The sequence below is a fragment of the Anabrus simplex genome, chromosome 1 (genome assembly GCF_040414725.1).
Source record: "Anabrus simplex isolate iqAnaSimp1 chromosome 1, ASM4041472v1, whole genome shotgun sequence".
Taxonomy (NCBI): domain Eukaryota; kingdom Metazoa; phylum Arthropoda; class Insecta; order Orthoptera; family Tettigoniidae; genus Anabrus; species Anabrus simplex.
Window position 1 is genome coordinate 1,160,302,831 of NC_090265.1, and position 72,089 is coordinate 1,160,374,919.

A 72,089-nucleotide genomic window follows, 5' to 3' on the forward strand; every position below is an offset into this window, starting at 1 on the left:
TTATTCTGCTCATTGTTTTTAAATAAACTATAATTACTTGTGACAAATAAACGAACTCACAATATGTTTAGTTTATGTACAGTTCCATATCATATAAAATATTGTGCAGATATCCTCAATAGATCTTAAAGGTCTTGACTTATAATTAATATTGTAATTAAAAAGGAAAGTTACAGATAATGGAAACGTACATAAGACAGAATGGTACGTAGCATGTGACATACAGTACATGTACGTTTACAAACAAATATTTAAAAGTAATGGTGATAATAAAGTATTAGTTCACCAGGTTAAAAACGAAAGTATTTATAAAGAAAACAAATGGGAAATTCTATAGTTTTTTACCCATGAGGATGTAGGCCTAATTTCCCCTTAAGTACAATAAAACGTGAATAATACAGTTTAATAGTAGTAACGGTATTTGTTAAGTCCCATTAACTACTTTTTACGGTTTTTGGAGACGCCCAGGTGCCAGACGTTTCTCCCGCAAGAGTTCTTTTACGTGCCAGGAAATCTAGCGACACGAGGCTGACAGTAATGCAGTTAAGGAGCGTATGATTTCATAATTATGAGCAATGTTAACTATACTTGACCCATCTCATCCTCTTGATCTTTTCTTTTACACAAATACAGTACCAGTATTAATAAATATGAATAGAATAGCACATCCTTACAGAGTAAGAAAATCTGCTGTGAGGTAAAACCAGAAAGTGTTTTAATCGAGGGACTTTATTTAGAAATGCAACGTGGAAAGATCTCTCTTGAGTATGACGGTACATAGATATATTTAACTTTTAATAAAATAATGTTATTTGCTTTACGTCACACTAACTACTTTTTAAGGTCTTCGGAGACGCCGATGTGCAGGATTTTAGTCCCGCAGGAGTTCTTTTACGTGCCAGTAAATCTACCGACACGGGGCTGTCGTATTTGAGCACCTTCAAATACCACCGGACTGAGCCAGGATCGAACCTGCCAAGTTGGGGTTAGAAGGCCAGCGCCTTAACCGTCTGAGCCACTCAGCCCGGCTATTTAACTTTTATATACGTCTTTAATACATAAACGGTCTCTCAGCGAGGTTATACTAACGTTATACCGAATAGTTAAACAAGTGTATTACGAGCGATTTGCACGTTCTGTTAGGGGCGTGCAGTAGTGAGATAGTGGTTTCGAACACCACTGTCGGCAGCACTGGAGGAAAAGTTCCACCGTTTGTTTATATATAGCCTACATATTATTATTATTATTACAATTATTGTTTGTCAGAAAGAGGACTGACCCTCCTATCACCACCTCAGCAATTGTTGACAGGAAGCTCTCTCTAACTTGAAATTACCTCCGACTAACAACGGTGACAGAGTCCCCCTCCTCACCCGTCAAAACAATCACACACGGTGACGGACGCCGGCGAGTAAATCGTCTGTTCTTGAGGTTCAAGTTTTTTGCTTGTTGTTCGCTTAATTCTAACTGTATTGTTCTGTAGAAAATGAGCAAATGGTGTATGTTATAGAACATATTTAGTTAGTTCATTAACTATTATGGAATCGACGTACTTTTATATATTATCAACGCCCACTCTTCCTAATCAGATAGCGTATAGCTTAAAAGACGACTTAGCCACACTTCGTCGATGAAATAATACAAGGACATATTTTAAAACAGTCCCCTTGGCTACAATCTCCTTATTTTCCATTCTTGTTATAAGAGAATAGTTTCTTCAAAATTTTAGAAAAATATGATATAGATACCTCAGTTAAAACCTGTGTTGTGGATTGATTTTTATTCACGAAGCACAAGGTACAGTTACACTGAGCAAACTTCACTTTATTTATTTATTTATTTATTTATTTATTTATTTATTTATTTATTTATTTATTTATTTATTTATTTATTTATTTATGTTGGGGGTGGACTCAAGATATCTTATTCATAAGTTAGAAGTAACAGACATGAAAGTAGCGAGAATGATTGCTTGTACAAACAGATGGGAAAAATGACAGGAGGGTACTCGGAATGAGGAGATAAAGGATAATTTAGGAATTAACTCGATGGATGAAGCTGTATGCAAAAAACCGGCTTCGATGGCGGTGTCATGTGAGGCGAATGGAAGAGGATAGGTTACCTAGGAGAATAATGGACTCTGTTATGGAGGGTTAGAGAAGTAGAGGTGGACCAAGACGACGATGGTTAGAATCAGTTTCTAACGATTTAAAGATAAGAAGTATAGAACTAAACGAGGCCACAGCACTAGTTGCAAATAGAGGATTGTGGCGACGTTTAGTAAATTCACAGAGGCTTGCAGACTGAACGGTGAAAGGCATAACAATCTATAATGATAATGGATGGTTTTATTTATTTATTTATTTATTTATTTATTTATTTATTTATTTATTTATTTATTTATTTATTTATTTATTTATTTATTTATTTGGGAAACCAAAACAGTGAGAAGCCGAATTACAGGGTTCAGCAATGGGAAAACTATTCACAATGGAGTAGCACAATGCAAACTTAAAAAAAATAAGTTGAGGAACAATTAGGACAAACATCTAATGATAAAAGTAGAGGATATTAAAAACTAACAAAAGAACCGTAGACACACAACTATTAACAAGTAAAGTATAAAGGTAAAAGATACAACGAGGAAAATTAAAGATTGAACGTAAAACGAAGAGAAGAACTTATAGCTAAGCACAGCAAGATAAATACAGATACAACACATAAGTAACGGTATAGTATAATAAAAATAAATAAATGCTACATTACGTACAATAGAGGGGACGGCAATGAGAAGAGAAAAAAGGAATATGAAGAAAATGAGAATTGATTCAAGGAGGCATACGAAGAAAAAATGTCCAAGTTCCTGTCAGAAGATAAAGAGTTAAGGGGTGTTGGTATGCGGATAAATAAAGTTCTTGGAACAAGAGATAGGCTGGAATACGGAATATGAAGGGTGGATTAATCCTGGTTTTGTGAGTTGGAACATGTATGCAAAGAAAGGATGCAGATTCAGGAGAACGAAATAAACCGTTAACAGCGTTATATAGGACTGTAAGGTCGTATACTTTCCTTTGACTAGATAATGAGCGAACGTTTATCCAGTATCTGATTACTGCTCAAGTTTCGACAATCAGATACTCTGGCTCTAACAATTGCACAGAAGAATGACTGCAGGCGGTCAATGTGATTCAGATTAGTGGGTGAAGAGGTAGGCCAAATGGGAGACGCGAATTTAATAATCGGTAGGATGCAAGATGCATAGTAGGCTCTGAGGGCGTGGATATCGGTGACGTCAGAAAATATATACAACAAACCTAGAAGTGACAGTGCTCATGAGGTTATATTTTGTATATGGGGGACAAATAACAATTTACTGTCAAACAACACTCCTTAGTCATTTTGTTCTTTTAGAGTTGGGAACGGGTTACCGAGAAGGGAGTATTTACTAAGAATAAGGGATTTATGAAGAGTGATCGAAATAGAGGAAGACTTGGTAGGATTAGGCTTAAGACGCCATGTAGAGCATCCTTCAGGGAGTGAGTTATGCCCACTCTGTGAGGAGTTTACGTCCGATAAAGAATCAATTTGTTTGAATATTTTAAAGTCATCTATCAATAGTAAAATTTCACAAGAAACGGAGAACATAGCATTATTGTGATCGTAAATAGGACAAACAGAAGGGGACCAAGGGTACTACCCTGTGTGACGCCAGAATGTACCATAACAGGAGTGAACTGAACCGATCAAGAACCACACGCTGAGTTCTGGTATTGAGGACGCTCTGCGGGAGAGGTAAGAAGCGACCATGGATATTAAAACTCTCTGAGAGTTTATAGGAAAGAAGTGCGTGGTCTACGGTATCAAAAGCCTTAGCAATATCAATGTAGCACACGTCCAGCTGAGAACCGGCGTTAAGAGCAGATGTTGCACGATGCAGAAGAACAGCCAGATTAGTTAGGCGGGAACTACCAGGAAGAAAACCATGCTGCTGAGGCGATATATAAGGAAGGGTAAAAAAAGGAAACTCTGGTGGATAATATTTTCACAAATGAGTGACAGGGTGGGTAATATAGAAATCGTACTGTACAGTAAAAAGACTAATCAACAAATGTAAACATTCATGTCAAAGTATAACGAACATAAAGAAACAAGATCAGGTACACAGCCTACTAATAAAAACTGTCCACATCGAAAACCATGAGAATGTCCATGTTCATAGCTAAGTCGTTGTGGCTCAAGATTGCTGTATAACCACTTCATATCAGCTTTTGTTTGATGCTATTAATAGTGTTAAAGAGATTTGGGAGCTGGGTTAGGGAAGATCGTTGAAGTATTCAGTGCTGAGTTTGGGAATGTGGAGAAGTCTTTGATTCTGGTGGAGAGGGAAGGAACACAGGGAGAAGTGTGAGGCAAGATGTTCCGAGCGGTAATGCCCAATTAGGATCCCGTACAGGCAACTCAGCTCAGCTCCCTGTCACCTGATATGCAGCGATGACACATTTATTGACTTTTTATACCTGCTACGTAGACTTGGAGTTTCTGTTCCTAACATTTGAAGCAAAGGACACTGCTCTGTCTAAGGGGTTAATATTGGAGGGGAAGGCAGTTGTCCAAATTGGAGAGAAGTAGTTCAAGGAAGGTTGAATAATCGTGGGTAAGAAGTGACGAGGAGCAGTGGGATCAGAAATTCCTGTGGAGCGGTGGAGAATGCCTAGTAATTTCATAGCCTTGGTTTTGTATGTTTCTTGAATTTTACTTTTGTATCGAATATTACACCTAAGTCGCACTGTTGCGTAATTACAGCGATGGGCTTATCGAGTATGTAATATAATGTTGGTAGAGGAGATTTGCGTAGTGTTATTGTCATGAGGCAGCATTATTGCGGATTGGGGATGACAAGTTTCCAAGTACGGCACCTGTTCGAGAGGACGTTAAGTGAGGACTGTAGAAGAGCTGAATCTGCTAGATTCCTGATCTCCCGAAATATCTTGCAGTACTCAGCAAAATATAGGGTACTTGTTGTTTCGTTGAGTTTTCCATAAACAAGGAAAACATCAAGGGGCAAAGAGCACTACCTTGTGGGACACCGGCGGTCATTGGCAATCATGATGATAATGTGCCAGGTAATATCACACTCTGCCAACTCTGAAGAGAAGAGAACTTTAAAATACGCCTTTGTCATCTTTATAACGCCACCTGGTAAACGACTGGTGGCTTAGGTCACATTCTTCTTCAACATGTTCAGTCCTGAAAGGGTTATTATATGACAAGTCTGAAAGTACGTACACTACCACATCGAGAAACTTTAACAAGAATGATAAACCTGTATGTCAAGACAACTACTGGCTCACAGTAGTACTCCACGTATTCCAGCCGTGCAAATAAGCACCATTCCAATACTCACGATGTTTCATCGGGCAGCCATCAATAATCAGCTACCTGCTAATGACCTTATTTAAACTATTAGAGTGCAGATGGTTCTCCTTGTACAAGCAGATTAGTAAGAAGACTAGGAAGAATGGATCTCATCTTTCATTTTCCGCAGCTGCTCCAGTTGTAAGCTCTTAATCTTGAAGCAGGCGGAGGGGGCTATTCATTGTAACAGAATTACTCTGGGAGAGTAATTATATGATAAATAAACACGGCTTATATTGTTATGGCCCTCGTTTTTATAATTTATATATTTATGAAATATAATTCTCATGAGAGTATAGTGATGAATTGAATTTATTCGCTACACAAAATGTTGGTAGCAGAAGGAAGACAAGTTTTAATGACATTTCTCCGGAATGAGTTAATGGAGGTAGATAAAAAAACAAATATATCATCAAGATAACAGCGACCGCAAAATGAATTTAGGAAACAATGAAATACACTGAGGAAGTTAGAATGAATCTGAGAGGAACCCGGAATAACGAAGTATTTTTGTGAAGTTTTGGGAGCATTGACGTGCACTTTCTCTACTTCTTTCTCCGGTTTTCCCACATTTGTGGGATCGTGGGTTCACAATATGTCGCATATGTGAATTTGGCGATGTTTTACGGCTGGATGCCCTTTCTGACGCTAATCCTTTAAGGAGGGATGTAATTAAATTACTCTTGCGTGTTTCTGTGGTGGTTGGTAGAGTAGTGTGTTGTCTGAATATGAATGACGTGCACTTTGGATATAGAAATTTAATTGCCATGTTACCTCAATACAAAACCAAAAGTTTGCCATTATGCGATATCAGGTAACTTACGTAGAACCTGATGGAACTGAGGGGAAGTTGCGGTAGGCCTACACCCATTTGATTTGACGTGAAACTGAAATGGAGTAGGGAACAATGTACATGTCTAGGAGGAATGATTTGATCTTTGTCCTAATACTGAAATTATTACTAATAGCAGTAACTGTCTTGGCGTTTGATTTTTGAAAATCTTCTTAAGTGCGTTAAATCCATCAACTGGAGTGAAGAAACGTTGTTAGTCCTGTTACATTATATCCTGCACCACAAATAGTTGTGGTTAAGAATACAGCCAAATATCCCCTATTTGTCACGAGAAGTAACCAAAAGGGCAAACACCGAAGGTGATTTTAACTTGCAGATTTAAGAATGTGGCCATGGGCTGTTGCTACTTCCACACACTTGTGCTGGCACATCATCCGTTATATGAACTTCTCTTTCCTTTTCCCGATACTTTCATTATTAGAACGGTCAGATCTCTTTCTTCCTTCACCGTTTAGGAATCGTACCAACATCACATCTCTCAAACAACACTAAATGACCTGCTTCCTGTATGGATACAACAAAAGGCATTTATTATGATGAATTCCTTTATATGCTGTATCCGACAACTTGTCCTAAATTATGCCTCGCTAATCGCCATAGGTACAGGGTCGTGAAGCGTACTAAAGACTCTCCGAATATATTAAAACCTACTCTAACTGGATAGGGATCCGAGAAAACAATCATGCATGAGAACTATATCATTGTAGAGATTTAAAACCATATTTATTAAATCTGAGGCACAGGACGAAAATGAGAGTCCACATACAACAGACACTGTACAAAAAATTCACCGAAGTGACCATGTGGTCTTGAGCCCCTCTGAAATTCATTAACCCCTGGGACGTGAATACCAATATAACAAGGGGTACCGTAGGAAAAGACAGAACCATTATCAAGGTTTGGCTTAAAGGTCGGTGATTTGCAATCTATCTTATGTAAAAGAATAGCACTACTTTCGCATCCATAATGAAAAATTCCGACAAATGCATGACACGCAATCAAATATTAAAGAAAACAAATATTGGTATGATACCGGTTATTACATCCCCCAAAATAGCAGGACTGAAGTATGGGATATGAACCCACAATTTTTGAAAAGCGCAGGGCGCTTGAATCGCGGAAAAACAATAGAAGCGACTTCAACGCAACAAGAAGACAAGACTGAAAATCAGACAACAGATAATATACATTACCACACACAAGGATGAAATACGCGTACCGGAAGTGCAACACATGCATGGAACTAGATTCATCTTGACCTAGCGCGTACGGGACTCGAACTCTCATGCATTCAGGTCCTCCACTGGTTGACGGCTACATTCTGATCAGGTTTCGACGTTCCACAAAACGGGGAAACTGAATATCAGCTGGCTCCATGCAGTTCCTAATTGTGTAAGAATTCTGTTTGGTTCATTGATACAAGTCCCTCACACTGAAAGGTCTTTTAAGAGCACCTGATAACAACTGAAAATGGCTAGCCTCGTTTCTATTTCTCCCCCAACAAATACTGCTTGGTAAACTTTTCACTTTCTCACATTTTATTGGCTCTTCTATGCCCAACATTTCATTTCACTTTATTTGAGATCACATTACATAACTACTAATTGCTGTACTATCTACTGTCTATTCATTCAGTCGGCTGGTTCAATTGTGCGCCGATCACAATGTAGTCCTTGTTAATTCGTGGTTCAAACACCAGAGACGACGGCTGTATACGTGGTCGATATCTGGAGACACAGGAACGTCAAATAGACTTCATTACGTTTAGGCACAGATTCAAAAACCTGGTGTTGGGTGGCAAGACCCCACCAGCAGCAGATATGGACTCTGGCCACAACTTGGCGATCATGACATGCCATCTGAAGTTAAGGAAATTGAAGAAATGAAGAAAGGCGAGAAGATGGGATCTTGATAATTTGAAAGAAAGATACGTGTTGGATTGTTTCAAGAAACGTGTTGCACAACGGCTAAATGAAAAGGCTGAAGGAAGTACAATAGATGAAGGGTGGACAGTCTAGGAAAATGAGATCAGTAGAGCTGCTGAAGACAAGTTAAGGAAAAAGGTAACACCAAGTAAGTATAAGTGGATAACTCTGGAGATATTAGAACTGACTGAAGAACGGCGAAAATTCAATAATGCAAAAATGAGGAGGGCAGAAAAGGATACAGGCGATTAAAAAATGAAGTAGATAGGAAGTGCATGGCAGCTAAGGGAGATCGGATGAAAGAAAAATGCAAGGGTGCTGAAGGTTGTATGGTTGTAGGAAAGTGTAAAACCTTCAGAATAATCATAGAAACCTTTGCGGAAAGGAAAACTAGGGGTATAAATAGTAGTAGTTCAGATGGAAGAGCACTTCTAAAGAAGGAAAACAAGGCAGAAAGATGCGAGGAACATATTGTACAATTGGATCAATGGAAAGCAGTAGATGAAGAGGTTCTACGACAGGAAGAGGCTGTTGATGCTGGTAAAATGGGAGACGCTATGTTGAGGTCAGATCGATATAGATTCGAGAGATTTATATAGTAACAAGGCACCTGTAATTGATGATATGCCCTCAGAATTACTGACTGTCTTAGCAATAGTCAACATTCCATTTAGTGTGTAAGATTTATGACTCAGGATGCCATCCGGTTTTAGACAGATTGTCTTTATACCTATTCCCAAGAAAGCAGGGGCTGACAGTTGTGAAAAATACCGCTCCATTTGTTTAGTATCTCACACTAGCAAAAGTTTAACTCGTATTATTTTCAGAGGAATGGAAAGACTAGTTGAAGCTCAGTTGGGAGAATATCAGTTTGGCTTTAGAAGAAATGAAGAAACACGTGAAGCAATCCATACTTTACGCCTGATGTTGGAGTATCGAATTAAGGAAAACAAGCCCACTTACATGGCGCTCGTAGATCTAGGAAAGGCATTTGAAAATGTTGACTGGGTCGAGCTGCTTGAGATTTTGAAGACGATCGGGATCAAATTTCAAAAACGAGAAGAATTACAATATCTACAAAATTCAGTCCTCATTTATAAGTATCAAAAGCTATTAAAACGGAGTTGTAATCAAGAAAGGAGTGAGGCAAGGCTGCAGATTTTCCCTACTCCGTTTCATTGTTTACTACGGAACAAGCGGTGAAGGAAATCAACGAGTAATTTGGAAAAGGAGTAAGAATCCACGGAGAAAAAATTAAATTCAGTGATTTGCCAACGATATAGTTATTTTATCTGAGTCTCCAAATGATCTGGAGACATTGCTGAAAGGCATGGGCATAGTCTTGGAGAAGGAATGCAAGATGAAAATAAATATATATATGTATATATATATATATATACAAAAATGAATGTATGTTTCTATGTATGTATGCATCTAAATGACACATCTCCCAAACCACTGGAGCAAAATCAAAGAAATTTGGTACACTCATAACTTACTATCTGGAGAGGAGCACTGTGGGGGTAAGCCATACCTAACACTCTTAGGAGTGGGGGTCAGGGGGGTTATATATAAAATTAATAGAAAATAGTGTCGAATACATAGTTTTCGTGTTCGCTGGCATGAATAGTGACACGCCGGATTTTTTAAAAGTCCAAGTCAGCCCCCTTCGTGAAGGGGGCGAGGGGGGAGTGATGTATAAAAATAATCGATAATAGCGTTGAATACATTGATTTCGGGGTCGTTGAGATGAATAGTAACACTCCGGAAATTTTTAAAGTCCAACTTCAGGCTCCTTTGGAGTGGGGGTTCCGAGGGGGAGTGATATATAAAAATAATCAAAAATAGTGACGAATATATAGATTTCGCGGTCGCTGAGGTGAATAGTAACATTCCTGGATTTTTTAAGTCCAACTTCAGCCCCCTTTGGGGTGGGAGGCGAGGTGTTAGTGATATATGAAAATAATCGAAAATAGTGTCGAATCCATACTTTTCGGGGTTGCTGAGATGAATAGTGTCACTCAGGACAGTTTTAAAGTACAAGTTCGACCCGCTTTGGGTTGGGAGGCGTACACATATTACCTACTATCTGGGAAATATACTGTGGGGGCAAGACGCCCCCTAGAACCCGTAGGAAAGGGGGTTAAATATAACCTATATTAATAAATGGAGGTCGGTTTGGAACGATCTATATACGTAGTATACTGTACTGTATATATGTTAAAGTATAAAAATTAAAATAGACGTGACTTAATGAGGCACTTCCAGGCATACTAGAAACTTAAAACCTGGACTTCAGGATCCCTAGAAAAATAGAAACATTTCAAAATACACTGAAAGGCCTCGCTGGGAGTCTCAAATTTGGGGCTCAGCATAAGAACGCGGTCGTATATATTTATCCTAAACGATAACCTATAGGTTTCATGGGCTTAAAAGTTTCCCGAAAGTCCTAATTTTTATCCCCTCCCCCATATCAAGATGGCCGCATAATCTGCCAGACGAGCTAGAAAATTGAAATTAAGCAAAATTATAGCTTTTAGCCTGTAACCGACGGAAAAATTACGAACTGTTTAAAATGTTAAATTTTAGCCCCCAAAAATATCGAAATATGGAGGCAATTTTAAAGACCGTGCAGACCTTCCTTTTGAGGTATTTGGTGGCTAAACGGTAAGTCGTATCACAAAACGGATGGCACATTCTTAGTTCAATTTGGAGTGATCTACATCTTTGGTACTATGACTTTTTTCGTATCTCTATCCCTTATACGTTAAATTTGGCTCTATTTCTGGATTGTACGGTTTTTCGCACTTTTTACACTTATAATTGGTAGTTTGATTCACTTATCCAAAAGACAGGATCATCAACTTCTACGTGAACTTTGGCACACTCAGTACCTATATGTGTACCAAATTCTATGTTCGTAGCTGTCACTTATGTGTACGAAAAGTTATTCACTGTGAGAAAACCTTACCAAAATGTTGCCGTATTCAACTTTTCTAACTCAAACTTACCCATAAATAGAACTTTTTTATTTCGTATGGCTATTTCTAGCCGAGTGCAGCCCTTGTAAGGCAGACCCTCTGATGAGGGTGGGCGGCATCTGCCATGTGTGGGTAACTGAGTGTTATTGTGGTGGAGGATAGAGTTATGTGCGGTGTGTAAGTTGCAGGGATGTTGGGGACAGCACAAACACCCAGCCCCCGGGCCATTGGAATTAATCAATGAAGGTTAAAATATCCGACCCGGCCGGGATCGAACCTGGGACCCTCTGAACCGAAGGCCAGTACGCTGACCATTCAGCCAACGAGTCGCTCCCATAAATAGATGAGATACGAGAACATAACATGAGACCAGCCATTCAGACCATTATATATGGCTTCTTATCCTAGGCTTACAATCCTTTTGGCGATATGATGTATCTTTCAGAGCAGTTAATCTTCAAATGAAGGTAGAAAATGCACATACTTTCGTATGTCTGTCTATATTTATTAATTGAAGTAGATTTGTAGCGATACAGAAAGGGTGTGCATGCCTTTGTTATTAATACTTTACAAATCGATAATGACTCTCAGCAGGATGGCATCTGCTATTGTAATCAATACTCCTCACATCGACTTTAACTGGCAGTATGAATGGTGTCTTTGTCGAACTCCTGTGTATCATTATAATTAATATTTTCATTCTCGATATACACTGAAGAAAATTGAAATTGCAACACCCAGAAGGAGTGATGCTATATTACTGCAATTGAACGTGCAGCACGAGTGTTCGGTTGTGCTTCGATGATCACACTTTCAGATTCCTCTGACCGCAAGTTTGGATAACAATCAGTACAGGATGTGCCCACCACGAGCTGCAATACATTGATGAAGTCGTCGAGGCATGGAGTCAATAAGGCCCTGGGTCGCTTGCTGAGAAATTGTGGCCCATGCTTGCTGCACTGCACGGGTCAGTTGTTCCAGAGTTGTGGGTGGCTGAGGACGGTTGGCCAGTTGTCGACCCATCATGTCCCACACATACTCAATAGGACCGAGGTCCGGGGATCTGGCGGGCCATTCTAAGGTTGTGATGTCGTAGAGAGCTTCTCTGGAGATGCGTGCAGTGTGAACCCGGGCATTGTCCTGCTGAAACATCCCATTAGCAACGTTCGCCATCATAGGGACAACCAATGGATTGAGTACCCTATTAACGTACTGTCAAGCAGTCATAGTGCCCTCAACAAGCACTAAGTGTGATTTTACTTCAAAGCCAATAGCTCCCCAGACTATAATGCTTGGAGTTGGCCCTGTGTGCCTCTCGACAATAAGATCTAGGCGGCCCCTCTACCCGGTACGTCGGCGCACACGATTCCGGCGATCACTACGGGCAAGACAGAAGCGCGATTAATCACTAAAGACGACCCTATGCCATTTGTCGACCCACGTCGATCTTTCTCGACACCAGGCCAGCCTTACACGTCGCTGTTGTGGGATCAATGGAACACTTTCTGCAGGGACACGGGCTCGTAAGCCAGCTGCACGCAGGCGATTACCAACTGTTTGTTGTGTAACGTGAGGTGCCACAGCTGTTCGAATTTGCGCTGCTGTTGCATGGGGTTCCATCCGCGTCCACATGATGCGGCGATTCTCTCTCACAGTTGTCTGTCGCGCTGGGCCTGTGCCAGGTCTACGAGTGTGGGTACCTTCATTTGACCACTGCTGCCATACACGTTGTACCGTAGATGCCTGTCGGCCAACACGTGCAGCGACAGTCCTTAACGATAATCCAGCCTCACACAGCCCAATTATCCGAGCCCTCTCAAACGGCAACAGTTGGTGATAGCGTGCTCTTCTCTGTCGTCGAGGCTTGTTTGACGGGGAACACTTCACTGCACAGACTGCAAGTCAACTACGCTACACCAGAGTCCGTATACTGGAGTTGATTCCTTCGCGACCAATCACGTGGGGAGACCTGTAGCAACAATCCAATGGGTCTGAAACTTTGATCGTTTACATACCTACATGGCATCGTTCCATATCTTGAAAATCAATACAGACGACCTATGCCTTCATGGTGTTGCAGTTTCCATTTTCTTAAGTGCACTGGCAAAAGGCTAGGGAACATGCAATTTTTTACCCGATTGTGTTTGGTAGTAGGCTAGGGTGCTCGCCATTATAAATAAATTTATACATCTAAAATATGCTTCCCGTTAGGCAGAGTGGCCTGCTATTATAATGGAAACTCAGCAAATCGGTGTGACTGGCAGTAAGTTGACTGGCATTAGGAAAAGGGGCCTGGCATTATATTGATAACAGCACAACTCAATTTTGACTTGCTGTAGGGAAGGTGCCTGCCATTATAATAAAAATTCCTCGATTGTTATCTGTCTGGAAGTAGGAAATGGGGCCTGTCATTGCAAAGAAATCTCCCCAAATATATTGTGACCGCGCAGCAGGCAATGAGGCCCGCCATCATAATGAAAATTCCCAAATGGGTTGCGAATGGCAGTAGGTAAGTGGACCTGCCGTTACTGTCACAACTCCGCAACTTGCTGTTTACATTAGAAGCAACGTATGTGGACCTCCCTATGCTATTTCTCGGATAACGCTGTGAGACATGGAATTTAAAATAATATCTTATTCACTGCACGTACAGTAATTTTTTTCTATATCCACATACAATATAGAATACCGTAGCGAAGCACGGGTACATTTGCTGGTAAATAAATACAAAACAAATGTCGTGGGCTGAAATCGAACGATGGCAGGCTATGAAGGAAATATTAGATTAGGAAATAGATGGATATTTTAGTTGGACAGTAGAATAACTTATGGTGGCAGAGTAAGGAGGACATGAAATGCACACTAGCTCAAGCAAGGAAAATACATTTGCTCACTATGAACATTAATATGGCAGCTAGAAAAAACTTTTTCAAGATTTTATCTGGTGCTTGGCATTGTACTAAAGTGAAACATGGACGAAAATTACCTCAGAAGGAGGTAATTTAAGCTTTTGAAATGTGGTGTTACAGAATAATTCTGCAGGTGTGATGGATAGATTGAATTGCAAATGAAGAGGTACTAAATCAAATTGGTGAGAGGAAAACAATTTGGCGAAATTTTAATAGAACAGGTAGAATGATAGGACACATCTTACGACACCGGGACTTGTTCAGTTGTTTTATCAGGGAAGTGTAGGCGGTAAAAACGGTAGGGATGGACCAAGGTATGAATATGGCAAACAGATTTGAGTAGATGTAGTAGTTGCGATGAAATAAAAAGATCAGCACAGAATACGGCAAGATGGAGAGCTGAACCAAATCAGTCTATGGCCTGATAACCCAAACACATGTTCTTGCATCAAAACATACTTAAGATTTTAGTTTCTCCTTCGTATTATTTTTCCCTCTAATAAATATCCTGGATACTGTTTTGAATTTAGATCCTGCATAAGCTGCATACGCCTCAGTGGTAAATTGTAATAAACTTAAATAGTTATCTACTTAAACTTTTCCTGATTACAATAACCATCACCACCACTTTTTAAGAATATTTCTAAAGAAAGTGTTCGGGGAATCCAAGGCTGACTAATTGAGATATAACTCTTCACCATTTTTATCAAACTTAATTTTTCACCGAGATTTAAGGGAAGATGTGCACGAAAATTTTCTAAATCTCTGTAATTTGGACATTATTTGATTTAGAATCAAGAAAATTCCCATATTTATTTAAAATGTATTATTATTAGCTAGTAATATTAATCAGGTAATTTAGATTAAATGTTTTTGAAAAAGAAAAATATTTTTCTAATTTGAATTTTGGTCACATTGATGTACCTTTTTTCAGCAACGCCTAGGTCCTGGATCCTGTGCATTTTTTTGTGATTTCTTTGAATTTGATGATTTAATGCCTGCAGGCGTTTTTAACTTCATGTCGATTTCGGTTTTTAAATAAATTAATTTTCCAATTTCAAAACTCTACAGTCCAAAAAAATGACATATTTTGTAATGTCCTTGCAGAAAAATGTGTCAATATGCTTGGCCTGACTGTCTATCAATTTTCAGGTTGATATCTTTAATTGTTCCAGATAAAAAGGTGCATTTGACATGAAAAAAAATAGGTCTATGGGAAATGACTTAAATTTCACAACACGAAAGGTCGCATTGTGTCTCTCAAATCAAAACAAACTTTCCGGGTAATGGACACGCTTGATCAACAGAAAATGACGTTTCACGGCCTTCTTCAGTACTCCTAAGTGTGATACCGTCAACTGCCTGTCGAAACGGACGTATAGAGTTCAGTGAAGGTGGAAATAGTAATGCATGATGAAAGGGGCCTTGGAACCTGACGTGCATGTGTTAGGAATTTAGTGCATTTAGGTACTGAATTCATCTAAATCCTTTGGGGATTACATTCCATAAGCTAGCAATTTCAGCGAAAGAAATCGTATTTTTGAAGGATTTCGTGCACGTGTCCCCTTAAAACGAAACGTCACAATACCATTTTCTGAATGGGGAGTAAACTCCGTTAGTGTCCAGATTAATTGTAGAGTTACTCTGATTGGTTAATTGATATGGAGGTGAAGTTCGCTGATACAGATTCTAATACAAAGACTAGAAAGTGCGAAATTAGTTTCTGACAACCATGTAAGTAAAGAGACAGAAAACAATTCAGGTACTGAGGACAATATTAACGAAGGTACTGGGGAATTGTTAAATAAAAATAAATTTGCGTTTCGCTGCGATATTACATTGAATGCCTGCAGGAGTGCAAGACACAGCGCTGCACGTTAGAAAAGAAATGTCACTATTATTGTGAGAGCGGCAGCGAGAGGATTATTACTTGACATAAATGTCAACTCCAGCAGTTAGATGAGTGAGCGGAGGAGAACCAGGATAACATTTTCATTATAAAAACAATATTACGCTTTCCTCTGGGAACACGGAACGTCGTAGACATTAATTGAAACTGAACTTTTTATTCTTATTTTCTCAGCATATACGGCCACTTTATTCTGAAAGACTCCGAACAGATATGACCTAACAAATATTGTCCTTTACCAGTCATTAAGTAAGGGAGGTTCGCAGTAAGGTTAATTCAATAGTAATTAGAACATGACTTTACTACACTTTTCCCCGGAGTGTGGCTGTCTAAATGGTCTACAACGTTCTCTAAATATCCTGTACACTTATGGTAAAAAATTTAAATTTTGACCGAGCGAGTTGTCCGTGCGGTTAGGGGCGCGCACCCGTGAGCATGCATTTGGGAGACATTTGGTTCGAACCCCACTGTCGGCAGCCCTGAAGATGGTTTTCCGTGGTGTCCTATTTTCACACCAGGAAAATGCTGGGGCTTTACCCTTTCCTATCCCACTGTCACCATAAGACCTATCAGTGTCGGTGCGACGTGAAGCAACTTGTAAAAATATTTTTAAAATAAATTAAATTTGTTACTCCCCTGTTTCATGTGGTTTGAAAACAGGCCTCTTTAAGGTGAGTACTTCTACAGTATGTTTTACTACGTCCAGTAGCATTTTGCAGTGTTGCTAGCAATGCATTCAAGGATATTGTGGAATTAGCCATACCATACTGCAAAAATACCGAGCCTACTACAAATGCCTTTGCTGATAAGACCTAGTGTGTACAATGCACTATGTCTTCTGGTATAGGCTAGAATAAATTGATTACATCATTGCTTACATTGTCCTGTCTCAGTCTTATTCTTGGCTTTGACATCATGAAAGTGACCGAGGTATGAGCGATACCAGTAATGCCGCCAGTCCCTGTTTAGAATGGTGTGGAAATATTGCTCATAGGGTCGGTTAGTGCAGGCATTTCAGTGGGTTTGGCAGACTGATATGTATATCTAAGTATGGCTCAGTGAGCAAAGCAACGGGAAACTACCTATCTCACTCCTCATGTCCATAGTAGCTACGCCTCTTCAGTGGTGCCTGGACCGCTGATCACGGCTGATGGCTGAACTGTTCAGATTCAAACCAGCCTTTGGACTACTACTACTACTACTACTACTACTACTACTACTACTGCTACTACTACTACTACTACTACTACTACTACTACTACTACTACTACTACTACTACTACTACTAATAATAATAATAATAATAATAATAATAATAATTGTTCGTTTGCTTAGCTCTATTTATTTCATCTGACGACATGTGGGACAGTGGCAGCACTGGTCAAGGACTCGGAGTGGGAGAGAGTGGCATGAGGGGAGGAAGAGTGGAAATGGAGGAGCTCGACTAGGCAAGCTTGATGTATTTATTAGTTTTAAGTGATCTATAGTGTCAAATAAACATGTGTTTTTATTCAGAGCAATTTAAACTATTTAATGAGGTACCAGAGAGGTGTTGTTTTGATCAAATGCAACAACAACAACAACAATAATAATAATAATAATAATAATAATAATAATAATAATAATAATAATAATAATAAATAATTATTATTATAATTAAAAAAAAATAATAATAATAATAATAATAATAATAATAATAATAATAATAATAATAATTATTATTATTATTATTATTATTATTATTATTATTATTATTATTATTATTATTATTATTACAACCGCTGTTCTTAGTATACTTTGTGCACATTCGTGGACTTGGTTTGCAGTTGGATGCCTTTTCTGTCGTCAAACCTATGTGAAGGAATGTATTTAGTATTGCTAGTTTCTGTGGAGTTCTATGCGTTGTGAATTGTGTGCAAGTAAAGAGCTGTGTATTAAAACATTTGCAAGCATTAAGTCCGCAAGTTAGAATAATTAACTAGACACTGGCTCAGCCAGTAATCGAACCTGGAACCCTTTAAATTTAAGATTAGTACGTTTACTCTCGGCATGGAACTGGACAACAATTATAATGAAAATATTAAAAACATAAATATCAAAGTGTTAAAATTAGTAACGAGTGGAACAAGTAACCATTTTACGGACTGCCATAAGGACTACTGGATTGGCACATAATCATCTGAGATAGGCTTTTGACAAGCTTTCACTTACATAATTGGAGGAATTAATAGCTCTCAACATCTGTGAAGCCAGATAATGAATGTGCAAGCTGTACCTGTTAGAGCAAGGAAATAGTCTATTTTTTATGTATTGTGCCATTCACTATTCGCAGTGAAGTTTATTTGGAATGAAAATGGTGTCTAAGCAATGAGAACGTCAGTAATAAAACGTCAAAGTATTCATAAATGTTAAAAGAATGATTTCTTCATCAGGCACTTGAGGGGAATGGAATATAGAAGGCGGTGAGAAAGAAAGACGTCAGAATATTGTTAGAATTTATTATTGAAAAATAGTCCGACTCGTTGGCTGAATGGTCAGCGTACAGGCCTTCGGTTCAGAAGGTCCCGGGTTCTATTCCCGGCCGGGTCGGGGATTTTAACCTTAATTAGTTAATTCCAATGGCACGGGGGCTGGGTGTATGTGTTGTCTTCATCATCATTTCATCCTCATCACGACGCGCAGGTCGCCTACGTGTGTCAAATAGAAAGACCTGCACCTGGCGAGCCGAACCAGTCCTGGGATATCCCTGCACTAAAAGCCATACGACATTTCACATTTCATTGAAAAAATAACATCGATTTCACTGGAGACATATCAGCAGAAGGCTACGTGAATAAATTTGAAGAAGACTAGTCCTGAGGAAGGAAGACCAATACTACAGATAAAATAATAATAATAATAATAATAATAATAATAATAATAATAATAATAATAATAATCGTCCACGGCAACATCGCGATAAAGGATTTATTCAACTCCGTAGCAAGATGACGTATCAAACGCTAAAGTTTAATCTTGAAGAGCTGGATAATAAAAATAACGGTCGCGCAGGACATAAAAAACGTCATATTACAGTAGACATCTTGAAAAACTTTAAAACATTATAACTAACTAGCAATAGTACATAGCAGGCTGTGTCCGTAATATGACGAAATTGACCATTTTGACGTACTTGTCTGTTCCAACGGCGCAAGAGACCAGAGACATCATGTGCTAAAGAAGCAGAGGCAGGAGCTACCTAGGCCATGGCGGCACGAGTTGACAAATCCAGCCCAAGACGACCGGCGATGCCCTAAGACCGTCCCAGATGTATCCGAAAGGATGAGAGGATGCCGTGAACTCGAACACAGCATGTCCTAGTCAGCGGGTCATACGCCAGGAGGAAAGATAAGTCATTACAGTCAGTCCTTACGTGAGTAATGTAAATAATATTTGTTTTTGGAAAGTGCCACTCTATATTTTATGTTTTTTTATGTGAAGATAAACGAAGTGCTATCTTTAATTTATCCAAAGAACTGTTGATACGTGAAAAGACAACCAGAGCAATGACGTTACAGGTTATTAGGTAATCATATACTATGAATAACAAATCCATTACTGTAGGAAGTGGTTACCCAGTGATAATTTAATTTGCCGTTCGCAATGCTGTCAGTGTATATGAGAAGAGGTTAGGTTAGTTTCAATGTGATTGTAATGCGACATTGTGGTGAACATTTGGCTTACGTTAGGGCATGTACTATTAAGCTGAGATGGAATGAGATCGTATATGAGATATAATAACGTCGTAGGAAGGTATATGGAGATCTTTTATGGAATTTTTAAATAGATTGAGAACAGAATGAAAAAAATCGGGTGGATGGCTAATAATGACATAATAACAAGTGTTAAGTTGAGATGGATTAATATGTTTATTGTAATGTGAAGTGAAACATGAGATGTGTAATGCGAAATGAGTAATTTATATGCGAAGAATGGTAGAAGGTTATGAGGAATAGTGTTGGTGATGATTATTGTTTCGTCGTAAATGAAAGTGTAGATTATTTTAGTGACGATAGTAGTTCAATTTACGTAATTTGAGATGGAGAATGGTTATAATTAGTTCTCAGATGTTTGTGTATTTTTCAACAAGCCATATATAGTACTAGTTACGATCTAGATAATGTACCTATGTTGACACTTACCTATTGGATCATCAAATAATTCCAGATAGGAAGAGTGGCACAAATGTAGCCTATATTTATACGATTTTTCTTAACCGCAAATATTCTCATTCAGATAAGGAAAACTAGGAAGTTTATTTAACTGCATTAATCAATAACACTGGTAACTTCTCTCCATAATTGAAGGCTAACAGTAATTGGTAGAGTCTTCTTACCAGCTAGATCACTTGATATCCAGCAGAATCTAGTTAATTAGTGGTCAGATATGAATGATAGCACAGCAACGGATCACATATGATTATTATATGGGCACTTGCCGGGCTGAGTGGCTCAGACGGTTGAGGCGCTGGCCTTCTGACCCCAACTTGGCAGGTTCGATCCTGGCTCAGTCCGGTGGTATTTGAAGGTCCTCGTGTCAGTAGATTTACTGGCACGTAAAAGAACTCCCGCAGGACTGAATTCCGGCACCTCGGCGTCTCCGAAGACCTTAAAATAGTAGTTAGTGGGACGTAAAACAAATGACATTATTATTATTATTATTATTATTATTATTATTATTATTATTATTATTATTATTATATGGGAACTTAAATTAAATTTTTGAGATTAATAATTAATTTGAACGAACAATTTGAGTAAATATAGGTCATGACAATTCGATCATGTTATTTCAAAAGAAGCAATGATTTAATGAATTATCTTTCTCTCCTTAATACCAAGAGTTTTGAATTGATTGAATTTTTTTTGAAATATGTGAAATATTTGTAATAACTGAGAAAACTTTTCCTGATAACAAATGATACTGATGATAATTGAGTATGAACAGCTACGGTCAAATGAATCTATCGCGCTGTGATGTGATTATGAATAATTTTTGTAAAAACAAGTAAGAGTTTAGGAAGCATTTCATGCAACGTTTAAGGAAAGATAATAATGTGATTTTCATTTTATTCTTGACTTATTCAACTCCCAATCAAGATTGTATATACTGTAAAATTTATTCTTTTTATTTAATTGGAGGCCTCTAATTTGACAACATTTTAAGCTTAATTGATGAGACATGAAGTCAGTTATTTATTATTTACTCTTCAATATAACATTCAAAGTATTTAATTCACTTTCTAAGACTTGTTCCTTATTTTTAATAAATAATATTATATAAAACTTAATTATTCTTTCAGAGTCCTTCCTAGATTAAGTGTTTCGATTCAAGTGGTTGTTAGTTAAGGATTATAGTAAGTTACGCGGAAACTAACCAGAGATCGAACAGGAGACATCCGTTACGAGGGTTAGGTTTAGCTGACAGCGTACCCCGGTGATCTTCTTTCGATGCGGAACCCATAGCCCAGAAGTCTGATTTACTTAGAAATCGATATTGTATTCGAGCTAGCCTGGATCTTACGCGACTCGACCTGGACGCGGGAGCGGTGCAGTATGATATTGAGCTCAATATTATATGCTTCTGGGAAGTCGCCAGATAAAAGTTTTGTAAAATAGTAAATTACTCTTCTTATTGTTAAAAACAAATCTGTGGCCTTTATTGTTCTCTGAAATATGGTACAATTTGGTCCCTTTATGGCATAATAGTGATATTTAGATGTATTTTAGGTATGGTATTTGTTTATCTATTTCTATACTTAACACCTTATAACAGAAAACTTCTGGGCAGATTTTCGATATCTGGAATCTTCTGATGTGAGATTGACAGTTGACAATGTTATGATGGTAAATGGAATGAAAATTCAAGTTTTAAGTTGTACCTACCTCTCACATTTAATTGTTGTGTTGATGGAGTGATAATACCTTATGGGGAACAAAGTATATTTATTAGACTCAACATAAAAATCTTAATTTTGCTAACAGAATGATATATTAACTGACGTTTAACATAACATTTCACTTTGACTTATGGATAAATTACTGTACGTTTAATTTAGGTCATATGTAGTTTAAATATTGTTTGAGTCCACCGTTAGCTTGTATAACTACTTTCTGTGCAAGATGAAGATGCTGTCACCGCCAACTTTTCATCATGTTTCCAATGATATATCATCATTTCAAGTAGCTGATGCTTAGTAGTGATATATTCTTTAGCAATTTCACGTTTCAGACATTGCCACGCATTTTCAATAGGGTGAATTACCAGGCCAATCAGAAAGAGGAATTTCTTTCTCCTTTAGAAAAACTGCATTAGCATTTTCTGTGTAGCACGGAGCCTCATGTTACATGAAAATCTTGTTTTCACCTTCACTAAAGCAGTTCATCGCGGAGTCAGTCTCTTTTCAAGTATTTGTTTATACTGATCCTGGCCCATTATTCTATCCACAATCTAAGACGTCCCATTCATTTTCCACTTATCACTGACCAGGAAGTTTTACTTTATGATGAACACAGTTCTTGTCATACATTTCATTAGACAATCGTCAATTAGACATTCTTGCAAACGGGGACTAATGGCTTGAAACCGTAAAAGTGGGTTGGGTTCATCACTAATGCAAACCTAGAAATGAAGATGATGTGTATTAAATTTAGTGTATGGGACCCACACCAGGGCTACTTAATTCAAGAATTGGAAAATTTCCGCAGGAAATCAGCGCGATATGTTCTGGGTGGTTTCCGACACGGGAGTAATGTAACGAAAATGTTGCAGACTTAGGGCTAGGAAAACTTGGGAGTAAGGAGAGGAGATGGCTGACTACTATGTGGTATGCTTCCAAACTGGCAGTGGAGAGATGGAGTGGAATGACATTAGCTGTCGAATAATCTTGAGCGAAGCTCTTAAAAGTAGAAAAGATCATAATAGTACAAATAAAATTCTAGGGGGATATATTTCGCCAAATTTTGATATATTTATCCGTTTCAGGTCAATTCAAGATCACATCAGTATTTTTCAGCTTTCGTGTCAGTTTGCCTGCCCATTTGTTTGTCTGTTTGTTTGTTCCACCACCATGCGTAAATGGCTGCATAGATCTCGACCAAACTTCACATTTAGAGGCTGTTCATCCAGGAGCAGATTTCGATATGTATTCATTTGAAAATCAATTAACAGACGGGAGGGTTACAGGAAGACCAGAAGAGATTTTTAAATTTTCTCTTACGCTATTGATTACATCTCAGCCAAGCTTCATACCTAGAAACATCACTATGTTTAGCTGCGACCTGTGTTAGGGTACTTTCTTGAATTTCTTTTGGCCTAAGCACTTTTTCCATCAACTCAGCTCACAAACTTTTGGCAGCAGAAGGCCTCGGTGATTGAATCATTGTTCTCTTTCTGTCTGACTGGCATTCAGATATGTGGGGTATGACTCCAGACTTCATTTTAATTGGACCTCCCATTATTCTTAATTTAACCTAGTTCTCCATATCATTTTCCAGCAGAAAAATTACAGATTAAGTAAAATGTAAGGATCTTAAGAACATTAATTCATAATGAAGAATTATGAGCTTTGATGACCATTTGCTACTTTTCTGAAGATAAATATGACTTCGTCTAATTTTTCACAAGTTGAGCATATCAAGCAAGAAAATTGTATAGGTGACATTTTAGTCACTCTATATAGGAATGGGTGTTGTGAATTTTACCCTTTGGTTTATTGATTTGCATGTATTATCTAAATTTTGGACAATATTTTATACACCAGTAAATAGTACCAGTAATGTATTTTCACTGCAGTGTGCAATTGTGTTCTTTATTTCATTAATATTATGAAAATTATTATAATTCAGCATAGTTAACTTATAAGACTGAGAAACCCCAACCGACAAGCATTGGTTTTGTAGAGACTGGCCTATACATTTGTTAAGTTAACGTTGTTTCCTTTCATGATGCACATGCCTACTTTATGTTATATTAGTCTATAGAGAATTTACCTATAGCCTAAATTTGTTTACAAATGTAAGATCTTCACTAACTAACTAACTAACTAACTAACTAACTAACTAACTAACTAACTAACTAACTAACTAACTAACTAACTAACTAACTGTCGCATGCAAAATGAATTGGTATAATTAGAGTTGTCAATTTGGATCATAAACCCTTTGATTTATTACTCTTCTTGGCTTACCCAAAACTTGGGTTTGGTTCGGAAAATACTTTAATAATAAGCTCTGTTTATTACTTTCATATTTCAAGATGTAATTGAGGCATCATACATTAAAATTATTTAAAGTTTTACCACCGGAACAGCTGACATGGAAAAGCAATTTATAGTTCAAAGAAATTCAACTTACGTTAAAATGATCTTCACAGCAATAAACTGTAGATATTTCCGATATATCATCGGCATTTATCCGGATTGCCAAAATCCATTTTGTCATAGTATTAGGGTATTTTGTCACATTTATAAACAATTTGTTTGGGGTGTTATGCGATGTATTAGTGCACATCGGAAATATGCACCATTTAAAAGTTTTCTGCTTCACTGTCTGCGCAGGATTCATTTCAAGTCCAAAAAATAACACTCAGATCATTACAAAACGTACAGACATAGAATTTAATTGTACAAGACACTAACATAAAGTATAAATACGTTAGTGTTATCCTGTTTCTCACAACACACTATATGTTATTTCGTCTGCTAACACCGTCAACCTGTACGATGACGTCGGACCAATGACCTCGCGTACTTGCGTCACGTGATATTTTCGTACTTTAATTTGGATATTTATCGTGTTTGTAGTTATTATTTCTACATTTTGACCACATTTTTGAATTCTGCATGGCATTTTGAATCAGTTTAGCATATTATTAAACGATACCTATTGTCCCCTATTGTCCGATAAATATTTTATTACTATCCACTTCTGATCCCGTAGATGTTAATCATGCAGATATGGCGTAGATTATACCTTTTGTTTCTTAACCTTCTCCCTCTGTCGTCTCCTCTTAATGCCCATCCCTCTCCTCTCGGTTAACATGGATCCCCCAAAGGTATATTAGGGTATTAATAATATTTCATTAATATATCCCCTCTTATGATTTGGAACGTTAGAAACCTTAATCCAATCCCCACCCCACCTTTACCTTAATGTTTATCCTTGTCTCATAATTTAACTATTTCTTTCTAAATATAAAAAAAAAACAATAAAACAACAAGACAGAAAGAAGTGAATACCTTTATCGTAAAAACATAAACTTGGAACAGTTTCTTGTGCCGTTATTCTCTATTTTCAAGTTTTGTCCCCGTCATATTTCTTCTTTATCTATTTTCCCTCCAGGGTTGGTTTTTTCCTCGGACTCAGCGAGGGATCCGATCCCTACCGCCTCAAGGGCAGTATCCTGGAGCGTGAGACATTGGGTCGGGGGATACAACTAGGAGAACGACCAGTACCTCGCCCAGGCGCCCTCACCTGCTATGCTGAACAGGGGCCTTGGAGGGGTATGGGAAGATTGGAAGGGATAGACAAGGAAGAGGGAAGGAAGCGGCTGTGGCCTTAAGTTAGATATCATCCCGGCATTTGCCTGGAGGAGAAGTGGGAAACCACGGAAAGCCACTTCCAGGATGGCTGAGGTGGGAATCGAACCCACCTGTACTCAGATGACCTCCTGAGGCTGAGTGCACCCTGTTCCAGCCCTCGTACAACTTTTCAATTTCGTGGCAGCGCCGGGAATGGAAGCCGGGCCTCCGCGGGTGGCAGCTAATCACACTAACCACTACACCACAGAGGGGGTCTGGTCATACTTGACAATCAAAACTCCAAGTCTTCATTCTGTGTCAGTACCCCAACCCCCACCCCCTATTCGTCTGAAGAATCATTATTGGCATCTTCCGCAAGTGTCCTCACGATGCCAAATCTTAAAAAACAACTTCTGCATTTTTGGACGACCAGTGGGACATTGTGAAGACATGACATACCGTACCAGTTCTTTTCTACCTGCACCGAACTTCGTTCTCTACACTACACTAACACTACGCATTGTCAACTATCTTCTCATCGTTCATCCTTCAGTGCGACCGGCCTCAAGTGCCTGCCTCTTCTCTACTGTTGCTGAAGTAAGAGATTCTGTCATATTCCATATTTCTAAAATTTGCCCGTCTGTTTTCTTACGCCTCAATCAATACAAATACATGGCGCTCTCTTCTCCCTCTGTAGCCAGCCGTCACGAGCGGACGAAGTACTGCCTAATCCCTAGAGCAACAAGTTAATGATTTATTATTACCTAGTCAAGTATGCCTTATTCAGTCAATAGATAGAACTCTCTATTATACCATCTGCACTCATTTCTCGGTCTTCCTTCCTTCTGCTCTACACCACCTCATTAGGAACTGAATTTTCGTCTCATTTATCAGCGCGCAGAGAAAGACTAATGAGCCTACCATTTCATTAGTGTGCGGTAAAGGTGAATAGCGTTAACATCATGTTGTTACCAACACTGAACCCGCATGACTCACAGTTCTCTTTACGTTGAAAACAGAGCTATTCCTGTGCGATGGTAACAAGCAAGAAACCAAGAATCTCAATGTTTGGGAATATACTGTGTGGTACAGCTGCGCTTTTTCTTCTTCTACTTTATCTGTTTAACCTCCAGGATTGCTTTTTCTCTCGGACTCAGCGGGGATCCCACTTCTACCGCCTCAAGGGCAGTGTCCTGGAGCTTCAGACTCTGGGTCGGGGGATACAACTAGGGAGGATGACCAGAATATCGCCCAGGCGGCCTAACCTCCTACGAAGAACAGTGCCCTTGCGGGGGGATGGGAAGATAGGAAGGGATAGGCAAGAAAGAGGGAAGGAAGCGGCCGTGGCTTAAGTTAGGTACCATCCCGTCATTTGCCTGGAAAAGTGGGAAACAACGGAAAACCACTTCCAGGATGGCTGAGGTGGGAATAAAACCCACCTCTACTCAGTTGACCTCCCGAGGCTGAGTGGATCCCGTTCCAGCCCTCGTACCACTTTCCAAATTTCGTGGCAGAGACGAGAATCGAACTCGGGCCTCCTGGGGTGGCAGCTAATCACACTAACCACAACACTACAGAGGCGAACCTGTGCTTATTCATTCAGTTTTTTTTTCAAACAACAGATTATTGCGTAACCTAAAAATATTGGCAATAATATCTGGTCTCATTTGGCTTTTTATAATTAGTTTATTCATGTCAAGAAATCAGCAATAATGATGCTACAGAACCGTCACAATACTGTACATACTGTATATACTGTATACACAATACTGTGTATGACGGGCTGAATGAGAAGTAGTATTGATATTACAAAGCTAGGTGAGCACTCGTGGTAGTCGAGAGTGCTTAAAGCTAGAGAAGGAATCTGATTCATGTTAGTCGGAGTTCGAGTTCGATATTGAACAAATATTTTCACTTCGTTGTTAATCTTCCTTTGAGTTGCGTTGATGAAGAAAATCTAAATCATGACCATTTCTCATACTGCAGGTACTCTAATAAGATTTAAGTAGCTCTTAAAAGAGTTATGTCCACCTCTGTGGCGTAGCCTAGTGGTTGGCATTATTAGCTGTCATTCACGGAGGGTCGGGTTCGATTCCCGGCTCAGCAACGAAATTTGGAAAGTAGTACGAGCACTGGAACGGAGCTCACTCACAATCGGGAGGTCAACTGAGTAGAGAGTGTTCGATTTCCCCCTCAGCCATCCTCGAAGTAGTATTAGTTTTCCCACTTCTTCCTCAGGCAAATTTCGAGATGGTACCTAACTTAAAAGTCAGGCCATTTCCTTCCGTCTTCTTTGCCTATCCCTTCCAATTTACCCATCCCCGACAAGGCCCCTGTTCAGCATAGCAGGTGAGGCCACCTGGGCGAGATTCCGGTCCTCCTCCCCAGTTGTATCCCCGAACCAATGTCCCAAGCCGCAGGAAACTACTTCTAAAGTGGTAAAGGTGGTATCCCTCGCTGAGTCCGAGGGGTAAACCAACCCTAGATTAGGGGAGAAAGAAAGGAAGAAAAGAGCTATTTGTAGTAAAGTAAGCTATTACCGATGGAGGTGCAGTGGGTTTGGGTAAAGACATTCTATTTTTATGAAGTGAATGTTTAAAATGACTACCTTCTTCGTTAAGGCAAATATGAGCACGGTGGAGCAAATACATTCTTGCACACTGCAATATTTGTGGTGGAACCAGCCTGCAAGGTCCAGTCTGACATCCAGACAGCTGTCGGCCGTTCTTCGAATCGAAGATGCGCTGTTATTTGGTTGAATAGGTGTGTCATAACCTTGATAATAAGTGCAGTGCGCTTCGTTCGTTGTAGACGCTTATCATATGAAAGTCATAAGTTATACTTTTTTTTATGCTTTCTTTGTAAAGGTGAACAATGACTTTTAAGATTTAATAAAGTTAAACCTTAATTACGAATGAATCAAGGAGTATAAGTTTAAAATAAATTTTAAAAGAACCAAATGGATTCGAACTCTGCATCCTTAGAAAAATCACACCATGGCTGTCATTAATACCATGTAGCCACCCGAACTGTAAAATATTAGGTCTCGTAATTCTTTACTTATGGAATGATCTCGGCTATCGCTTCGAAACTGATATTTTTAATGCTACAAGTTCCGTACTTGTAAGGTACAGACAGGTTTATCTTGTACCAAACACCACACTGTGCTGAAGAAAGATGTCTCTCTTAAGACCAGATATTTGCAACTATTCCCAATGCGAAGCATATGTAGCTATTGCTTGATTCAATTAGTCCAGTATGATGTTGACGGCGATATTCATAAAGTGTTTGTCGTAGTCGGTCCTAACGTGGCGACATTAATTTATTTATTACGTCTATTTATTTTAACTTCCTTTTAAAGAGGTATCTGACACTTCAGAAACGTCAAGTACAGAGTGAATACAGTGTGTTTTGGGGCTCTTAGTTGTCAGCTCTGACTCGGGAGATAGTGGGTTCGAATCCCACTGTCGGAAGCCCTGAAGATTGTTTTCCGTGGTTTCGAATTTTCACATCAGGCAAATGTTGGGTAGGGGGCTGTACCTTAACTAAGACTATGGTCACTTCCCTCCAGCTCCTAGCCCTTTCCTACCTCATCGTCGCCGTAAGACCTATCTGTGTCGCTGCGACGTAAAGCAAATTGTAAAAAGGAAACAGGAGAAACAAGTCAAGTCTTGGTAAAGGATAATCTGCCGAGTAAAAAATAAAAAATAGAAAGGCATAAACGAAAGAAAACCGTTTGAACCCTCTTTGCACCGAGTATCCGGGTATGTATTTCTCCTTTCTTAATCTGTTAACCCTACAGGGTTGGTTTTTTCCTCGGATTCAGCGAGGGCTCCCACCTCTACCGCCTCAAGGGCAGTGTCCTGGAGCTTCAGACTCTGGGTCGGGGACACAACTGGGGAGAATGACCATTACCTCGCCCAGGCGGCTTCATCTGCTATGCTGAACAGGAGCCTTGGTAATAATAATAATAATAATAATAATCGTATGGCCTCAGCTACCGTGTGCAGACATTTCAATTTGACGCCATCTGGCTGTCTGCTCGTCAATTTTGACGTTCCGTTTTACTCCAGGCCCCCACTAGATGGCAGACCGAGTAAACCGTAACTCTCTCGGGCGTCTATGGCTGAGATTTTAATTAATTTTGTCGGGTAAACACCAAATGTGTCACCAGAGATCTTTTACATGCCGACATCGTACGACATGGAGTGTCGAATGGACTTTTTTCCGCCCTTCAAAAATCCGACTACTTCTGCCGGGTTTGAACCCGCTACCTTGGGATCCGGAGGCCGACACTCTACCGCTGATCCACAGAGGCAGCTAGGAGCCTTGGTGAGGGATGGGAAGATTGGAAGGTATAGACAAGGAAGAGGGAAGGAAGCGGCCGTGGCCTTAAGGTAGGTACCATCCCGGCATTTTCCTGCAGGAGAAGCGGGAAACCACGGAAAACCACTTCCAGGATGGCTGAGGTGGGAATCGAACTCACCTCTACTCAGTTGACCTCCCGAGGCTGAGTTGGCCCCGTTCCAGCCCTCGTAGCACTTTTCAAATTTCGTGGCAGAGCCGGGAATCGAACCCGGGCCTCGGGGGGGGGGGGCAGCTAATCACGCTAACCACTACACCACAGAGGCGGACCAGATATGTATTCACGAGGTATAAATCCAAGCAGATACTTGAAACGTGCATGTTCAAGCATTATAGCTGTGTATTCACAATGAGAGCGAAGGAGAGCGAAATTTCTCGCTTCGAACAATTGCTGGTGTGTTAGAGCCTTAAGGCCCAGTTTCAAGCCTTTATTGAACGCTGTAGCGGTAATAATAACATGGCGTAAGCTATCACATCTAATGTACAGTATTTGCGTGCCATAGATTATAAAATGTTGTGGAAAACATGCTTCTATCAATTTCGACGTGTTGAAACTGTACAAAATGGCGGTAAAAAAGACATGTCTGTAATTGGCCCTAACTTATCACGTTTTCTATGATAACTTGATCGCCCTTTTCTATCGACAGAAAATGGCTCGTTGGACCAATCAGGTAAGCAATTATCTATCGGCAGCTATATCGGTGAAAATGGTTTGCACAGTACAGTAACATTTCGTAAAAAGGATTAAAGAATGGAATCCACTTTACATAAAAGGGTACAGTGTTTTTAAGATGGGCCTTCCTTACTGCTCCATGTACGGTCTTAGCATTCTGTGCGGAAGCCAATATCGGGCTAACTGTACATAAAATTGCTGTATGTTTTTGCATAGGATACGACTAAAGGATATTTCATTCGTAACAGATAGCATGTCTTCAAGAAACTATACGGGCAGCTGTACCACCCGGCATATCAGATTCCTGGTTTGCTTCTTGCTTTACGCCGTACGGAATCAGATAGGTCTTACGGAGACGATAGGGTAGGAGAGGATTAAGGCTAGGAGCGGATTTTGGCCTTAGTTAAGGTACAGCCCCAAAATTTACTTGCTGTAAAGTGGGAACGAAATGGAGAACTAACTTCAGAGCTGCGGACAGAGAGATTCGAACGCATTATCTGCCGAATTCACACTGACAGATACGCCATACAAACTGGCATGCTGACTCCCTCGGTAATACATTCGATTAACATTAACCTTTTACTAGGAAGTGTGCAACTCGAGTTATTAAATAATAGTGAACACGTTATTGGCGACTAATTGATGCTTGAACTTACCGTCTCATATCCTGGAGGGAGAAAGTTAGAACCTCAACTTCAGCCTAATTTTCCGGATTGAACCCAGCTCAGTCCTATGGTACTTCAAAATGAACAAATACGCCAGCCTCAGTTGATGGATTTACCGACACTGGAGGGAATTCCCATAGGATAAATATTCTGATGCCTTGATGTCTCCAGAAAACCGAAAATTACATAGTGGGACGTAAAATCAATAACATTACTAATGAATATTTGAGTCCGCCTCTGTGGTGTAGTGGTTAGTGTGATTAGCTGCCATCCCCGGAGGCCCGGGTTCGATTCCTGGCTCTGCCACGAAATTCTAAAAGTGTTACGAGGGCTGGAACGGGATCCATTTAGCCCCGAAAGCTCAACTGAGTGGAGGTGGGTTCGATTCCCACCTCAGGCATCCTGGAAGTGGTTTTCCGTGGTTTCCCACTTCTCCTCCTAGAAAATGCCGGGATGGAACCTAACTTAAGGCCACGGCCGCTTCATTCTCTCTTCCTTGTCTATACCTTCCAATCTTCCCATCCCCCGCAAGGCTTCTGATCAGCATAGCAGCTGAGGCCGCCTGGGCGAGGTACTGGTCATACTCCCCAGTTGTATCCCCGATCCAATGTCTCACGCTCCAGGACACTGCCCTTGAGGCGGTAGAGGTGGGATCCCTAGCTGAGTCCGACGGAAAAAACGACCGTGGAGGGTAAACAGATTAAGAAAGGAAGAAGAATATTGGAGTTATTCTGCCATAATTTCATCCCATCAATGATGAAGGTGATAGTGATTATTATTTCAAGGTGAAATCGGTGACCATTCCGCAAATTCTAGTAGATTACAAGGAAACCGGTATATATTTATGTCCCAGTTAAAATATGTTCTATCTCGCAATTGTGTGGTTGTTCATTTTCTCTACTCTTCTTTACAGCTTAGTACATTCCTGTTTGGGGACCCATGAAATTAAGCTAAGCGTATTATACATCATCTGCAACACCCTCCATTCCACCACGAATTCTGTAATGATTATTTAATGTGGTAGCTGTACCTTACCGCAAATGATTGTGTATTTAATAATATATCATTGCCGAAGTGGTAATACAGATGTACATCTGCCCGTGAACATGAATACTACATTTACTAAATAAGTTAAGAGAGAAACGAATATTTTGAATAGACATGGATCAAGACAGTGTCATCCAATAAGAGTAACGATGAATATTTGCAACATCTGCCGTTCGCAAATACATTGTAACACACCATATTAGTTAGTTACACGGAGCGAAAGTGAGTTTTTTAAATTATGAGTTGAGATAATGCAGAAAGAGCAACTTCACGATACTCTAGTATCAGGGCCTCTCAAACACCCAAAATCTCATGCGTATAAACAGCGGCGCAGAGCTCCTGTGCACAGTGCATCGGTCCCGCTCGGCTCGGCTCGTTCCAACGTTTCGTCTCTGGGCTACTCGGCTAAGCTCGGCTCAACTCAGGTAGGATTTGGAGCGCTACGTAGCAAGTAAGGAAGAGCGAGACAGGCGTGGGGAAAGAGAGAGACCGCGCTATTACTCCAAATCGAGGAGTGGGGGTCTGCACTCTGGTCAACCAAGCGAAGTCGTCTTTTGCACCGTGCACAGTACATGCACTAGGCGCATGCACCCTGAGAGGCCCTGCGTCTAATTACTTCTCACACTGAACTTCTACCATTATAAAAACATATTACTAGGAACATGTTCATGTAAAACAGTTGTAAACATATTTAGCAGGTTGCCACATTGCGACATTTTACTTAAAATATGCAATTATGTAATAATACATGTAAAGATATTAGGTACATTTCTCTTTGACGGTCCATATTTAAAGTTCCTAGATGAAAAATCAGCATAAGGGAAGACCAGGAGTAATGATCTCGTAGGCTGGGTGCTACCTTCAGGCAGCATTCATTGGACCTGTGATGGCGATGGTGACCATTATCTCAAGGTTAAGTAAAACTTGATAATTGTTCGATCAGTTTCGTTAGATATTAGGAGAAGGAAACATTGAGGATAGATAGTTGAATTCTATCAGCTCAGTAATTTACTGTCATATGGTACAGCTCAGTGTCTCTGGGGAAGTGAGGGGTAATGCAGCTTCATGCTGCTTTGCTCACTCTGTCAGTCTGCCAAACGCAATGCAATTAGGCATAAATCAACGGACCCCATTAGCGACAGTTTCGTACCGTTCATCACAGGACTGGCTGCATAAAGAGTTGTATCTGTCACTTAAATTTTGTAAACGTCAAATATCACACTCATGAAAGTAATAAACTTGCTCTAATCCATACCAGAAGATTCAGTATACTTTATAATTAATTATTTTACCACATAGAATGCTTTAAAATCTGATAGAAGCCTTACTGAACTTTTAAACCTAAAACCAAAATGGATGACAAACTCATAGATGTGTGAATGGAAGTATTCTAAGTGTCGTTTCGCAAGAAAATGTTTCGTATTCAAAGGAAACCTCGAAAAACCAATTAATAGGTGCTAATGAGAGTGGCTTTGTTGAACGGGATCTTCTAACAACCACAAAACTGGGAAAATTCGCATACCCAAGGCCTATACTGATAATCAGTACCAGGAGTTGGAAAACTGAGGAAAAGTCATAACATGTCAGTTATTCCCCTGCAGTTTCACAGCACTCTCAAAGTTCCGACTTCATCACAAAATGGTGGTAGCGTGCGCCACTCACTATTGAATCAGTTTGCCTTGAAATCTGTTTGTGTAGACTATTTGTAACTTCCTCAGACCGGGCTGAATAGCTCGGACGATAGAGAGCTGGCCTTATGAGCCTCAAGTTGGAAGCTTCGATCCTGGCTCAGTCCGGTGGTATTTGAAGGTGCTCAAATGCGTCAGCCTCATGTTGCTAAATTTATTGCAACGTTAAAGAACTCCTGCGGGACAAAATTCCGTTACCTCCGCCTCCCCGGAAACCGTGAAAGTAATTAGTGGGACGTAAAAAATTAACAAATCAGTCTTTAGTTTTGTTAGTTTTTATTTTTGAAATGATTGAAGTGAACCTGACATACACCTTTAAAGAACGTACGGATGGATACCGGAGATCCAGTAATATACTGAATTGATGGACATACTTTACATCAAAACATCAATTAAAATGAGTTGCAACATTGTATCCAGTTTCACCAATGGATATTGGCGGTTCTATTGAAGAAAACTTCCTACATTTCCCTGGAGGATATAAACATTCAAGAGTAACAGCTTTCTCTTCAATAAAATACTTTCTGCTTTATTCACTTTGAAAACATGGCAATGTAAATATTTCAGAGTTCTGCCAGCCAACACTGTTTACGTTGGGAAGAGCCGCTGGTACAGTACTTCCGAGGATTACGATAGCTTTTAACGAAATTGTTCCGCACCATTGGTGGAATTCGGCCAACGTCCGAGCTGGCAGACATAGAGAGGAAAAGTATCGATATTTCTCTCACTATCTCTCACTATTTATCGTTCAAAAACCGAGCGAAATAGATTTTACGAGGTATTTCAGTGTGTGTTCTTGAAGCAAACTTCAGATTGTACTCAAAAAATCATTACAGTAATCCCGAACCGTACTGTGTGCTATTCACAATCACCAAGCGCACAGCGATAATAATAATAATAATAATAATAATAATAATAATAATAATAATAATAATAATAATAATAATAACAATAATATACAAAATTAAAAGTTTGTTCGTTGTATAAATCAAGACGCCTAAACTTATCAGTATGAAAATTTACACCATGGCACACGAGGCAATCGGACGGGTCATAGAGTTAGTTATATTGTCAAATTCAAATTTTAACTCCATATTGCAAGGGGACACAAAACAATCAAACAACCATTTTACGCCCCTCACTGCCAGAAACAATACAAGGTAAAGCAACAGTTTAAGGCCCTAAAATCATGAGGTCCAGAGATGTTCCCAAAAAACTCCCCATTCTTGGAAACTGATTATGAAATGGCCACCCGTAACCAAGGCAACGTCAGCTCAAGGTGTCCTATTCACCTTTCTCTCTAGCTATGTAAGAAGCACTGGCCAAGAAATTTCGGGACTAACTTTAACAACTGCTTACCTTGTGGTCCCACCTCTAGACTTCCTCAACATCAGCTTCTTTAAGTCTTCAAGGCCTGCTGTGAGAGATTACCGGTACGTCACAACCGTACTTTCCTCCATGATACAATCTAGAAATGCATTTATTGGAAAATTAACGTCGATTGTATGAATGAGTATGGGATGCTTGCTTTCAGGTGTGGGTGACTTGGTTGAAACATATGTAACCAAACATTCCTTTTCGTTTCTGAATTCTAAGACGATGCATTCCTTGCTTCTGTTTATTCCTACCTAGAGAGACTCCGTTTTAGTCGTACACTGCAGCAAGTGGAATATCAATCAATCAATCAATCAATCAATCAATCAATCAATCAATCAATCAATCAATCAATCAATCAATCAATCAATCAATCAATCAATCAATCAATCAATCAATCAATCAATCAATCAATCAATCAATCAATCAATCAATCAATCAATCAATCAATCAATCGATCGATCAATCAATCAATCAATCAATCAATCAATCAATCAATCAATCAATCAATCACTACTGATCTGCATTCAGGGCAGTCGCTCAGGTGGCAGATTCCATATCTGTTGTTTTCCTAGACTTTTCTTAAATGATCGCAAAGAAATTGGAAAATTATTGAACATTTCCCTTGGTAAGTTATTCCAATCCTTAACTCCCCTTCCTATAAACGAATATTTGCCCAAATTTGTCCTCTTGAATTCCAACTTTATCTTCATATTGTGATCTTTCCTACTTTTAAAGACACCACTCAAACTTCTTCGTCTACTGAAGCACTCCCACGCCATCTCTCCATTGACAGCTCGGAACATACCACTTAATCGAGCAGCTCGTCGCCTTACTCTCAAGTCTTCCCAGCCCAAACTTTGCAACATTTTTGTAACGCTACTCATTTGTCGGAAATCACCCAGAACAAATCGAGCTGCTTTTCTTTGGATGTTTTCCAGTTCTTGAATCAAGTAATCCTGGTGAGGGTCCCATACACTGGAGCCAAACTCTAGTAATGTTGGTGTCTTACCAGAGAATTATATGCCCCTCCTTTACCTCCTTACTACAACCCCTAAATACCCTCATAATCATGTGCAGAGATCTGTACCCTTTATTAACAATCATATTTATGTGATTACCCCAATGAAGGTCTTTTCTTATATTAACACCTAGGTACTTACATGATCCCCAAAAGGAACTTCCAACCATCAACGCAGTAATTAAAACTCAGAGGAATTTTCTATTTGTTAAACTCACAACCTGACTTTAACCCCGTTTATCATCATACCATCGCCCACCGTCCATCTAAGAACACTATCCAGGTCACCCTGCAGCCGCTCACAATCTTGTAACTTATTTATTACTCTGTACAAAATAACATCATCTGCAAACAGCCTAATCTCTGATTCCACTTCTTTACACATATCATTGATATATATAAGAAAACATAAAGGTCCAATAATACTCCCTTGAGGAATTCCCCTCTTAATTATTACAGGGTCAAGCAAAGCTTTGCCTAATCTAATTCTCTGATTTCTCTTTTCTAGAAATTTAGCCACCCATTCAGTCACTCATTTTTCTAGCCCAATAACACTCATTTTTCTCCAGTAGTCGTCCATGATCTACCCGGTCTGAATCTTTCACCTCAACTTCATTATGAGAGGAAGTAATAACTGTTATGGCACACATTATTGTTAGTGAAGTGTGATACTTCTGCGTGTCTTAAACAGGATACCACTAAGATTTTAAGTTGAAACAAGGGTAAATTTATGGAATAATTTGTAAATATTATTAAAACATCAAAATATACACAACAAGGTCTAATTTATTGGACACACTTCACGTGTCCTTAGTTACCTTTCGATGTGCAGGCTGATACAAAGAATGTCGAGTATTATGTCTGGTACTCTTGTTTTAGCCTCAAACGATTATGATTTTGTAGTGTCATACAAAACTGACGGTTGGTGGAATTATGCTAAAATGTCTACTTTGGTTGAGGAGGTGGGGTTGGGTAGTTTCCCATTCACACACAATAAGAGATACATCGTACGTAACACAGTATTGATATAACTTACATCACATTACAGCGATTGAAAAATCTTCGTTTCACAGAAACAAAAAAAGAAACATGACACCAGGATAAATACTACAAGTAATTATGAAATTATGACTACGTTCTATTCATTCTTGCATGTCGTCATTTCGAGAATCGATTAAGAGGAGTCGTGACTGACATTTTGAAGTCCTTCTATTTACCACTTATTAAAAGCAAATTTTTAAAACATAAGCACATTTTAATAAGGCGTAGCCCCGCACAAAATGTGGAGTTGATAAGTTAATTGCTAGGAACGTTATTGACAAATAATGATTATATGTTGCATGGGAAATGTCATTGCGGCACAGTTCTCGTTTTTTTTGGGGGGGGGGGGCGATGTAATTTGGCAGACTTGCCAAAAATAATCATGTATTTGAGAAAAACTCCGGGTTTTGCAGTCAGGTATAAACTATTGGAAATCTATTTTTTCACTTTTTCAGTATTCATTGAATAGGCAAAAGTCTATTTTTGTGCTATTTCAGGAGTAAAAATATGAAGGTAATATTCAACTGGTAATGCAATGCAAAAATACTTTTAATTCCTGTACATATTCAAACCTTCTCTAAAATAGTCAGTTTAATCCGACAAGAATTCTGTCGCAATGAGCATTTTCTGCATGGCAAAGAGCTGAAAAATTTGTAGGGTAGATAAAAGCAATTGGAAGTTTTAAGAAACATACTTAATTTAAAACTGCCCTGGGCTATAAATTACTCCCTCAGATGTCTTTTTCCATTTACGCATGGCGTACGCCTACTGCAAGGTAAATATACTGCAGAAAAATTATTGAAATGGTAGTTCGAAAGAATTTTGAAGCCAATTTTGGCTAATAGCATGAAAGAAAAGGGAGTGGGCTTGCTCTATATCCGGCGTACCACTATCCTCTAAATCCAGCATTTAGAGCTTTGAATAGGGCGTTAAGGAAAAACTGATGATGGGATATGAAAGGAGAAGAATTGGGGGATATTTAAAGGCTAAAGTTGAAAATTAAATTTTTGGTAAAAAAATTGCAAAATTTCACCCAAGGCTTCCCTTAACAAAACTAAAGCAGAGACGTTTACTGGAGCTACACAGTGTATATGTTACGAAACACGTAGCAAAAGACGCGATAAAGTGCAGTGTCCTAGTAACTTAAGTCGTGTGTGATGTATGTAACTCTTTTCATGCTTCAGTAATAATATTTATCAAGGTCCATGAAATTACTCTTCTTTTAGTTTCAAAATATTGTGATCTTCTATTTATACCAACTTCTTTATTAATCTGTTTACCATCCAGGACGGAGTTTTTCTCGGACTCAGACAGGGATCCCACATCTACCACCTCAAGATCAGTGTCCTGGAACGTGAGGCTTCCGATCGGGGAGATAAAACAGGGAAGGAGGACCAGTACCTTGCCCAGGCGGCCTCACCTGCTGTGCTGAACAGGGGCCTTCTGAGGAGATGGACAGGCAAGGAAGAGGGAGGGAAGCGGCCGTGACCTATAGTTAGGTACCACCCCGGCATTAGCCTGGAGGAGAAGTGGGATACCACGGAAAACTACTTGGAGGATGCCGCAGGTGGGAATCAAACCAACCTCTACTCAGTTGGCCTCCATAGGCTGAGTGGACTCCGTTCCAGCCCTCGTACCGCTTTCAAATTTCGTGGCAGAGCCGGGAATCTAACCCGGGTCTCCATGGGTGGTAGTTAATCACGCTAACCACTACACTACTGTACTAACACTAAAGTGTGCCGTAAACATGATGATGATGATGATTGTTGTTTAAAGGGGCCTAACATCTAGGTCGTCGGCTTCTGTGCCGTAAACACAATAACTATGTGCTTAGTATTAGAAACTGGTACTGGTTATGATATTGTTCTCCAACAGGGTAACTAAGCTTTCGCGATGACTGTAAATAAGGCTTAAGAGGCCAATCGCTGAAAGTAGCAGGGATTAATTTGGAAACTCCGTGTTCCTCCCATGATCAATTTTATGTAGCTGGCTCCAGGGTTGAAACTCGGAGAAATTTATACATTGACGCCCCTCATCGTGTGGCACGTAATATTGTTGATCCTACAGCTATGGATTAATGATTTTTGGAGTTATGTAGGAACAAAAAATGTAAGCAATCCATATTCATACTTCGCCTGCCCCGTGGTGTGGGGGTAGCGTGCCTGCCTCTTACCCGGAGGCCCCGGGTTCGATTCCCGGCCACATCAGGGATTATTACCTGGACCTGACGGCTGGTTAGAGGTCCACTCAGCCTACGTGATTAGAATTGAAGAGCTATCTGACGGTGAGATAGCGGTCCCGGTCTAGAGCCGAGCTTCCGCTGCAGTGAGACAGTGAATCATGGCACATCGAAAGAATCATGAACGAGCGCGGCTCAGTGAGATACAAGATACACACGGCTCCTTATCGGCTCACTGGATACTGGCGGAGAGCCGAGCTTCCGCTGGAACGAGACATACAGTGAGCCATGCTACACTGAAAGAATCATATGCTATAATAGACTCTCGAGCTCAGCTCATTCAAAATAATACCCATTAGCATTCACTGTCCTCTTCTTACAGGGAGGTTTAAATAATAGATGGATTTATTTGCAGTTTTAAAAAGGTAGTCAAAACAAAATTCTGAAGTAGCTAGTAAGTAGGTAGGCTATTAGTTTTTTATTAGTTTAATGAATCTTAGTATTATAACTTAGTTGACATTTGACAATTAAACTTGACTCTAGCCTGCCCTATGACTATGAGTCATGCTCATGACCACTCAAAATTACCTGTTTTATATTGGGGAGAACGGCTCAGTATTCTCTCAGTTCATATGTCACATCGTTGCACAAGACTTCAATCATATGTGGACAGACGCAATAACTAAACCAACAGTATGTTGAATCAGAAAACCAGCGGGCTACTGTACATCTCGCGTAGCCTATACAAAATATGACGATTTAAAAAAATCCTCAGCTGATAGAAAAATACATATTTTCAAAAATGACTGAGCGAGTTGTCGTGCGCTTGCATTCGGGGGATGGTGGGTTCGAATCCCACCGTCGGCAGCCGTTAAGATGGTTTTCCGTAGTTTCCCCATTTTCACTCCAGGAAATGCTGGAACTGTACCTTAATTCAGGCCATGGCTGCTACCTTCCTAATCCTAACCTTTCCCACACTGCATCGCCGGAAACCTTCGATGTATTAGAGTGACTAGAATTTTATTCTAAGAAAGGAGTTCATAGTATGAAGACCAGATGGCAGTCTGAATACTGATTCTGCTGTCTTACCAGCACATAATACACAGATGCAGTAGGAGCGGTGACTAATGTGCCGTGAATCGGATCGCTGTATCGATTCAGTAACGTGAACGGAATCAAATGAATCGATTCAGTAAAATGAATCGGATGTCCCATCACTGTTTTCAACGTGTGACCGTGGGGTAGGTAGCTTGCCTGACTCTTACATTAAAGTGAATGCATCGACTTCTCATTTCTTTTTAATATTTTATTAATATTCCATTTCCGGCCACCACACTTCGTTATTGGAGTAGGCTGTATTGCTGGCAATACCACGTTGGGTGCTAAACATCTGCCGGTCAGTCAATGGATGCTCATAAAAGTCTTGAAATAGGAACCTTGACCATCTAAAAGTGTACCAAGGGACACTGGAGAACATTATGAATGAGACTCATCATCTCACTTCTTGGCATCAGACACCGGATACCAGGAACATGTGGTAAGGAATCAAATCGGGTACATTATCATCGTTCAGAGATTCAACACCACCATGAAATCTATGAGAACCTATCCAGGCGCTGACATCCCCTTAGATCACTGCTTCACAGATATCTACCGAGGGATTTCGCTGCGTGGTTTGAGTAGCTGTAAGCTTTCATGAGGGAGATGGTGTTCTGGAAACCCACCAAAGAAGACCTGAAGATGATTTGACATGATTTACCACTCACGCCACGGAAATGTCAGGCTTGTACCTTAATTATGAACACGGGCACTTCTTCCTCATTTATCATTTTTACTTCACCAAACATCGTATATACTGTCAGTGCGGCACTAAACCATTAGCAAGGAAAGTATATGATATTTACGGGCTTTTTGGCGAGCAGTTATCTCGGTAGGACACGGTCTAAGGCTTTGTGTCATATGTTACTGGTGTCTGGGATTACTTACTGGAACAAGTTAGCTAAGCGTCACGAACAAAATCTACTAAATGTACTGCTTTATACAAACACATCTGGTCATTAAGTGAGCAGCTATAGCGCTAAATATATCGTCGCTGCCGGGACAAAAACTCCTATGTGACATATTTTAGCTTCGAACTATGGCCGGTAAGGTTCTGTCATCTAAGGTGCAATATTGTGTGAATAATGTCAAGGCATTCTCGCTCTTCGTAATGTATGTGCTGCGGGTCAGTATATCTCCAAAAATATTATCACACAGGAGGTTTTGTCCCGGCAATGACGATATGCTCGAAATACAATTCGACTACGGTATATCAGCCCGGAAGTTTTATGTTAAACATCACTACCCTCCGTGGCTCAGGCGGTAGTGCACCGGCGTCTCACCGCTGGGTTCCATGGTTTTAAGTCCCCGTCACTACATGTGAGATTTGTGCTGGACAATTCGAAGGTGGCACAGGATTTTTCCTGGTACTCCGGTTTTCCCTGCCATCTTTCATTCCATCAACACTCTCCAATATAACTTAATTTCACCTGGCAGTCATTAATCATTGTCACAGAGGAGTGCGTCAGGCTTCGGTAGCAGGTACAGTCCGTATTCTCGCCGCAAGATGGTGCTTCATTCATTCCATTCTTGATCCGGTGGAATGACTGGAAACAGGCTGAAGATTTTCATTCATAATCACTTGAAACAACTTTTTACACTATATCACTACCACTGCATCATGATCTGCAATCCTAAACTTGCTAACAAAAGTAAAAAAATCGATGTTTAAACTCGTCATGGATTTCTCGATTTACCATGTGTTTGCTTTATTTGTGTACTGACTTGAGAAGTGTTACCGTCTCGTATTTACGGAATAAGATATTCCTCATCATTCTGGAAGCGGTATATGAAAATCTTCCTTAACATTACAATTCCGGTTCCGAGTTAGTTGGCTGCGTGGTTCAGGCTGTGCAGCTGTTAATTTTCATTCAGGATATGAGTTCAAATCCCACCACTATCAGCAGCTCTGAAGTATGTTTCCTATGTTTTCCAACTTTCACACCACCGAGCTCGATAGCTGCAGTCGCTTAAGTGCGGCCAGTATCCAGTATTCGGGAGATAGTAGGTTCGAACCCCACTGTCGGCAGCCCTGAAAATGGTTTTCCGTGGTTTCCCATTTTCACACCAGGCAAATGCTGGGGCTGTACCTTAATTAAGGCCACGGCCGCTTCCTTCCCACTCCTAGCCCTTTCCTGTCCCATCGTCGCCATAAGACCTATCTGTGTCGGTGCGACGTAAAGCAACTAGCAAAAAAAAAAAAAAAAATCTTGCATTTCAGTCTGACGATTCCACGGATGACAAATTAGCAGTTTTGCTACTTTTCGTCGGAAGTATTAAAGGGGATACAGAAGAACTATTGTTCTGACTCCTGTTAGTACCGTATAATGACAGGCAGAGTATGCTGTACGTGTACTGTACTTTACCACACACGCCGTGTAGAGTTGCTTATTCAACAAAATAAATATAGAATGAAGGAAATAATACAAGAATATTACATTATTTTCACAAATGAGGTGCTTTATACGTATTTTTTAATCTTAGAGCTAATCTCTAATTCACCTTTCCCTCTCCAATATAGAATATGGAATTGAGTTTAAATATCTGTTTATTTCACAGCATCAATTTATTACACAATCCTTCCAATGTGAACATATTCTGGAACAAGTGGAAGTTTTACTACATTCAATTATTTTGAACCGAAGTGAAATTCTTTCTTGATGTTTATGCGCCCTTGATTATTGACGATATTATTCATGCGATCTTTTAGCCACTCAACCATTACTAATTTCCTGACCCGCCTGAGTTTAGTCTAATAAATAAGCTCGACAGAGCACTTGAACTCTTAGCACGTGATAGCCCCAAGCGCCTCCATCACCAAAACTTTGCGGAACCACACATCTGAACGGAGTTAACGCCTTAGGTCCGATAACACAGCGCTGTTAAGCTCGGTTAACCCCGTTAGCCTCGCCACGCTGAACGGAATACCAGCTGCAAGATGCTGTGGCATACATGCTCGTCAGTCCTTAGAAGAAATGTAGAGTATTAATTGCTAACAAATTGATTATACTGTTGAATGTAACTACGACGCATTTTCTATTTGTCTTAAAGTTCAACTTTCAGGAAATCTAGATCTCATAATATTGATACCTGAGAACTGGACTAAAGTATGACGGCCAGGGAATGTAATGCCGTAGGCTGATATTATGGACCACAGCCAAATCACTTGTTACCTCAGGCCATCAGAGAAAATGTGGAGAGAATCATTGTGCCCAATATGATACGATAGGAATGAAAGCGATGGAGCAACAAATCATCCCCAATGCCGAAACCTGGGCTAAATTGCATTTATATCAATGCGTTCTCTTCGATTTTAGTTTTATATTACATTTTTTCCATTTACAGTATGATGGACTTGAGAGAGTTTGATAAGCAGCCTTCCGTGTGAAAAGAATTAGTGGATAATATCCATAATTCATACATACACCTAAATGAGTGGGAGTTAGTTACTATATACGCACAGGGGAGTTTGAAACTGTGAATTGTGTGAACATTCATAAACAAATATGTTCATGTATGCAAAATATATAATCACATTTTGAGGATTTAATGTATAGTGAATAGAATAAATGAGTTGCTGTATCGTCAGAAATTGGGATTATATCCTAGAAATAATTATACTTTCTTTTAATTTATTGCAACCGTACCACACACGCCAATGCCCCATAGAACCATACGACAGCATCGTTGTCCCCAAAATTTCGGGCTACCACCATATAGCACCATACGCCAAGGCGTTCGATGGTATAGGTATAGCGAAGAAAAATAAACTTCAAAGTGATGGTAAGCAAAAGCTCTTTCGACCGTGCAAGGATCAACTGCATTCTCCGTTCCATAGAATCAACCAACGGCCTCCCAGAGCCACGGTGCGTTCGATTCTGTGGAATGGAGGAATGCAGTTGATCCTTGCACGGTAGAAAGAGCTTTTGCTTACCCATCACTTTGAAGTTTATTTTTCTTCGCTTTCTAGATGAGGTGGCATTTGACTCTAGACTTAAAATGTCCTATACCATCGAACGCCTTGCCGTCTGGTGTTATATGGCGGTAGCCCGAAATTTTGGGGACAATGATGCTATCGTATGGTTCTATGGGGCAATTGCATGTGTGGTATGGTTGCACTATATTGATATGGTTTTACAACTGACGTTTGAATTGGGAGTAAAGTGGTTGTGGCCAATATGTTATATCGCGCTTGGGCTTCAAAATACCGTCATGTGACAATGTTGAGGGAAAAAATACTGACCCGCAGCACATATATCACTTCGAATGAAAATTCTATGATATAGATCATGCAATATTGAACCCTAGATGACAGAAACTTTCTGGTGAAAGTTCTATAATGAAATGTTATTACATAGCCGTTTATCTAGGTGCAACGATGAAATACAATTCAAACATACCCCTAAAGGAGTGGAAAAGCGCGCTTTTAGGATATGCACCTCATTTCAGTTTAGTAAAGTTCACAAATTCGTGACAGAACCGTGAACCACACCTAAGTCTGATGGACAGGAAAACCTTTAATTCGTGGACATTTTAGTACATACATTTTACTAGAACTGTATGTCCATGAATTCTGGCGATTAGTCATCTGTCGTGTACATTGTGCTCATCTTTGCTCCTTGAAAAGGTTCTCGCTAGTCACCTCTAGGTTAAAGAGTACTGTTCTAAGAGGACACATACACTAAGTAGATAGCAGGCCTACTCAACAACATGATAGTTCATCTTACGTTTATTTGTTTCTGAAATTTAATATATTACATGAGTGTTAGCCGATACACTAACAAAGCTTTCGCAGGTGCGATTATTATGAAATAGACGTATTCGTTTCAAAATTCGGCTTTTACTACCCATTAGTCATACTTGCAATGTTGAGGGGAGAAATACTGACCCGCAGCACATGTATCACTTACAAGGAAACATCGGCAATGGGTAAGTCGCCGATCGCGATGAAACTTGGAAAACACATTGAGGTACACGTAAAAACGATGTCGGCATCAATTTTGGGTGCCAAAATTCATTAGGGCGTTAACTACGACGCCTAAAAGTTGCGACATTTCAAATTCCGCGTGATCAGCGATGAATACCTGCTGGCCAATGCTAAGCTGGCACACTGCGTATCTGGAGACACGCCTCTGCACCTCCTCCCCTCCCCGCTCCAATTGGTTCGCCACCGCACGTTCCCCTTCACCCCGCGCTTGCCGGCTGCTTAGCTGTTCAACGGGACCGACTGCTCCTTTTCGTAGGTACTGTAATTTTTGGAATACTTTAAATTGCGTTCCGTTTCACACATAATGATAATAAATAACCTACATTAATGTGCCGTATGTTTTAGGCAATTCTCCTGCCCCCTTTGGGCTTTGTTGGCTGCCTGGTTGCGCCTTTAAGATTGACGTTTTTTCCATTTATTATTATTATTACTATTAATAGGAAGCCTCCGTGGCTCAGACGGCAGCGCGTCGGCCTCTCACCGCTGGATACCGTGGTTCAAATCCCGGTCGTTCCATGTGAGATTTGTGCTGGACAAAGCGGAGGCGGGACAGGTTTTTCTCCGGGTACTCCGGTTTTCCCTGTCATCTTTCATTCCAGCAACACTCTCCATTCTCATTTCGTCGCATCTATCAGTCATTAATATACATCACTTTGGGAGTGGCGACCCCATCGTAAAAATAGCCTATATATAATTAATTCATTACATCCCTGACCCGGTCAATGACTGGAAAACAGGTTGTAGGTTTTTCATTTTTCATTACTATTAATAGCTATGTTCGGCCTTTTATGGGTTAATATTTAACTTCTTTCGACGTATTTCTAAAGGTTGATTTTCTCCCTTCATCCTGCCGCCGCGCTGCTATGGCAACGTGCCTTCCCCGCTTTTCCAGCCAATTGGGCTGGCCTTCCTCCCCTCCCTCCCGTTCGCCGCTCGCTTGTCGAGCTACGGACAGAGGTGAGGGACTTGACTTGCCTGATAGCCAGCAGCGGCTGATGTTCTCCGTGCCTTGAGTTGTGGCGGCTAGTCCGTTTGGGTTTCGAACCCTGTCTTGTCCATGGTGTGGAGGTAAGCTCTTCTACTAGATAAAACTGATGTACTAGCGCGGGGTAGAACGAAGGGAGGATCTCACTATTGTGATTCCGAAATATTCAGTCCTACGACGTGAGTGTAATCCAGTGCCTTTTAATGTTATTATACAGGCTGTTAGGGGTATACGTGCAGATATTAAGCTAGACGGCAAAGAAAAATACATCTCACAATATATGCTATGTACTTTTTACCTTGTCCTATTAGTTTGCCCATAACTGAGCCAAATATTTCAGGACCTAATGTGTTTTGAACGGCCGTAGCAGGATATGCCGGTTACGTGATTCTGTCCACGCGTAGTGGAAGCACAGTAGCAGAGTATAGGGCTTGTTGAACCTGTTTCTTATCGCAGGCCAACGCATGTTGTTGTGCACTTCCCCTAAAGCCTTGGCAAGTAGGAGAGGATGACTCACGTGCCAAGCCACTTGCTGTACTCGAAAAGCGGTCTAGGGTACTCTGTGTGAAATGTACACAGAATTCTTACAGTGACCTCGAAGATACGTACCAGCACATACATGCGAATCAAGTATTGTGTAGTTGTGTGTGATTTTTAAGACGTCAATGGCATTACTCAGTGATCCCAGCTGACAAAATGAAAGGAAATAGTTAATAAATAAATTAAAAATGAGCGCAACATTTCTGTGCTCTTATTGCGACAGTCCACGATGAATTCCTGACAATAGACAATGCGAGTTTTCTATGCTTATTCATAAACTTTTCAGGTCAGTGAAAGGACGGTGGACACTGAAAGAAAAGGTTGTAAGTATTCAGTCATACCGTTATTAATGAGACAGATTTCAAAAACCGTAGCTGCAAATATGCGTGAACATTGCTCGAAGGAAAAATAGCTACTGTGGATTTGCTTTGCTAGTTACTTTACGTCGCACCGAGACAGATAGGTCTTATGGCGACGATGGGACAGGAAAGGGCTAGGAGTGGGAAGGAAGCGGCCGTGGCCTTAATTAAGGTACAGCCCAGCATTTGCCTGGTGTGAAAATGGAAAACCACGGAAAACCATCTTCAGGGCCGCCGACAGTGGTGTTCGAACCTGCTATCTACCGAATACTGGATACTGGCCGCACTTAAGCGACTGCAGCTATCGAGCTCGGTCTACTGTGGAATTGCCGCCGGGCATTTCTAATAGAAGGCTTATTCTTCTTTTTCCTAATCTGTTTACCCTCCAGGGTTGGTTTCCGGACTCACCACTACCGCCTCAAGGGCAGTGTCCTGGAGCGTGAGACTTTTTCCTAATCTGTTTACCCTCCAGGGTTGGTTTCCGGACTCACCTCTACCGCCTCAAGGGCAGTGTCCTGGAGCGTGAGACATTGGATCGGGGGATACAACTGGGGAGAATGACCAGTACCCCGTCCAGGCGGCCTCACCTTCTATGCTGATCAGGGGCCTTGCGGGGGAATGGGGAGATTGGAAGGGATAGACAAGGAAGAGGGAAGGAAGCGGCCGTGGCCTTAAGTTAGGTACCATCCCGGCATTTGCCTGGAGAAGTGGAAAACTACGGGAAACCACTTTCAGGATGGCTGAGGTGGGAATCGAACCACCTCTACTCATTTGACCTCCCGAGGCTTAATGGACCCCGTTCCAGCCCTCGTATCACTTTTCAAATTTCGTGGCGGAGCTGGGAATTGAACACGGGCCTCTGGGGGGTGGCAACTAATCACACTAACCACTATACCACAGAGGTGGACAGAAGGCTAATTACTGGACAGTAAGTGCCGATAGGTAATGTAACGGACCCGTTTAATTAAAACTTCCGTAATAATAATGTTACTACTACTACTACTACTACTACTACTACTACTACTACTACTACTACTACTACTAATATCTTAACGTTTCACTAACTAATTTTCACGGTTTTCGGAGACGCTGAAGTGCCAGAATTTTGTACCGCAGTACTTTTTTAAATGCAAGTAAATCCACAGACACGAGACAGGCGTATTTCAGCACCTTCAAATACCACCGAACTGAGCCGCCATCGAACCTGCCAAGGTGGGATCAGAAGACCAGCGCTCTATCGTCCGAGCTACTCAGACCGCCATTGGAGCTTAGAGTAAGTTGATCGTGCGGTTAGGGGCGCGCAGCTGTGAGCTTGTATTCAAGTGATAGTGGGTTCGAACTCCACTGTCGGCAGCCAGGAAGATGGTTTTTCGTAGTTTCCCATTTTCACATCAGGGAAATGCTGGGACTGTACCTTTATTAGACTTCGAACGCTTCCTTCCCACTTGTATCCCTTTTCTCTCCCATCGTTGCCGTAAGACCTATTTGTGTCGGTGCGACGTAAAACAATTTGTAAGTACATGTTTCGGTAATTTCGGAGACATGTCTGCAATTATAATATTAATAATAATTCGGACCTGTTAAAAGTTCACTATTTTCTTTAGTGTTTTCTTACAGATTACGAGCTACGATGTTTGAGTGGGGCGATTAACTTTTATTTTCATAATAGTTAGTAATAATATACTAACACAGTTTTTATAATAATATTGTTACTGGCTTTTCGACGGATGCAAGCTGACAGCTGCGCGCTCCTAATCGCACGGTCAACTCGCCCAGTAATAATAATAATAATAATAATAATAATAATAATAATAATAATAATAATAATAATAATAATAATAATAATAATAATAATAATAATAATAATAATACATCTTTACGTGCCAATGGAGACGCGCGGTGTCGGAATTTTGCCCACAGGTATTCTTTAACGTGCCTGTAATCTACCGATCAGAAGCGGTCGTATTTGAGCACCTTGAAATACCAGCGGACTGAGCCAGGATCGAGCCTGCTAAGTTCATGAAACCAGTGCTTGAACAGTCTGAGCCACTCAGCCTGGCAACGTTTATTTTGATACGTTTAATAGGCACTGCAAAATCAGCAGTAAGCTAGAAGGCTTTCATTTACATTTAAACATGTTCTCTTCGGTTGGAAGCACGAAAGGAAGGTACGTCTAATTCATTTATGTTCATAACATGTCCCTTACTGGTATGAAGTAAAACGTTCGATGTGTTTTGACATTTCAGTTCCGATACTACTCACTTGGAAATCATATCCCATGCATTCTTTCGTTGACGTAATAAACTTTATTTACATAGACGTCAACGCGGGATGTTTCTGCATACGGCGAGTTGCACTCCCAAAAGACCATGATATTGAAATCGCACTGTGGGAAAATATTCCACGTAAGCAGTTCGACAAAAGCACTAAACGTGTCTCGTGCCGATTCCGTTGTCTGCTGTACCTAGGGAAGGGGATGTGGCTGGACGGGTTCCCCGCCCCTACATGAAACCGGTCTGTCTGACCTTGACCTGAATAACAGCTGTCAGAGATGCGAATTATCGTCTGTACTAGTACGCGAGTTACTTCGTAGTAGTAGAATCAGTAGTATTACTTGAATAATGCCAGTGTATGAATACCACGAATACCATGATATGCTGCTAGTGTATCGTGTGGCAGAACAGAACACGGGTCGCCCTTCATGAATCTATCGGGAAAGGCTTCGAGCAATTTATATTTTGTTTTTTATTCACTACGAGTTAAAACAGAGGACACTTTGATTTTAAGGGCCGATGACATTAAGACAGCAATCATCATCATCATCATAGTCGTCGTCGTCATCATCATCATCATCACGTATAAATATTCAATAAAATAATTGTTTTATATTCATCATTACTGAAATAGGAAGTATAAGTTAACATTTAACTTAAGAAGGTTGCCTAGAGTGTTTTGTTAATTTACAAAAGAAAAATTAAAATTTCTTTTAGTTTAAGGCAATCTGTATGTTTTTCTTTTCTAAACTGTTGTACTGTAATGTTTAACATAGGTACATTTTGTTGTTCACAGGCGTTTTCGTGTACGTTCGTAAATCCGTACTTTTCTATTCGAGATAGTCTTGTTACCGTCCACCTGGAATTACGGAGCCCGTACTGTATGGTAGTTATGGTAGTATGTCTTTTTCTACAACAGAGTGTTACTCATGCGACTGTAGTTCCTACGACCACGCCACTCTTATGTCTGTGTCACTAATGTGCGCTTTGTTCGGCTCTGTACTGCTTGACCATGTGGCTCTCGTTACCTTCTTCTGCCACTTCTTCTACTGCAGCCTTATGTCTTATTCTACCGACATCATCTTAACACGCAGTAGCGTAATCTGTTGCGATTTACCGAGCTCGATAGCTGCAATCGCTTAAGTCCGGCTCCATGGCTAAATGGTTAGCGTGCTGGCCTTTGGTCACAGGGGTCCCGGGTTCGATTCCCGGCAGGGTCGGGAGTTTAACCTTAATTGGTTAATTTTGCTGGCACGGGAACTGGGTGTATATGCCATCTTCATCATCATTTCATTCTCATCACGACGCGCAGGTCGTAGATACAGGTGCTTATGTACCACAACATCACCGGCTTTCAGGCCGGCTCCTTGGCTAAATGGTTAGCGTGCTGGTCCTTGATCACAGGGGTCCCGGGTTCGATACGCAGCGGGGTCGCGAATTCTAACCATCATAGGTTAATTTTGCCGGCACGGGGGCTGGGTGTGTGTGTTGTCTCATCATCAATTCATTCTCATTACGACACGCAGGTCGCCTACGAGTGTCAAATCGAAAGACCTGCTTCTGGCGAGCCGAACTTGTCCTCGGACACTCCCGGCACTAAAAGCCATACGACATTTCATTTCAGCGTGGCCAGTGTCCATTATTCGTGAGATAGTGGGCTCGAACCCCTCTCTCGGCAGCCCAGAAGACGGTTTTCCGTGGTTTCCCATTTTTACACCAGGAAAATGCTGGGGCTATACCTTAATTAAGGCCACGGCCGCTTCCTTCCCTGTCCTAGCCTTTCCAGTCCCATCGTCGCCATAAGGCCTATCTGTGTAGGTGCGACGTAAAGCCAATAGCTGCTGCGATTTGTTATTAGCACCATCATAGTAAAATGTAATATAGTTGTGGCGGAATCTTCTTAGATACCTTCGATATCTGTGGATTGTGTATAATTTGATAACTCATCTGTACTCATGAAAGCGACCGTCGGCCTGGCGTTCAGGTTAATAGCTACATCTCTCTAACGCGTAACCTTGATTATGTTTCTTAGATTTGTTGATGTGTATGTTTGATGTTTATACCCAGTACGAGATTACAGCTGACTCATCCCTACGAGCTTGACCTGGTTCTCGTCTTAAGCATAGTAATCTGTAGGTAACTACTGCGTCCGATGCTAACTCACGTGACATACATTTCATCTTGTTTCCTCTTAAACCACGCGTATTTTACTATTTTCTTCAACGTATTCCAGCTTTTAATTACGGTACCTGATAATAATAATAATAATAATAATAATAATAATAATAATAATAATAATAATAATAATAATAATAATAATTGCTTTACGTCCCACTAACTACACCGAGCTCGATAGCTGCAGTCGCTTAAGTGTTGCCAGTATCCAGTAATCGGGAGATAGTGGGTTCGAGCCCCACTGTCGGCAGCCCTGAAGATGGTTTTCCGTGGTTTCCCATTTTCATACCAGGCAAATGCTGGGGCTGTACTTTAATTAAGGCCACGGCCGCTTCCTTCCAACTCCTAGGCCTTTCCCATCCCATCGTCGCCATAAGACCTATCTGTGTCGGTGCGACGTAAAGCCCCTAGCAAAAAGACCTATCTGTGTCGGTGCGACGTCAAGCAAAATAGCAAAAAACTACTTCTACGGTTTTCTGAGACGCTGAGGTGCCCGAATTTAGTCCCGCACGAGTTCTTTTTATGTACCAGAAAATCTGCCGACACGAGGCTGACGTGTATTTGAGCACCTTCAAATACCACCGGACTGGGCCAGAAGTTGGAGTCAAAAGGCCTGCACCTCAACCGTCTGAGCCACTCAGCCCGGAAGGAGGTACGAAATATAGGTACGTTTAATTTATTTAGTTGTATAACATGTCCATTATTCATTTGAAACTAAACGTTCGATGTGTTTCGATAATTCAATTCCGATGCTACTCATTTGGGCATCCCATGACTGTTTTCGTTGGCGTAAGGAACTGCCATCTTTCTTCTACCTTTACGCAATGCACAACGGGGATCGTACCGTATTTCACGTCCTGGCGCGCTTATCCCAACCAATAATTATATCAGTCGTACTGGTCCCGCACCGATACAGGTTTTCAGGTCATTTCCATACTCACTAGACCACGGGGCTGATGACCACAGATATCCCAACCCCCTAAATGACAAAACAGCAAATGAACCAGTATTAACGCTGAGAATTCGGTACATCTTCAGGGTCCGAAACCGATGACGAGGGTTGTCTGAAGCCCCTAAGACGGAAACTAAATACTGACAACAACGAACCCAGTCTGGCGAGAATGTAACGTAATATGGCATACACTACTGTAGTAGTCACCTTCAGCTGTTATCATAGCTCAGTGGCTCTTAAACATAAAACCAGTTTGACAAGTATGTTACGTAACATCTCGTGCAATACATTGGCAGCGTTCAGCTGTTACAGTAGCACACTTGCTTGTAAACATAAACAGAAACCAGTTTGGCACGAATGGCGCGTGACTCGCCTGTTCTCAATGCGAAGCTATTCATTCACAAGAACAAGTCATACTACCTATTCTAAAAACATCGTATCTTTTTGCTCTCGAAAATAACTTCCTAGGATTACTAAAACTTTGATATATAGTGGTTCGTCACATCGTTCTCTATTGCTAGAAGAAATATCTGCAGGTATACACCTAACACCCTGTATATGGGCAGGCACCTTGAAAATTAGCTGCTACCCCCATCGTCATTGGTTAAGGATAATAGAGTCTCTACTATTGTATGTACTGAGTGCTTTTGAACGGAGGGCAGTTTGAGTTTTGTTTTTAATGTTCTGGCTCAATGCCCAGTATTAATGTACTTAGTTCACAGCCTGAGGCTGTACTGAGATTTAAACAATATTGTACGTGTTAACAAGTTTAAAGGAAAATCCACTAAGGGGATTTGTATTGAAAATAAATGTGGTTGTTTGCAAAAAGAAATGTTAGCTTGAAACAGGCCCAGGCCCGTGCGCTTTTTCCTTCATTCCTTCCCCTGTGGGGATGTTTGTAAACCTACGCAGGGGTACAATTAATATACCCATATTTTATTCAAATGTTATATTTTCATTCCTGCTAATTCTGGTGAGTTGTCACATTCGTGGGTACAACTCCGAGTTAAGTACCACGGAAACGTGGGATGGGGTACCACGTCCTACCTACGCTTAAATTATTATTTACTTCTAAAACGCCTTAAAGCTGTCGATAGTGTCCTTTAGAGTGGACATACATATGGAATTAATTAAACTAAATCACCCACCACTAAATAAATCTCCCACCTTTAAACAACGTAGAGGATCTCAATGAATGTAATGAGATTCGGTACCTCGGGATATCAAAACCTGGTTATAGGTCCAGATCTTGCGTATGGCGACGGGAAGATACCTGCGTTCACCTCTGGCATGTAGCGGTTATGGTGTGCCGCTTTTACTTTAATTCTAAATGTAGGCATTCGAAAAATCTATTAATTTTTTAACATGTAGGCTTCCACGCTGTCTGCGGTCGGAGTGAAAACCACTCGAGTGGGTGTCATTGTAATGTCTGAAGGATGTACAAATGTGGACCCTTATTTTGCACTTTGCATTTTGGGGGTTAACCTTTTATAATTTTCTAAATTTTTCGAACTTATTTTTCGGCAATTAATTTCTTTCCATCCCTAGTCACCAACTTAGTATGCCACACCGAGCAGTCTTCCTCATTAGGTTTTATGTCAAGTCATATAACGGGATTGCTTGAGTGGGTTCAGTACCCCATTCTATTTTGTTCTCGGACTTTCTATTAACCGTTTATTTTTTTCTTTCTTGGCCGCCATGTATGAGCTTCGGGTCCTGATTTCTGAATCGTTCTGATCCATAATTATGTTGATGTTCATACCCTCACAATTAAGGGCAGCGTGCCTCAAATGGTCTAAAACGAGGGAAGATTTTATAGTAAACTTACCTGCATGTGAACTCTAGGCCCGTGAGGCCATTGTAAAATAATGCTGAAGATCCGATATCGCTCTCACGGGAAAAAAATATTATTGGAAGCTATAGCTTCTTATTCACTGACAAAATCAAACAATGCCCCATTCCAAAGTTATTTTTTAGACCAGCAAGTCCTGCAATGTAAAATGGGAGATCCCTTTCCCATATTAACGATTAATCACTAAAGTTAACTTTCTTATTTTTATTTGTCGTTGTTTTTGTTCCTAATGTTTTGAAAAGTTTGTTGAAATAAGAAAGAAAAGAAGGTATAATTTTAGGAATGCATTCAAAATTTTAAGTTTCCAATGTAGTTATTATTTCAGGCGTCTAAACCGTGCAGATTATTTCCCTCTACTGCCTTTGTTGGCATAATATTATTAATAATAACAAAAATGATCCAAAACAGAAGGTGGTTCAATTGTCTAATCACATCCTCAAGAAATCCCAGGCGAAACAGTTAAAGAATAGGCCCAAAGTAATAAAAATATCCAAGAAGAAGATTGAGGAAGTTCTAGGAAGAAATGAAAAGATCGTAATCAAAATAATAACAATAACAATAACCATTCTTAAATGGTAAATGCTCTCGGCTCTAGGACTTGGTACTCGTGCCGTTAACAACATCCTTGTACTCTAATGAAACACAGTTTACCGTACACGGCAAATGCTACCTACCCACGTCGGGATGTCTGCCTTACAAGGGTTTACGATAGCTGATAAAAATAATTATTAATGTTTCCTTTCCACATAGATTAGGCATCATAAAGAGCATCTGGGCCCAAAACTGGGTAAATCCACATCGAGTACTGAATACAATAAATTGAAGAGAGTGGCAGAAATAATAATAATAATAATAAAATGATAATGATGATAATAGTAATAATTTAGTCAACGTCCTATGAATTAATACGACCTTTAAGATATGCCGTTTTGCCGGGATTTTGTCAAGCCGATGCTCCTTAATGTGCTGGAAGCCAATGACAGAGAATTTTCGCATTTAAGGCATTTTCAATCCTGAAATTTCTTATAACGTCTGCTTGGTACTATTTCTGTTCACTACGGGGGTGGGAAGCTGCCAGAACCCAAATTACCTTGTCTATCACTTAATAGCGCCACTAGACGGTGTCCTGAGTCCATCATGTTCTAGCACTCTCACGGATGAATTTGAATCTAAGATTCGATCACACACTTTGAATTTATATCAAGAGCGTGGCGGTGCTATAATGATGCCCGCTTGCAAAGTCCTTGATTGTCATCCCTACGCGTATAATCTCGAACACAATTTACACTGTGGCTGGAGTTTTAAAAGATATTCCTAATATTACCTCCAGTCATGCAAATAGTTCGTAAATTACATAGTGATTTATTCAGTTATGATAATGCACTTCAAACTGCGTGTAATGTCCTGCCGGATTCAAGGAAGGATTAATAATATCGCTGTTCAGGTTCACACTTTTCCAAATGGCGAAGTTTCATTGGCTCGGGTAAAGTTTTATTAACTATTCTATTTCAATTATTGGGGAGTGAATATCATTCCGTCCTTTGCTGAAATCTTTAATTTTTCATCGCACGTGCGTCGTTGTCCTTGTGTGATATGTATTTTCCCACGGGATCTAGGTACAAATAATATTCTTGGGTGGTGAGTGAACACTATCCACTGAAAATTCATTGCTTTACAACGTAAACAAACCGCGCTGTTAATCAAGTTGAGCGGATTACTCTGAGAACAGGGTGATCTTCCGGTGTCCAACTAGAAATATACTTCCAGCATTCAGCAAGAAAATTCATGAAATAGTTATTCACTCATATGTTAATCGTCATATGGGCGCAATATATACATACTGCAATACATTCATACAGTGTCTTTTTTAAACTTATAGACAGATAATATTCACTGTAGTACCCGATACATTTTCGAATATTCGATTTTAGGATTTGTATTACGTGTACGAAGTGAATTTTTGTATTTAATTATTGTGACGTTCATTAATATTTTACGAACTCTTTTTTTGATTTAAAGTAAATATAGTATGTTTAGTTTAAGTTTCAGATTAATTATTTTCACGTTAAATTTTTATTTGTGAAAACCAAGATTATCTGCGAAGTAGATCTCGATCACGGCATGTTGCCCTCTTGTTCTCAAGGTAGGGGAATTGTTCCTGACTGAAAACGGTGAAGAATGAAAATGCCTTAAATGCGAAAATTCTCTGTCACTGGCTTCCAGCACATTAAGGAGCATCGGCTTGACAAAATCCCGGCAAAACGGCATATCTTAAAGGTCGTATTAATTCATAGGACGTTGACTAAATTATTACTATTATCATCATTATCATTTTATTATTATTATTATTTCTGCCACTCTCTTCAATTTATTGTATTCAGTACTCGATGTGGATTTACCCAGTTTTGGGCCCAGATGCTCTTTATGATGCCTAATCTATGTGGAAAGGAAACATTAATAATTATTTTTATCAGCTATCGTAAACCCTTGTAAGGCAGACATCCCGACGTGGGTAGGTAGCATTTGCCGTGTACGGTAAACTGTGTTTCATTAGAGTACAAGGATGTTGTTAACGGCACGAGTACCAAGTCCTAGAGCCAAGAGCATTTACCATTTAAGAATGAAATCACCAGCCCGACCGGTAATCGAATCCAGATCCGCCTGATTCGATGGCCAGTATGCTTAACATACAGTCAAGAAGCCGAACTATTATTGTATAATTAGTTCAACACATATAACTCAAATATAACGAAGGACTTAAAGCTAGATATTTAAATAATTACAATCTGAATGTTAGAAATAGACCACAGTTTCAATTTTGAGTTCTAAATTTGCTTTTGCTGAGTTTGTCTATTTTGTCCATGCCGATCAGAAAATTTACATTGAAAAACGTCCTTCTGTCCAGCGCTCGTCTACACTTTCCAAGCGGTTCGTATACATTTAATCCTAGTGAAATTCCTCATCAATGGAGACAAATTGATAAAATCGAACTTGAAACTTCCGATCCTCTAGCTGTGGTGGCGCTGGGTTCTTGGTCATTGCCTTTATCACTACTCTCCAGTCGGGATCCATGATTAAATTGTTAGCATGCTGGCCTCAGATCCAAGCGGTCCAGGGGTCGATTCCCGGCTGGATCGGGGATTTTAACCTTAATCCCGATGGCTCGGGGAGTCATCCTCACAGGCGAGCAAGTCACCTATAATTCATCCAGGTACTCCATGGAGGTCAGGAGGTGTCACGACCCGTAAGATTTCTCGCGCCATAGCTTGGAAGCCGGCAAGAACTGCGCTAGTCGCAGAAGCGCTGAGACCGACTGATACCTTGAGACAACACCCTAATGGAATGTGGACATGGTTTGTGCATGAAACTCTATTCCACTATTAACGCCATCTCTGGAATATGCAGCCCTCATCATTGCATTTGCTATACGTAGTACCATCATTAAGTTCTGAGACTGCCCGCATGATAGCGCTGTGGTGCACTATAGCACATAGGTGGCGCCATGGTGTGGTACCATGTCAGTTAATCTCTCTTCTTTGTAAGAGACAGTTGAGTACATGCAATGGAAGCAAATGTAACACGTTGTTGTGACGATGATTTGAATGCGCCAGTCGGGCCTTGACATGTCACAGTTTGAGCAACGGCAAACACCAAGTTCTGCCAGGAATTAGGCAAAACCGCTGGCGAAACGTTTGAAATGATGCAGCAGGTTTACGGTGAGGATGCATTGAGTAGCAGTATTGTATTTAGGTGCCACGGACGTCTTGTGCAAGGACAAAACGTTTTGGAAGACGATGTGCTTACTGGTCGGCCACAAACAGTTCGAACTGAACGCAAGATCCAAGAAGTTGCAACGTTGGTGCGTGCTAACCGCTCCTAATCGCTAGACAATCTCGCGGCTGCAATAGGGTTCAGTCATGCTACTTGCCACAAAATTCTGACGGATGACCTCAACATGTCTCGTGTTACCCAGCGCAGTGTGCCACGAATCCTGTCGCGAGATCGCATGACGATTTGTAGTGATCTCATCAGTAGTGCTGACGATGACCGACGTTTCTCAACCGGATAATAACTGGTTTACTTGCAGTGGTGCTTCCAGCCGATATACCAACGTTGGCAAACGTGCATAACGGCCAACTGCGACTAGTTTGAGGTTGGATGTGGTTCTGTGTAGGTGTACGCCGTGTAATGCGGCACCGTGTGCAACATACGGGGCGATTGGGTGCCTATCATCCAGGCGTCAAGTCTCAGAACTTAAAGACTGTAGTAAACCAAACCAAACCAAACCAAACCCCATGGCACTACAGCCCTTGAAGGGCCTTGGCCTACCAAGCGACCGCCGCTCAGCCCGAAGGCATGCAGATTATGGGGTGCCGTGTGGTCAGCACGACGAATCCTCTCGGCCGTTATTCTTGGCTTTCTAGACCGGGACCGCCATCTCACCGTCAGATAGCTCCTCAATTCTAATCACGTAGGCTGAGTGGACCTCGAACCAACCCTCAGGTCCAGGCAAAAATCCTTGACATGGCCGGGAATGGAACCTGGGGCCTCCGGGTAAGAGTCAGGCACGCTACCCCTACACCACGGGGCCGGCTTAAAGACTGTACTACGTATACAAAATGTGGGCGTCTTCCTTTTTCAGCTTATGTTGCTTTTCCCCCGGGCCTTACTACCTCATTCCACCACTATCGTTTACCCATCACTACATCTGCCTTTAGCATACTTCTTAAGTACCATTACTCCCAATCCTCGCTGCTCTTTCTTTCTTTTCCTAGAATTAAGAGCATGTCGGAGGGGTTGACTGCCACACGGCGAGTGGGGGATCGGCCTTCCCTCCACGAAAAAACAAAAGAAAAAGTGAGTGTCTGTCTGTCTGTCTTTGATCTGTGGTTCTGTGGTCATTGATATCTTATGTTGTGTGTTCTTCGGAGCTTGTTACGAGGAGAGTGTGTCAGTGAAAAGTGTTATATTCTGATTGATCAGATATGTGTCCCGGTTTTGACCTTACTATGTGATCTTGCTCCTATGACTATGTATAACCTGCCGTGGTACACTAATTCTTACTTATTTTTATGAAGGTAAGGCGTATATTATATTTAAACATGTGGTAAAGTAAGTTAAATATTGCAAAGGCACAATACAGTATAAAATACAAGCTTCAAATCAGGATGTAACGGTTTGGTGCTGAAGGTCCTGGAATTTGTGTATGATACTCAAACAAAGTGAAGTGGATAGCTATAAATATATTTCGCTTTTGTTTCAAATGATAATTTACCATTCCGCTGCATTTCGCATGTATACATTTCAAATCACGTTGTGTTTTTAAGATCGAAGTTTATTGAGAAAATTCCAGTGCTTTATTTATGTGTATGAGTAGGGATTCTACATGTGTTCATGCTATATATGTGTCAATGAAGTGTCTCTGCGTGGATATTGTGCTTGTCGACTGTAGTTAGTTATTTTTCATATTAGTGTGAACTATTCTCTTCTTCATCTGGGTGCAGTTCTCACACATTTTAGTCGTTTTCAGAAGGTTAGGTTAGACCCGTAGCAGATGTATCAGGGCACGGTCTCATGTAAGCTTACACGCCGGGAGAGAAGGTAATATTATCTTGTGTTTTATAGGTAATGGGTCTGATAGTCGTAATAATAACAATAATAACAATAATGATAATAATAACAATAATAATAGGTGGTCTGAATGGCGCAGGCTGTGAAAGCGCTGGCCGGTCTTCTGACCCATAGTTGGAGGAGTCCATCAATATTCAGTCCGGAGGAATTGCAAGGTGACGAAGTACGCCAGCCTTCTGCCAGTAGAGGCCAGCCAGCGCTTTTACTGCCTGAGCCATTCAGAACACCTATCATTATTAAGATTAAGTTCGTGTGATCTATTTTGGTGAATTCTGCACCAAAATTTTGTTAAGATCTTGGTAGAGGAAGTAGAGTTACACTCTGACATTTATTTTTCCGAGTATCACTTCGGATGTTCTACTTTAACTGGTGTTTGTGGGCATTAAGTAGCCCCTTAGACATAGTATTGAGGAGCAAGTAGTTGTAATCATTCAAACATACACTACTCCATAATTTTCTTGCAATTTCTATTCTCAATGAATTATTCTTTAGCGGTAGCTTACCCCATTTCCATAACATCAAATTAGTCTCAATGTTTGCAGTTAGAAACGAACGGGAATATAAAAAAGCAAGCCTGAAGAAAGCACCTAGCAAATTATAATAATATTATTGATGGCATGCTCCACTAACAAATTTTATAGTTTTTGGTAGACACAAAGTGGCCGGAGTTTTTACCCGCAGGAGTACTTGTACGTACCGATAAATCTGCTGGCAGAAGGCTGGCGTATTTCAGCACATTGCAATACCTCCGGACTGAACAGGGACCAAACCCAGCAACTAGGGGTCAGAAGGTTAGCCAGCGCTTTCATAGTCTGATCCATTCAGACCACCTATTATTATTATTATTATTATTATTATTAAAACGAAAATCAAACCCATTACCTATACACCACATTTAGGTCATTTTAATGGCTAAGACGACAGCTGCTCAGTCAGATTGTTTGTATAATTTGGATTTCATGATTAGGACCATTGCTTTCGTATCCGGAGTGATCGCACTTTTAATCCACAGCACTGAGTTGACGTTATGGTGCAAGGCAGGGACACTATCTTTAAAATTCCGAGCTGGTCTATCATATTATCGTTGTTGTAATTTTTTAATTCGTTGCGATCAGTTAGATACGTTGTTATTACAATAGCTTTTTCCGTGAGCTTTATTCCTGCATGAACTTTCAGTGATAATTTTTTCTTTCTACATTCCACGTCTTCCTTGTCTCCAGCTTAGGATTCTGCTGGATAACTTCGTCAATTCCAAGTTTCTTCCTGAGAACAATACGTTCTTTGAAGTCTTCATTTGTGATACCCACTTCTTGAAAGTCCATATCTCTGTTACTGAACCAAACCCCCCTTCGTTTTGTTGTTTAGATAATGTGCGGTTACACAATTTTTCCGGGTTAGTTTGTGTAATGTGCCAATGTAGTGTATCATCCTATTTGAAATCATTTTCATTATTTTTGCCACCTGTGTTCATAAATCGTGATTGTGTCTTCTCATACATTCAAGATTTTCTTTGTCTGGACTAAGATTTTTCTATTCCCAGACAGTCCTTTCCAATGTATTGCAAGAAATTCTGGTGCATACAGTTCTCCCGGTCGAATGACGAATGTCTAAACTTGGCGCTGAAGGAAATTTATCGTCTGCTGTAGACATGTTCGGTTACATGGTATGCCATTTCCATCCTGTTGTTCCTACATGTAAAAGCTTTCCTCACATATGAGAGGTTGTATCCATTCACGTAAGAGTATTATTATTAATAATAATATCACCTTCAGTAATACATTTCAATTATTATAGATGTTGAAGGTACCAAGGAAAAATACAGAATTTAAGAAGCTGTAACTAAGGGTGATATGGGTATCTATGAGGATATCAGCATCAATGAATGGATGAACTACATAATTTAATGAACATAATTTCATTGAAACATATCGCGGGTTTCCAAACAAATCATATTAAGTTAAAAATCTTACTTCTGAGAAAACAAGGTCTGAATGTTTCCAGCATTTCACTGACAATACCTGTTCTCACAATAAGAATACTTCTCTCTAAAATTATGAAATGGTTTTGTTAGAGGATCTTAAATATCGCTGTGAAACTAAAATCGTTTTAATGTACTTTAATTTAGATGAATAAAATTCCTCTCGTAAAACAATAAGAAATAATAATAATTTTATTGGTTTAACGTCCCAATAACTAGTTTTTGGCAGGTTTTGAGGACGCAAGGTGCTGACATTTTGTCCCGTGGGAGTTATTTTACTCGCCAGTACAATGATACTAGAACCTTCAAGCGCCATCATACAGAACCAGGAGCCTGTAAAGTTGGGATCAAAAGGCCAGCGCCTCAACCGTCTAAGCCATTCAGACCGGCAGAAAAAATCAGTGACTAAGAAGACTTTATACGACTTTCTAGATGTCAGCAGTGAATAAAGCAGTAAACATCACACAGGACGGTGTGAAAATATAAAGAACTCAAAAACTCTTTTGCTTGTAAACCCACGATGTATTTGTAGAAGACTGCTTCTTCTGCTGTGGAAGGAGAAGAACGATATGCGAGTGGTGAAGGATGGAATCAAGCGCGTAAATTGTATCTAGTCCGGCCCCGTGGTGTAGGAGGCAGCACGCCCGCTTGTCACCCGGCGGCCCCAGCCTCGATTCCCGGCCGGGTCAGGGTTTTTTAATTATAATGATTAATATCCCTGGCCTGGGGACCGGGTGTTTGTGTCGTCCTTAATCTTCCTTCCCTCACACGAAACATTCCACACTACCGCCATTACAATTATACGCAGGTTCATACAATATGGTGCCAGTAGGGGCAAAAGATCCACATGGGTCGACGCAATGAACAAATAGCATTTAAAGAAAAAAAATTATAAGTTGTATCTACATTATCAAGCCAGTTCACAACGAATACCGCCATGCACTTTCAGAGCTGATCTCCAAGGCCCGCTCAAAGAGAGAGAGGAGAACAATTTTCTTTTTGTAAGATGTCGCACCGACGCAGACAGGTTTTATGGTGGTGATGGGACAGGAAAGGGCTAGGAGTTGGAAGAAAGTGGCCGTGTCCATAATTAAGGTACAGACCCGGCATTTGCCTGGTGTCCAAATGTGCAACCACGGAAGACTATTTTCAGGGTTGCCAGCAGTGGGTATCGAACCTACTATCTCCCGAATACTGATTACTAGGCTCATTTAAGCGATTGCAGCTATCGACCTCGGTGAGAAGTAAAGAAGGCAACTTCAATCTCTTTGGATGTTTGATGTGAGTGTACGAGTATTCCACGCGGCACGCAGATGATAACGTTATTGTCGATAGGGTGTTTTCTTTTTATGTTTTATGTGCTACAATGTATTGGAGAAAAATCGTCGGCCTTTTCTCTTACGGCACGTGTTTTGATGCGTGTGCGTACTGACGTGACCCACTTTAAATGTTCTCGGCTTCTCTCTCAAGCCTTGCTTACGTTCCTTTATCATAATTCGTTTCACGTCTTTAGGACATGATGGTAAATAGGTAATAATAACAACAAAACCATAATAATAATAATAATAATAATAATAATAATAATAATAATAATAATAATAATAATAATAATAATAATAATAATAATAATAATAGTAATAATAATGATAATAATAAGGGACAATCCGCACACTGCCAAGAAGCAATTGGAAGAATTACAACATGTTGCGACCAAAACAGGATTAAAATTGTCTTTGTTAAACCAGCATTCATAAACTCAGACAGAGCTGATGCCACGGAGAGAATTGTAACTCAACTTGAGGATATCCATCGCGTCCATAAATTTAAATACCTGTGTGAAATTATCACTATCAATTGAAATGAAAATGAGGCATTCAAAGAGAGAGAGTGAGGAGGATGGAGATTGCCTTCAGGCTATGCCTTGACACCTGCAAGTTTAAGTCCATTTCCAGTCAGGCAAAATTAAAAGAGTACAGAACAGTGGTCAGAACGGAGTGCCTTTATTGAGCAGGGACACTGACAAGGGAGGCCGACTCAGACCTTGATATAAATGAAAGAATATTCTTTCAACAATTTTTGGGTCCGAAAATCATACTTTCCGGACGATGTAGAATCATCAGCTCTATAAAATCTATCCAAAAATTAAGACGACGATACCTTTCATGGTACATTAGAAAGATGAATCAGGAGAGATTGGCAACAGAATACTCCTTCAGCAAGAAAAGTGGAAAACACAGCCTGAGTGGTTTACACAGTTGCACAAGAACTTGCACAAGTAGGCGTCTACGAGGAAGACGTACAGGACAAAACAATATATCGACGGCTCACTTCTAAAACCCCGTATCTCACAATGCGTTTTCTACCCATTTTTTTTGCTTAAGACTGGTCACGCCTCCCAGCCACATATTGATATGCAGCCCATCAGAACAATTTTCTTTGCGTTCATTTTCCTGTGCTAATGTGTAAAGGAAATTGAACCTTAAATGCATTATACTGTAGGAGTGCGTAAATACATGATGACAACAACATCCCTACTATACATTATGGTAAGGTCCATTTTCCTTTATACATCACCATAGGAAATTGTTCACAATGAAAATTGTTCTGATGGACTGCAACTCCATATGTGGCCGGGAGGCGTGGCCAGCCTTAAGGAAAGTAATGCGTAGGAAGTGCATCGGGACATACGAGGTTTTAGAAGTAAGCTGACGATATATGGGAAAGTTTACGGGAGTGAGGGATGTACGCGAGGAGCCACTGGCCAAGCCACGGAACATCTGAGCAGAAGACTGAGAAAGGAGAAGCCAAATATTTAAGAATTTCCAGAGATAGTGCAAAGAGAAATGCATTAGTGTGTGCAAAATGTCTAAACGTGGCCCACAGAAGACCGTATCAATGAACAAATTAATGAATGATTAATTAATTAACTAATTAATAATAATTTCGTGCGGCTCTTCTAATCATGATGCAGCTCTCGTAAGACAGGCATGTGTAAACGTGGCCGACAGATGACCGTATCAATGAACAAATTAATGAATGATGAATTAACTAATTAATGAATAATAATTTCGTGCGGCTCTTCTAATCAGGATGCAGCCCTCGTAAGATAGACGCTTCAACAAGGGTGATCAGCGTCCGTTGTGTATGCAAACCAGTTTGTTCATGTGTGAGTTGCAGGAATTATGGAAACAGCACAAACATCCAATTCCAGAACCAAAGAAATTAACCATTTAAATTAAAGAATGCTCATTCCCGCGGGAATCGAAACGGGGACCTCAAAGACCAAAGACCAGGCCACTGGCCAATCGTCATGGGGATGCACAATGATTTTCATGGTGATAATCTTCATGAGTCATGACCATGACCATCACTCACTCGCTGATGACTATAATTATGTATACCAACTGAATTCCAAAGATCCTGAATTCGAATACCACTGTCAGCAGCCCAGAAGATATTTCTTCTACAGTATCACATTTCCTCACCAAGAAAATATTGGGACTGTAACTTCATTACGCACACGGTCGCTTCTATCGCACCTCTAAACTTGCCCTATCCTACTGTTGCCATAAGACCTGTCTGAGTCGGTGTGACCTAAAACCAACAGAAAAATAATAAACTTCCGAATGAAATAATTTCATCAGTTATGAGCTGACAGATAGCAGGAAAATACATTTCTATGGTGCCAAATTTGACAGCAATGGTGGCAGAATGAATCTACGAAATCTAGCTCTCAGTTTCAGAAACTTGTGGTCATTTCTTCCCTGATTTTTTCGTTCTCTTCTAGGATGCCGTTTATCAGACTGGTACGTTCATCACTGTTGTTCGAAATATTGTGCGCTCACATGGACATTACTTCACCAAGTGATTTTAATAGAGTAGATCTCAATCATATAAAAATGGATAGCATGCTTAATAACATCAGTGTTATGAGGTCAGTAGATTGAGAATTACAATCAAGATGACGGTATTATTTAAAGTGAACAACAGCAACAACGAGAGTACCATATATGACGTGATTCATAAAAGTATACATAATATAACTTTCATTAAATGACATATTAACAAATACTACATTGAAAGTAACAGCGATCCTTATGGATCAGAAGTTGCACAAGGTAGCCATTCTCGACTCTCCATGACACCAGTGATACCATATTCGGAGAAAATATAATGGAGTTTTTGAAATTAATTATATCACTTATTTTTAATGTAGGCCCTAATTACGAATCATTACAATAATGATGTCTAATGTAACTTCAAAGCTATTCAATCAGTCGTAAGTACAAATTATAACACATATAACATTTTAGTATAACTGTAAAAACATACTAAAACATAGAATGACATGTTTTGTTCTAAAATAACATACTTATACTAATAACTTTAAATCATACGTATATACCTACAATAGTGTTTATGTTGTGTAAATTGTCAATGATTGTGAATTGGTGATGTTATTCAGAAGCGAGCCGAATTAATGCAGTAGTCCTCCATCGTCACCTTAGTAACTTTGAAAATGTGTTTGGTACTTAACTTGCTAATCCCCGTTACCTCCAGCTACTACGTTTGGACTGAAGCCGGTTTCCTCGCTCCAGTCGTAGTTGGTATATAGTGGGATGACGTTAATGCTGTAGGCAATAACCCTTTTCGGCGGAGAGGAGAGAATAGTCCAAACGTTTAGCGTGGAGTAATCTTATATTTGCCAAATTCTCTGAATTTAGGCAGTGCTCTGGCCACTCGACAGGTTTAAGTAGGTTTACTTATTACTTAAAATAAAACGCAGAGTACTCATCAAGTAACAAATAACTGAGAATAAACTTAAATATTATATTTATGCGGTCTGCCTATTCAGTACATTATATATATATATTTGTTTTGATCTAGATCATGTTTCCTCCGCTAAGGATATCATCAGCTAGAATTTAGGAGTAATATTTAATAGTAAACTTCAGTTCAATATACAGATAAATAACGCCATAAATAAGTCCTGTATTAACCTAGGACCTCCAATGAGAATCACAAAAACTTCACACATATTATTAAAGCTATTAAACAGGTATACAATTCATTAGTTTGAACAGTAATAGAATATGCGTCTATAGTCTGGAATCCATCATGTAGTAAACATATAAAAGAAATAGAAAATGTTCAAGCTAAATATCTGTATTTCTATGTCTTTAAAACTATTGCAAAATATGTGGCATATAGGGACTAAATAACAAATTTTGCATACTATGAGAATATTAGTGTTTGTAAAATATTTACATGAAATTCTCAAAGTTAAAGCAGATAACCGAGAGTTACTCCGCCAAATAAACCAGTATGCACCGTTTGGAAGTAATAGAAATACTTTTTCTTTATTAAACGGGCAAACACAAATCACCATACGAATTCACTATTAAACAGAATACGTTTGTCAAATAATAACATGCCAAACGTGGACATAGTTCACGAGGAGAATGTCTTCTTAAGGTCAGTCAGAGTGGAACTCACACAGAGAGAATACACAAATTAAATTGAGTACCGTACCTATGTATCATGAATAGTTTATTCCTTAGATTAATTCAGATTGACCATGTATATGTTAGGAGAAATTAAAACATTAAGTTTAAACACAAACTTACCTCTGCCCATAGTTCATAAGTATAGTATTAGGTTTCATATTTTCATTTTTATTCTAACTTTTTATAACATTAGAAATCAGAAATGGAAATGTTCTGTAGGTGGATAAAAATGCCTGTTGAACAATAAATCAAATGAATGAAATAAATGAAATATTTTTAAAAATATACCAGATATAAAATCATATTAATAGACTGGTAAGACATGGGTTAAACTATTTTATGTCTTATCAATCAATTAATGTGATTTTATATCTGGTGTACTTGGTGAAATATTCTAGCTGATGATGTCCCTTAGGGGAAGAAACATGTTCTAGATCAAAATAAATAGACATGTATTGAATAAATGCCGCATAAATAAAACATTTAAGTTACTTTGAAATGTTTGCAACTTGATTTTTAAATCAATGTGTTTTTTATGTAGTAGTTAAAGCTTGTTACATGTAATGTAAAGTACTATTCAGTTCACTGATGCAATTTTTATAGCAACCGAAATCATTTTCACACTCGAACACACGTCGCAACGAAAATAATGAAAACACGTAGAACTTCATATCCCCTCTCCGCTTAAGCAAGTTATCACCTTCGGCTTCGCCTCACCCCCTACATGGCAAAACAAGACCATGGACTCTGACACACGATTTTTATTTAGCACTCGAATAATTCCACAGAAGGCTCCTCTGATCCTGAACATCTGGAACGTACATTAGGTTATTTTTTATGTACTAAATTGCTTAAATTTAGGCAACGTCCTCGCCACTCAAGACGTTTAAGTTGGTTATTAATCACAATAATGTTATTGACTTTACGTCCCACTAACTTCTTTTACGGTTTTCGGAGACGCCAGGGTGCCGGAATTTAGTCCCGCAGGAGTTATTTTACGTGCCAGTAAATCTGCTGATACGAGGCTGATGTACTTGAGCACCTTCAAATACCACCCGAGTGAGTCAGTATCGAACCTGCCAACTTGAAGTGAGAAGGTTAGCGCCTCAACCGTCTGAGACACTCAGCCCGGCAGGGTTATTAATAGTGAGTAAACATAATGTCTTACAAGAGATAGTCGTTAATGAAATTGCTCAATTTTATTTCATCAAAAGCATTTCCATATACCTACTTCCTAATACACGCGAAGGTATTATAAGGTGACCAAGCAGCATTTCTCTACCCCTCTCCGCTGAACAGAGTTATTGCCTACAGTATTATCTTCACCCCACTACATAGGAACTACGACCAAAGTCTAAATATAGTCACTACAGGCATCGAACAATTAGCAGCTTAAGTAGAGAAAAATTTCTGAAAGTTACTAAGGTGACAGTGGAGGGCTACTACAATAATAATAATAATAATAATAATAATAATAATAATAATAATAATAATAATAATAATAATAATAATAATAATAATAATAATAATAATAATAATAATAATTTGTCTCATTTGTTCATAACATCACCAGTTCACAACCGTGGACAAGCTTACGCAACATAATCAATGTAGTAGATATATAAACATGTGTTAGCCTAAAGTGATTGAATTGAATCTGAGGATGTACTTATAGAACGAAACATGTCATTGTTTAGACATGATATAGGTGAAATTTTCTTCTGATGATGCAGAGCACAATTCTCTGCGAAACGTAAAGAATTTCACCTTATTTTCTTTACACGGCATATGCCCAAAAGCCGATATCATGTCTATAAGTACTGGCCGTGAAAGCATCAATGGCAACATGTCAATGTGTGTTTATTAGTGTATGTTTCTACAGGTATTTTACAGTGTTATAATTAATGCTCTTGGCAGACGGAAAAGCTTTCAAGTTACATTATCTGAGTTGACAGGTTATGTCTTGAAATTTTGTCTGCTGCATTTCTATGAAGTTAGTGACACCTTTTTTTTAAAAAAATAGCTCTACGTGTTGTTTCTAGTTAATGTACTTGAGGATCAAATGTGTTTCTTTGTCATAAGCGTCTTATTTTCCAGCGCCATTCTTGTTACGTCAAGCACCTCTAATAAGCATAAATAATCACTGAAGTGAAAAAGTAACATTGTTTCAAACCTAAAGGTTCAAAGCAACCAAGTAAGTATTAAGCGTTACATGACTATTGATGACTTGTTGCTATTAACGGTATATCCAGTTTTGTGTGGAATCCGAAGCATGTGGACATGGCCCATTGTTTAACAATCCCAAATACATTGAAATTCAAAACATGGATGACTTGATTTGAAGATAGTGACTGTATCACTCGGCTGCCATTTCCCTTACCTTCACTAGCAGGCTCTTGATAGTCACAGCAAAATATAAAATGAATGATTATCTTACCTAACATCGTATACAAGTAGGGTTACAGGACTTTGAAACTAAAAATAAGGTTCTTCTTGAAACAAAGCGTTATTTTGACACGACCTTAGTGAATTATATAAACATTTCAAGTGAATAGGAACTGCTTAATATTTAGAACTACACTTGGCGGCATTAACAAAATCTGGAATAGATTTCGAAAAATGCCATGAATAACTGAGATTTACGACAACTTGCAACTATGCTCTTATGAGTTCAATAGAACTCTTGTTTCATACATCTGTCCGTTTACGATACATTAATTTCAATGTAATTTTTAATTCATTTCAAAAGATCAACATAAAGATTTTTTTAAACTAACCCACAACACCTTCACCTTCACAATAAAAGATGTTGGTTGTCGGTTGAATCGCTCTTTCACAGCACCAAGGACTGATTGATGTTGGTGGAACGCTTAGTCTTCAAGGCTTTCTTCAGCAGACCAGAATGCGTTCCTCGGAAAGTGGCCGATCTCGGCTGTAAGGTGGGTGAGTTATAAGACCCCAGTGATAACAAAACCGATTGCCCATGCTTGCGTTAGCAGCGTGTTGATGTGCATTACTATGGAGCACAAGCACACTTTGTGACAGATGTCCTAGTCAAAGCACCTACTTCGCGCAAGAACTGAATCATGCCACTTTCTATCCGTTTGGACGTAACAGTTAATATTTTCTTCTACTTAGCAGACGTGTGTCTCAAACCGACCATGTTGTGAGCTGTTACTTCAAACATCAAATCATGCAGTGCAGCCACTTCTAGGCTGTCCTGTCATTTACTTGCAGTGTTTCCAGCTTTTACCCCGTTTCAATGTATTAAACACACAATATAGAAGCTAGGCTTGATGGTTAATAGCTAAGGTCATTGCGGCAAAAGAGCCTTTAGATATCCGGATTATATGTATAGGTAACCCGACAATGTTATACCTACCCGAGCATAAATTTCGAAGCCATTTCATAGGTGATTACTCTAGGATTGCTTTTTTTAGTTCATTACGACGTACAGTGATTTAAATGTGTAACTAATAGAATGGTAAACTTTGTGTAACCCCATTGGTTTTTAAATTTCTTGTGATACCTAAAATAAGGTAAAAATATGCTCCTAGTAACTATCATAACTAACGTTTAGAAACTACACTAACTCTCGAAGCGAACCAGAGACCAACAGGATTGGGTGCCACCACTTCATGCATCAAATACAGCTGTAGAGACAAATCAACTTAACAATTCTATCATTTATCTGGTGCTACCGTTGCCATCGTCACAGCCCTAATTACTATTGCTAATAGTAACGATAATTGTTGTATTAATAATACAAATTATAACTAAGTTCGAATTATAAACATTAATAACGAGAAATTAATAGAAATATATAATTCGTAATACAGATGTCTAATGAGAATCTTTAAAATAAAATAAACTAATTTGAAATGAATTATGGATTCAGAACATCCTCAACAGTCAGATATTTGTGGTTGTTCAGCTATTGTTTTACCAGGCCCTTGCAATATAACGGGTTGCCTATTCCGGATAAGAATGAGAATAAGAATAAGAATAAGAATATAAGAATAAGAATAAGAATAAGAATAAGAATAAGAATAAGAATAAGAATAAGAATAAGAATAAGAATAAGAATAAGAATAAGAATAAGAATAAGAATAAGAATAAGAATAAGAATAAGAATAAGAATAAGAATA